This window comes from Pelodiscus sinensis, chromosome 1 (assembly GCF_052426305.1).
Source record: "Pelodiscus sinensis isolate ZL-2025 chromosome 1, ASM5242630v1, whole genome shotgun sequence".
In the NCBI taxonomy this organism is placed as follows: domain Eukaryota; kingdom Metazoa; phylum Chordata; order Testudines; family Trionychidae; genus Pelodiscus; species Pelodiscus sinensis.
In genome coordinates, this window is record NC_143052.1 from 183,669,858 (window position 1) to 183,741,946 (window position 72,089).

At 44.8% G+C, this 72,089-nt stretch overlaps 2 long non-coding RNA genes across 2 annotated transcripts; one reads left to right on the top strand and one right to left on the bottom strand.

Moving 5' to 3' along the window:
• Window positions 1–11,840: 11,840 nt before the first annotated feature.
• On the bottom strand, window positions 11,841–49,883 carry LOC142820880 (uncharacterized). Its single transcript, XR_012897835.2, has 3 exons — window positions 49,011–49,883; window positions 47,177–47,257; window positions 11,841–12,358 (listed from the first exon to the last, which is right to left on the bottom strand). It is a non-coding gene; the product is annotated as an uncharacterized LOC142820880 (long non-coding RNA).
• Window positions 16,289–22,386, top strand: LOC142829376 (uncharacterized). Its single transcript, XR_016347922.1, has 3 exons — window positions 16,289–16,573; window positions 17,025–17,103; window positions 21,956–22,386. It is a non-coding gene; the product is annotated as an uncharacterized LOC142829376 (long non-coding RNA).
• Window positions 49,884–72,089: the final 22,206 nt, after the last annotated feature.

Genomic DNA, 72,089 nt, shown 5'->3' on the forward strand with positions numbered 1-72,089 from the left:
CTTTCAGGTGTTTAAGGAAAATTCCATTGCACATAATTTACTATGTGTGAGTTTTTTGCACAAGCCTTTATATGTTGCATCTAACTAGGCAGAAAATGCCCTTGGAAATTAATACATTTCTTTAGATAATTCCTTTTCTGTTTAAAAACCTAATTACTCAGGGGTTATTGGACTGTGCAGATGGAGTTGCATTTAAATTTAGAGCTGAAATCCAACCCAAAATCCAAAAGAGGGAAAGAAACACTCTACAGAGAGAGATTTGTAATCTAGGAGTACTGCAATAAGATGGTGACCTGCACGCTCCAGAACAGGAGGGAGAAGCATGGTTAAGTCACAAGAGTGAAAATAAAGAACCTTGGGTTCTTTTTCTAGCCCTGACAGTAACTTTTCCTGTGACCATGGACAAACCAACTTACACCCAAATTGTAGGCATGTCCATGAATTTTAGATGCCTATATTTGGGGGTGACCAAGTTGAAACCATGGCCTGACTTTTCATAGATTTTAAGCACCAGAACAAGATTAATACTGTGCTCTCAGCTCATTGGCATGTATGTAGCTTAGTTTATTAACATTTATAAAACATATTCTGGAAGCCTTCAATGGAAAGTGAAACAGAAGAGCATGCAAATATCACCAGGTCCATTATGGGAGACAAAGTCCAACAAACTGTAGGTAAAACTGTCAAAAGCACTTATGTCCCATTTTCAAAAGTAATTTAGGGCAAGATTTTGTAAAGGTATTTAAGCACCAAAAGCTGAAGATTGGCATCTAGTGGAATTTTAAAAGCATCTATGCAGGTTAGGCAGATAACTCCCATTGCTTTCTACCTATCAGATTCCTAAATACCTTTGAAAATCCAGCCCTTAGGAGCTTAAGTCTGATTGAAAGTTAATTGGATTTAGACTCCTATATCATGTATGTGCTTCTGAACATTTTACCCTGCCCCTTTAATAAGCTTCCTAATTTCACATTCAGATGTTTCAGCTTTACTCAGGTGTTGCTTTTTTGCACCAAGTTTATATAATTCATGTGGTTTGACTTCTCTCCTCTTCTACTTCTCTTTCAGCTTGTTGTCACTTCTCCTGATTCTAGACAAACACTCTGTGGGAGGCCAGGTTTGTTATTGCTGACAGTTGTAGCATTCTACTACTGCTCTATCTCTACTTGTACCTAATCTTATAATACCATATTGTACCTAATCTTACCATATAAGAGCACAGTGGAAGACTCTGTAATGTCTCCTGTACACCATGCACATAGTTTGAAACAGCATACAGGCAAATGAGTATGTTATATTCCTGTGTTTGAGTCAGTAACTTACCAGTTTCCCTCCTCCTGTTCTCCTCTCCAGCCCCATCCCAGAGTTAGGTCAGACAATGTGTTGTTAGCTAAAACACCAAAAAGATGTTTTGGATAGAAAACCAGTCGGATCCTGACCACTTTTACCACTCCATGGCATTCCATGAAAAAAAGAGTAGTCTCTGTATGGTTTATAAGTTCCAGCCCAAATAATTATTCTCTCTTCTCAAATTCCCTTTGTAGTTTACTCTGGACACAACAGAGGTTGAGTTCTCTGTCTGAAATGTCATCACTAGACTTGTACTTCAGCTGTACTGTCCAGAATCCTAGTCTATACAGGTCTCACCACAGGACATTACCCCTCTTAGGTGAGAAGTAGGAGCTGTCAAATCAGTAAGCAGCAACTAAGGCTACATCTACACAGCTTCCCTCTTCTGCAAAAGCCTATGCAAATGAAGCGCAGATTACCATATTGCCACACTTCATTTGCATCATTAATTAGGAGCCGTTTTTGCATAAGAGGTTTTTGTGCAAAAACCCCCTCTTGTGCAAGAGCCGTTCTTCCTCATTTTCAGGAACAATGGCTCTTGTGCAAGAGGTGGGTTTTGCGTGAAAAGGCGCTGTGTAGACATACGCTAGGAGTCACTAACCCGGGAACACCTGTAGTACTGAGGAGGAAGTGGCTTTTTGCAATGCTTCTCCCCTTCTCCCTCAGCTGGGGGAACAGCAGCACAGTGATGCGCTTCCCCTGCGGCTTTTCCCCAGCTCTCCCATAGTGGTGGGGGCAAATCCTGAGAGCAGCACAGAGTGCAGAGCCATGTATACCCACGGAGTGAGGCACCACAGAAGCACCCAATTCCATCCGCTTCATGCCCGGATCCCACAGTTCCCTCCTTGGCCTGGGAAAGTCTTTAATTTAACATATCCTGTTTCCCAGGGTATGCCAAATTAAAGAGTTTCAAGTATAGGGGGGAGTTCTAAATTTTTGCCTAAATTTTTCAAAGTTTTGCATTTAAAATTTGGTCTTCAATTAATGAACATGTTACAATGAACATTAATATTTAAACTATTTGTGAACAGAGTTAGTCAAATACTAGAAAGCAAGGATTGATTCTTGAATATATTTGATAAGGAAATGGCAAAACATCCTGATTAATGTAGATATCACCTACCTCTTAAATCGGACTTTTCATCAGCAGATCTCAAAGGACTTAGTAAAGAAACAGAATCCTACCAGATCTACCATGAAGCAGAAATATTATTCAATCCTTTATTTAAAAGGAAACTTTGTATTTAAAAGCTATCACAAGCAATGTATTGGTGGTACATTCGTATTTGAGCATTAGGAGGTTGCAACAAGTCTCACATATCTTAGATAAGTCTGTTAAAAGAGAGTCAAATAGATTTCTCTAAAGTTCTCACAGCGTACGCTGTCCTTTTGATTCAGAGTATGGAATTCCAATCTGTAATAACTGCTATTCAGAAAGTGTTAATAACATTGCATGAATCAGTGGTAAAGGACTGACAGCCGGCTTGGAGCAATAACTAGGCTGAGAAATTAAACTGATTCAGAGCTGACTGACTAATAGTTTTGGAAATAAGAATCATATTATAGATTTACACTCCGTGATTTATTTCCATAGTGTTAGTAAAATCAGCTTGTTATGGAGTAAATATGGAATTTTCAGGCTACCCAAAGCTCTGTAAAAATAAATATTCTAAATGAAACAAAATTTCTCTGAGCTTCAAATTGGACAGCTCCTTTCACATTGGTTGGTGGTACCAGCGCAGCCTAATCCTTGTGTAAAGTAACTTGTAGGCCATATTTTCAGACTCAGATGCCTGAGTCAGGAGCCTAATTTCATAATTAGACATGTCATTCATTGCAAAGTTGCTGAGCCCACTTAACTCCTATGGACCCAGATGGTGCTCAGGAATGAATATTCTTGCCAACATTTCCACCCAGGGTTTTTACCACTGGCCATTTTAAATACAAAGAAGAAAGAAAGCTGAGTTTCTCATGTATTTGGGCATAAGACTGGCTCTGTTAACCCAGATACCTTTCTACTTCAGTCAAAAAAAAAATTAAGTATAGGATCTAGTGCAATCTAAGATGAGGATTCACTGACACTTAAATGCCCTATTGTAACAGAGTGGCACTCACCTCCTGCAAGTGCCCCCATTCAGCAAAATGTGGGTTCCTGCACGGCCTCAGTCTTTTAAAATCCTTGCAGCTACTCAGCCCTCTAGCCAAGTCACACAGTCTCATATGATACTCAAACCCCTACTGTGGTACACACTTAACAGGGGCCCATCTCGGTGCCCTATGCCAGTATCCCCTTTAGTCTGTCACTTAGGGTACATCTACACTTGCACCCTAGTTTGAACTAGGGATGCAAATGTAGGCAACCGAAATTGCTAATGAAACAGGGATTTAAATATCCCGCACTTGATTCGCATGATCTCGCCAGCGCGTTACTCCACTCAACAGGTGTTTCGAAAGTGAAAGTGTGCACCGGGACGCATTAGTTCGAACCAAACCCCTTGGTTCGAACTAATGTTACACCTCAAAAAATGAGTAACGTTAGTTTGAATCAAGGGGTTTGGTTCGAACTAACACATCCCGGCGCGCACTTTCAAAACAGCTGTTGAGTGCAGTAACGCGCTGGCGAGATCATGCTAATGAAGCGTGGGATATTTAAATCCCCGCTTCATTAGCAATTTCGGTCACCTACATTTGCATCCCTAGTTTGAACTAGAGTGCAAGTGTAGACGTACCTATAAGTCTGTTTCCCCATTCGGAGAGAGTGGTGCCTCCAGGGTTTCGCCTCCTAGAGACAGCTTTCCTGAACAGATCCCCACTTTGAGCTGTCCCTGGTTCTGCCAACCAGCCCTCTTGACCTTGTCTCTTCAGGTCCATGTTGCAACTGAGATGCCTCTGCTCCTGCTGCTTCTTTTGGAGTTCTCTCTGGCCCCCGATTGGTCAGTTACTCCAGGGCCTTTCTAGCCTACTGGAGGACTTCTCTATAACCTTAGGGCCTAGCCCCATTACACCCAGATTGTAGGTATGCGTAGACACAGACATGTCTATGTGGCACAGGCCACATGCTTCAGAAAGAATTTTAATTTCTGTGATGTAATGCAGGCATCATGTGAGCATTCTGCTTATAGGACCTGAAACCTGGCTGCACCAGAGGAATTCCCACTCAAGGAGAGAAATTGGTTTATGCCAGAGCAGCAGCATGAAAGAGGCTTAATGCTGCTGAATTGGGGCCTTAGCATTTATATACTTCTTTATATATAGCAACTAATTACCCCTCCCAGTGCACCCTCTGAGGTAAAATACGTAAGATTCCCATTTAAATAATGGGAAAAGAATGAGAGATGTATGAAATGAAGTCATTCACTGAGCCATGGGAAAATCCAGATTACACCCTGAGGGGTACAAAATAGTCAGGGATGTTCCTCTCAGGCAATGGAATACAAGGATTCTCTGATGCTCTTCACTTTGTTCACTGGTCTAGATTGTGGTGTCTCTCTATAAACCTTGGGACTAAATAGCATGAGCTCTATTTGCCCTACCTATCTCTTTTTTGCTTTCTCTGCCAATTCTGATTCTCTCTGCCAACTCACTTCCCAGCTGTTAATGACAAATCATACCGCCTCTAAAGCACTTTGGTTTTTAGCAAGTGTTGACTTTTCAACACAAAAAGTACAGGAGGGACTTTTTGCTGACACATTAAAAATATTTGTGAATGAATCAGTCACAGTCTAGTTTTGTTCTTTTTTATACCAATGCCACAAACTATGATAACCTGTTACATTATTTAGTAAACATTTTATTCACAATTTTTTTTACAATTGAAAAACATTTTTTTCAAAATAGTGTCCTATTAATATATTTTTACATTTACAGGACATCTTTGTAAAGGACCAATTTAATTTTGAACATGAACTTCTCATAATTTTCCCCTTGTCATTTGAAAGTAACATTTTTATAAAAGACATAATCATTTATCTCTTGCTGACAGAGTGGTTCGTGCTTAACTTTCTACTATCAGCTCTCTGTTTTATCAAACTTCTCATGATCCTTGGTGTTTTTCTTTAAATCTCAGTTCCTGGAATCATGTGTTTATGTGAAAAGCTTAACTTTCATTTTAAAAAAATACAGTTTCGAGCTGTTGTGGTTGGAAAGGAAAAAGGTGTGAAAATATGAAGCCTAACTGCTCAAAAAAGGCAAATACAAAAAACACTCAAAATGGATTATTTCTCAAGTCTCATTTATAGCCACTTTTATAACGGACAGGCCTGCCTCAATTTTTGAATGCTCAATGTTGCCCCAACCTTATGTTTTTCATATACTGATATAAAACTTCTATTCCGTGTTTCTAGCAATGCAGAGAAATATTTATGGTACTGATTCTGTACTGAGAATCACACATGGAATTGTGAGCTGCCTGGAGTCTCTCCCATTGAAATCAAGATATTGGGGATAAGGCTGTTAAATTTAGATTTATCGACTAATTAAATAGTTGATGAAATTTGCATTGACTATTCAAATAGTCAATAAGGGCATCTCTGTCAGCTCTTGCTGCATTTCAAAAGTGGAAGCACACGAGGGAAGCACAGGGCCAGTGGGGGACTGCTTGAGTCCCCCGCTCATCCCTTGCTGCCATGGCACTTCTGCTTTTGAAATATAGCAAGAGCCCCACTCTTGCTACATTTCAAAGGCTGAAACACTGCCAGTTCCCTGCTGAGCCCCTGCTCTCCCCCCGGGAAACTGTGCTGGGGGGAACCAGCTTTTAAGCCGGTTCCCCCTAGCACTGGCTCCTGCTCCCCTCTTTGCTGCCTTTCTCTAATAGAGGAAGCAAGGGGAGGGAAAAGTGACTAGTCGAGTCACTATGCTTATCAAATAGTTGACTAGTCACTTACATCCCTAACTGGGGAGAGATTCCAGTTCAGGAGAAGCCTGGCTGCCCATGGCAGTGCAGGCTGGGAAAATCTGTCTGCATGAGGGAGAACAGAGCGGGACTGGAGAACTCTAGCTGCCCATGGCAGGACAGGACCAGTAATGGCAGCAGCAGAGCATACAGCCCATCTGGGGGGAGGAAAAAGGGGCAGAGGCAGGGCCGGCTCGCTCAAGGCTTGTGGCAGGGAACACATCTCCTGGTCCAACAAATTCTGTCGTTCAGGACTGGTCAGGTCCCAATGGTACCAGACCAGGGAGGTCCCACATGTACTAGCTCAAGAAAATTGACAGCAAGCGGAGAGGCTCAACTGATATGCACACATTTTTGATGGCATGGGTGAGTCTTTCAACTCGCCATTGCAGTAATACTGCTCTAGTTTGGGGCAGTAGTGGATCAATATACTGACTCTAAGGAAATGTTCTTTGGACTGTCAGGAGAGACAAAAAATAGGATCTCAGAGGCATGGTACAGTCAGGGATCCATGCTGCATATTAGAACAACAGTAATCAACAGCTTTCTGTGATATTTAAATTTTAGCTTTCCTCCATGACCTCTCTATCATATCAGATTGAAACTAAGGAGTTTCTGAGGCACTCAAAGTCTAAAGCAAGCACATTGTTTTTTAGAATTCTCTTTCCCAGTTGATCATGAACAGGTGATCTAATTGTACATCCCTTTCTAGAACGGCAACTTGAGCTTTTTATTTTATAGTTTTTTGACTGATGAAAACTGACACCTCTGAGAGCTTACCACTCATATGGGACATACAAATCTGAAAAGACGGCAACATAACCTCTCCCCATCTATTCCTTTCCACATCAAAACAGACACTTCTAAACATGTTTGAAGGAGTTTCTGCATAGTCTAACCCCTTAAAAGCAAAAAGTACCAGACTGCTAAAAAAAACCTGATATATTTCAGCATTCAGCTTCCTCTGGGCTATAAATAACTTACCAAAAATTCAGAATTTTGTTGTTTTTTCCTACTCAGTCCAAGGACATGATGGCCATTCACCATACTGACATCTATGAGAGTCAAGTCAAAGAAAAATACTATGAAGACTCTAAACAGACTTTCCTAGAAATTGAGTAGCACTGGTGCTAATGAAATAGCATGGCAAAATATTCAAGCTCTTCAAAGAACAAACTAAACACCTGGAACCCCGTTATCCCAAGTGCCTGTAAAAATCGACAATTTGATTACTGCACCTAAGAAATGGTAGGAAAAAAACACACATAGTCTGCATGTGGCCACCCAGCAGACCTATGGCCCCAAACTTTGAGGCATAGTTGTCAGTGAAGCTAACATATAAGCAAATGAAGGAGGGAGCCACTAGAGCAGGCTAAAAAGCCAAAGGCTATGCAATGATAGAAAGGAAGCAATTAACAATCTGTTACAGTGCAGAAGCTAATGCCAGAAAGAGTATCTGTAGACAGGCAGACTGTAGTTTCTGTTTGAAATCCATGCATCCCAGGTTTGGGGGATCATTCTACCATGGACCATACTGTACAACTTCAGAAGCAACTGGTACTCAGAGGACAATGGAAGATCTGCTCTTCTGGAACTTCCTTCTAGAAAACTTGCCTCTAAATTGTCCCCATCAAAAATATGTCCCAGTGGAAATATACACTCTTCTGAGTCATGCTTCTCAGTAGAGACATCAGGTGATGAAGGCAAAGATAACATTTGAACATCCTGAATTCTGAGTCCCATCTCTGGCATACCAATGCCCACATACAATTCTTTTTGTCCAGTGGGCTGTAACTACCTCAGTCCCTTCAAATCAGAGAGCCCAAGGAGTGTGATTCAGGCTTCTTCCTCATAGACACCAAATAGACTGTGGAGAGATGTTACAACCACCACCACAATCATGTACGCTTGTTCATAAATAAACAAAATATGAACCAAAGTTTGAACTACAACTTGATGAACCCGAGGTGGCGTTTGTGGCGAGGGACTGGGGCTGCGAATGAGGAAAGCCCGAGACTTAAATGCACTTAACCAATTACAAACTTTATTAACTACAATTTGATTATATTAAATCGCTGTCTCTGATTCGTCTTAGACAGTGCAGCATGCAAAAAAAGAATATAACAAATAAAACTAATACAGCAATAATAAAAACTCCTCCTGTAGCCAATCCTTCTATGGTTATCATTGAACAGCTGGTGCAGTTAGTCATTAATCGACATATACTTAACAACCTCTAAATATGAAATGGTTAATACAATATAGTATGCAATACTCACAAGCCCAGTAACAATTACGATGCAAAACAACACTTAGCATGCTCCAGATTCGTACACCCTTTCGTGATTTGGTGGGTGGGAGGCGGCCTTGGGTGATCAACCCCTTAGCCAGGCTGGATGATACGTGCCTTCTATTTTGATATGGAACCTCCCCTAGCTTAGGGCTCAGGGTGCTTTATACTATAATTTTGACAGCCGGTACCATATTAGGGTTAGTTGATAGCCGGTACCATATTAGGGTTCCTTCCTTGTGACATGACGTCTATCTCAGGGCATTGTGGTCAGTGCCTGATGCAGACATAACTGGCATACGTGAAAGCTAGCTATGTTTTAGCTTTCCTGCTCCAGGTGCTTGTAAACTGATGTATATGACAGCTCATTTTTCTTATTTCTATCTCATCCTCTTTTTTTAGTGCTCGTTAACTTAGTGTATGGGACAGCTTGTGTCCCTGCTCTTATCTTTTTGGCCCAGGTGCTTGCCAAGTTAAGTTCCGTTTACTGAGGCTTGAAGGCCGCTGGCCTGGGTGCTTGCCAAGTTAAGTTCCGTTTACTGAGAACTGTGCTGAGCACCTGAGGGACTTCAAGCTCTGTCTCTGGATCCACCTCAGCGGCCTGTGTTTTTCTTGTGAGGGGCTTTTGTGTGGTAGTATGGGCAATACGCGCGAGGGCATGGTCAAAAGGACCTGCTACACGACACAACTTACATGAATAAAGGGACACCATCATTCTTGTTTGTTCTCATTCTCTGAAGCGGATGTGTGTAGTACATTCTACTCAGAACTTCCCTGTCCGTCAATGGACAATGTGCTCTCATTTGTACTGTACAACTTCCAAGAAAAATTAGTAAACATGCTCTCGGAGAGAAAAGCATAAAATAAATATAACCATTCTTTTCTACTCCAGGGTAAGCATTTTAAATAGGTAGTGGGCATCATTTTTAATAAACTTTATTATGTATTAAGGAGTTAAAAGCCTGGGATCATATGTATTAGTACCACAGATTATTTTTCCTGTACTTGTTTAATGAGAGTGTTACTAGTCAGCTGGCAATGAGAGTGACACCATAAAAGAAAATTCTCAAATCAGTGTGCCAGGGTAGCACTGCCATATCCTAGATTTCACAGCCTAAATTTTCAAGCAAACCTGCCAAAAAAATTTGAGAAAGAGACAAAAGAGATGGAGGTAGGAGATAGAATGTTGTCAGAAAAATCACATGAAAAGCAACAAAGTATACCATGGGACTTCAGCATCACAGAGTTCATGAAATGAAAAAGTTCCATTGATTTTCTCTCAGCTCAATGAGTGGACTCTTTTATCAAATGTTTCTGAAAGTGGGGCCTCCTGCTGGTTTTATCATATTAAACTGGGAGCAAAACAGATTCTACTGTCACGGTTGTTGAAAAGATGTAATCAGAGCACTGGAGTCCCAGCACAAAAAAAGCATGCAACTAAAAAAAGTTAAACATAATTACTTTAAAATTCAGAGACATCTGGGGTGGATAACATTAAAACAAATGACCTTTATTTCAACTATACATATATATTTTTTTCAATCATCATAATTTGATAATTGCCTGGAGATTGCTCATTGTAACTGCAAGCTCTTGTGACTTACAAATTCTCTCCTTAGGTCACTCTCCAGACAAGCAGAATCATTTACAATATGAACCATGAACTAGTGCCATATTTTTATTCAGTAGCACTGGAAATGAATGTAAGAGCAAGAGACAGAATGAAAAATGTTCATGCTATTACAAGATATGTAAAGGTGCAGAAGGGAAGAGGAAATCTCTGCAGACAGCAGATAATTGGAGAACTGACAATATTGTCTGAATGGATGACTGTTGCCTGCCATGTTAGTTGAAGACCCTGAATACTTCCAGGTGAAACCAATGTAAGACAGCAAACAGACTAGCTGATTAAGGATTCACACTGAAAACAAAACCCTAATTTTGTGTCGATTCTCTGTCCCAAAATAAAATAAGCAACTTTGGGTTTCTAGGATTTTGTTTGATTCTGGATATGCTCAGTCTTAATCCATCTGTCATTTTGGTTTCCATGAAGGCAGAAAATTGATGTATATGTTGACAATAAATAGGCTAAGATAATATATTGAAAATATAAGGGTTATGATGTGGGTGAAACAGTTTACTTAGAGCAGGAAAATATTAGCAGTGTTTTTCCATACAGTGTTTTCCCTTGGAAATCAAAGAAACAAGAAAGAGTGACCTGTCTCCCAACAGAGCTAACATTATGAATGTGTTTTCCTTACAAAAGGGGCGTGAACAAAGAATCTTTGTTCACAGCTACAGCCACACTGCAAAGAATGTCAACTTCCTACAGCTGATTCCTAAAAGTGTAGAGATGCAATAATAAAATCACAATAGCTGTACAGTAGCTGCATTCACCACAAGGGAAAGTAAACTTTCAGTGTGCATATAGTTAAAATACAGACTGACAGAGAGTATGTCTACACTACCCCGCTAGTTCGAACTAGGAGGGTAATGTAGGCATACCGCACTTGCAAATGAAGCCCGGGATTTGAATTTCCCGGGCTTCATTTGCATAAGCGGGGAGCCGCCATTTTTAAAACCCCGCTGGTTCGAACCCCGTGCAGCGCGGCTACACGGGGCTCAAACTAGGTAGTTCGGACTAGGATTCCTATTCCGAACTACTGGTACACCTCGTGGAATGAGGAATGAGGTGTACCGGTAGTTTGGAATAGGAATCCTAGTCCGAACTACCTAGTTCGAGCCCCGTGTAGCCGCGCTGCACGGGGTTCAAACCAGCGGGGTTTTAAAAATGGCGGCTCCCCGCTTATGCAAATGAAGCCCGGGAAATTCAAATCCCGGGCTTCATTTGCAAGTGCGGTATGCCTACATTACCCTCCTAGTTCAAACTAGGAGGGTAGTATAGACATACCCATAGACACTTACTACCAGATTGTTTACTAGCAAAACTGAATCCATACAGTCACTCTTAGGCGGCAGTGGAGAAACTGCAAAGTGGTCATTCTTAGGTCACCAGACCCCGGGGCACTCCTAGCTTAGTTTAGAGCTACCTCAGGGTTGTCTCAACTTCCCCTGAGTACAACATTCTCCAAGGAGCTGTCTGTCAGCCAAGGACTGCCAGAGAACAGTGAGCTCCAGCCACACTGCCTGTCATCTGTGCCATTTTCTGTATGCTCAGCTCTTGAAGGAACATGGCATAGTCAGCTATAGTTTTATGCTACCTGGTGATTTTCCTTACACCAGAGAAATAATCAGCTGGCTATTTAAGCCTGTTACGCAAACTCTTCGAGCTGCACAGACTGGTAGCAAGATTGAGAGTCATCTGATGACTGGGTAAATTCCACCAGTGTGACTATAATCAACTTTTATCATGAGGGGTGTCCTAGTTCCATGCCCGAATTTCACTATCATTGACATTCAAGAAAGTATCAGAGAAGGGTGTTGTTCTGTAACCGGGAACATCTAGACAGACCAACTGCTGTGATACTATAATCAGTACTCTCCGGGACTTTAAAAATATTTTCACACGCATGAAAAGAGCCTCTAATCCTGCTTCACATCCACTCTTTTGAATCAACATTACCCATGGCAGCAATTCGCTGTGGAAAACACACACCATTTTTGCATCACCCTGCTCTATCATGTATATTCCAAGAGTAAAGAAACTCAGTTTTCAGTAATTTTAAACAAGTTTTATAGGCATAAGACTTAGCCAGTAGAGTTGCTTTTAACTACATGATATTAATGCCTGCCTTCATAGGCTGTCACTAATTTTGGCCGATTAAATCCACAATGTAGTTTGACTACAATCCAGTCTGAAAAAAAATCTGAAAAAAAGAAAAAGAAAAAAAGAGAGATGTAAAGATAGAAAGACACATTTAAAAAAAATCAAAGAGAAAATATTGTAAATATATAGAATTGTTAAGCCAAAACATTAAAAAGGAGTGAGAGAAAGACAATAAGTTTAGAAAAACAGAATTTGGGGGAAAAATTCATCTGAAACAATACAATAGATTAGATTTATAGCAGAGCTGTGTTGTACATGGCACATTTGAGAAGGAAGAAGCACAAGAAATTCCCTCCCCTGCAACTCTGGGTAAAGTTGTTAGGGAAATAGTTTCCTATTGTAGACATGCTCCTAGTGTATAAATCTATTTCAAAATAACTGAAATTTATTTAAAAACTTCCAAAATAACAAAATTGAAATAGTAAATTAGTCCAAGCCAGGCTCCGTTAATGTAGACATGCTACATCGACTTAGAGCCCCAGGAAGCACTGTGGAGTGATTAGTTCAAATTACTCTGGGGAGTAGTTATTTTGAAATAGCGGCACTAGAGCATCCACACTATCACTATGTTGAAATAACTATTTTGAAATTAATGTTATCCCCTGAAAAAGCAAGAGTACAGATTTCAAAATAACCAGCCTGTATTTTCATAGAATCATAGAATCATAGGACTGGAAGGGACCTCGAGAGGTTATCGAGTCCAGCCCTCTGCCCTCAAGGCAGGACCAAGCTCCGTCTACACCATCCCTGAAATAAAGGGCTTGATATTGTGGCCCTCTGCTTATAAATTTGACCTAATCTGGGTTATTTCAAAATAATTCCCTTGTGTAGACCAGAGCTAGGAGGGTTTTCAAGGTTTCCACAATTTTTCCCAACCTCTACCCGCTGTACAAATGAGGCTCTAAAGGAGCACTCAAGGGAGAAAATTCAGCAGCAGAGAACCTAAAATGAATTCTTTACATTGATCTATAGTGCAGAGAATATGAAGGAGACTTCCCACACCTTAGCCATTCTTTTTAGGTGACAACTTTGAGAAAGAGTGCTGGACTGACGTTCCAATAGATGTGGTAAATTAAATATTCTTATGTCACTTGGGTGAATATCATCTGGGCCTGGTGCTCGAAAAGAACCCAAATATGAAGATATAGGGACTGAAGGAAGTAGGGGGGAGTTTCTGATGGGCTGCCAAAACTTACAGACTCAAGGTCCTGGGAAGAAGTCAAAGGAACTGAAGCCACGGGCAAGAGCAGAAGGAACTGGGGCTGTAAGGAAGTGGCCTAGGGAATAGAGATAATAAGCTGAAAGGAAGAAGCAGCAGAAAATTACTGCTTACAGGATTCCTGGGCTGGGACATGAAGTAGTGGTTAGGCCTGACCCTCCTCCACACCTTAGTCACTGAAGGAGTGGTCCAGCTGTGGACTGCTAATCCACTGCATTGAGTGGCTGGAGTCTTGTTGGAGGAATCCCCTGAAAGAGGAAGAAACTGAATGATAACATAATTGGAGGCCTGTCTCATGAAGCAGACACTGAGAGAAGGGAGCCATAATGAATCTACAGGCAGAGGTGAGGACAGGAAAGCCACATGAAGTCACATCCACTAGGACTGAGCTAATTCCCAAAACACCCAGCAGGAGGTGCTGGGGCTGTGAGTGACCCCATGAAATCCATGAGGCATTTTTCATGGCTGTGAATTCATAAACGCCCTGGAATAGAGGGGTGAACAGGAAGGTGGGAAAATTTTCAGACAATACAAAATTACTCAAGATCTTTAAGTCCAGAGTTGACAATGAAGAGTTACAAAGGGATCTCACAAAACTGGGTGACCACGCAAATAAATACAAATGAAATTCACTGCTGATAAATGCAAAATAACGCATGTACATAATCCAATCCATACATACAAAATGGTAGGGACTAAATTAACTTGTTACCACTTGTAGGGGTCAATTGTGGAAGAACTCTGTATGTGTGAAGTATTGGGGTGGTGACGCCTGCATTTTCCTCCCTTTGTCATTCCCCCCACCCCTTTTCCCTACTACTGATGAGCCAGAAGCAAGCCTCTAGGAACATACGTCACTGTAGCAAGAACAAATTGTAAAAAAGGATGGGAATGTAACAATCTTGTTTACCTAAATGTACTGATCATGTAAACAAAGTCAAAGGACAAGCAGTACAGCTGAGCTATACTGTAACAAACAATGAGTAATCCCCGGATATTTCCAAACTGCGACAAATAAGGTAGAGACACAGTATTTAATGCTGCACCAGAGCACAGCAATTTGGACCTCACCGCAATTTGGCTTTGGATACTGGCACCTCGGAAGCTGAGACAGTCTCCCACTTCATCCAAAGCTGAAATGGGGTTTCCGGCTAGCAGAAGGGATGTAAGAAATGCCACTTTTCCTATCATGTAGTTCTTTTAGTTAAGGGGCACAGCTGATAGCTGTCAGGAAATAAACTGCTTGGGTACGTCTAGACGGGCAAGATTTTGCGCAAAAGCGGCCACTTTTGTGCAAAAACTTGCCAGCTGTCTACACTGGCCACTTGAATTTGCGCAAGAGCACTGATGTTCTAATGTAAGAATTCAGTGCTTCTTGCGCAAATACTTTGACGCTCCCACTCAGGGATAAGCCCTCTTGCGCAAGAATACTTGTGCAAGAGGGCCAATGTAGACAGACACCTTATTTTTGCAAAAAAGCCTGATGGCTAAAATGGAGTATATTAGTGCATCTATACTTGGCACGGATGCTTATGCACAAAAACACTTTTTGCACAAAAGCATCCATGCCAATCTAGATGCTCTTTTGTGGAAATACTTTTAACAGAAAAACTTTTCCGTTAAAAGTATTTCCGCAAAATCATGCCAGTCTAGACGCAGCCCTTGTGTTTGACAGATACACGTGTAGCGTTTTTTCTACTTTGAGAACCCAGTGTCAGACCTGAGACTCACTTGTGCCAGCAACATTTGGTGCAGCGAGCAGGGTTCTCTTGGTACAAATCGCTCAGCATGTGGAAGAAGGGGAAGCAGATGGGTGAGGGAGAGAGTAGGGAAGAGCACCAAATTCCAGGCTGGCCATGCACATCAGCCTGGGGTTCAGTTGCTTAAATATGGTATGATGTAATACATGCCATGCGGTTTGAGGGGGAGCTAGCGGATGGGGTCAGTCCCGCTTCTATCCAAAAGGTGCTGGAGATGTTGGAAGTGCATAAGAAGAATAAGGGGGTGCCTCCGGCTGGACAGCTATTCCTAAGCGCATTCCACAGTGTATGGGAAGAGGAGAAGGAATAAACCATGTTTTTAAAGCAAGTATTGAAAAAGTTTAAGCATGGCCCATGGTCTGATAATACTTTAGCTTGTTTACATTATGCGGACCTTGAAAGTAAATTGGCAAATGTTTACAAACCCTTAATCTTACCCACAAGATACTGCTGCAGTCTGTCTGTTATGAAAAACCCTGTGCTAAGGAGTTTTTTAAGAAAATATAGCTGTAAAAATGAACATTTGGATTTACCCAATGAAAGGAACCAGAAGGTGTGGTGGCTAATTGAAATGCTCACCCTTCTTACATAATTACTAATGGACAAAACCTGTGTCCATGGAAAGGAGGCATTTAGCAGGAAAAGCAGAATCAGGTACAGACTGTAAGGAAGAATAAGCATTTAAGTGAGTAAGAGGTTTGGGGCCCTGTGTGGGCATAGAAGAAAGAATAAGGAAAGCAGTATTACAGGCATTGGAAAGTTAAATTACTAGGGAATAAGGAAAGTTTTCATTTAAGGGATAATGCAAGTGATTAAGGGTAGAAGAAGGTGAGAATTTGACTCCTTGAGAGTGTGGAAGGAATTAAGCAATTGCTGTAATGTGTTGAAAGGAAATCTGCTATAATGGACTTGTTTTTGTACGGCCTCTCTCCTAAGCATTATGTAAATAATTCAGGCAAAGAAAAAGGGAGTTACTCACCTTGTGCAGTAACGACTGTTCTTCGAGATGTGTGTCCCCGTGGGTGCTCCACTGTAGGTGAAGGGTCGCCCTGAGCCTCAGATCGGAGCTTTCTATAGCAGTTTCCCCTGTTGAGTCACGCATGCCCAGGAGGCGTCTCGAGCCCTTGCCGCCTCCTGAGGAGTGTGACTCATCCCCCTCCCTTTCAGTTCCTCGTCTCCGCCCGAGTAATTTCGACTCCGAGCAGAGGGGAGGTAGGGAGGGTCGTGGAGCACCCACGGGGACACACATCTCGAAGAACAGTCGTTACTGCACAAGGTGAGTAACTCCCTTTTCTTCTTCGAGTAGTGTCCCCGTGGGTGCTCCACTGTAGGTGACTACAAAGCAGTATCCAGTATATGGTTGGAGGGAGCCGGAGTCAGTGTTTGGCAGTGGTGGAGAGCACTGCCGTGGCAACTGCTGAGTCACTCTTAAGTTGTGGAAGAATGGCGTAATGTTTAGCAAAGGTATGATCTGAAGACCATGTTGCTGCCCGGTAAATGTCTCTTAGGGGGACATTGCTCAGAAAGGCTGTGGAGGCAGCCGTGGCTCGAGTAGAGTGTGCTCTTGGTGGGCATATCAGCGGTCTATTGCCCAGTGAGTGGCACTTAATTATGCATGTAGATATCCATTTTGAGATTCGTTGAGATGATATCGGTGTGCCTTTGGATCGTTCAGCGATGGAGATAAAAAGTCTTTCAGATTTACGGAATGGTTTTGTTCTTTCTAGGAAGAAGGCCAGAGCCCTCCGGATGTCCAGGGTGTGCAGAGTGGCATCTGTCTGCGACGAGTGCGGTTTTGGGAAAAAGGTAGGTAACACGATCGGTTCGTTAATATGGAATTCTGTACCGACCTTTGGCAAAAACGTGGGGTGGGGTCTAAGTATGACCCTATCCTTTGTGAAAATTGTGTAAGGAGGTTCTGACATTAACGCTCCAAGTTCGCTCACCCTCCTGACTGAGGTGATGGCTAGGAGGAAACAGACCTTCATAAAAAGGAAAGGAAGTGGCACTGTTGTCAGTGGCTCAAAGGGAGGTCTGGTGAGGTAGTTCAAAACAAGATTTAGGTCCCACAAGGGGGGTGGAGTCCTATGTGGTGGGTATACATTCTGGAGTCCCTTGAGGAATCTTTTTGTAATAGGGTGGTTGAAAACGGAGAATCCATCTACTGGTGTATGAAATGCTGCTATTGCAGAGAGGTGTACTCTTAGGGAAGAGACAGAGCGTTCTGATGCTTTAAGGTCCAGAATGTAATCTAGAATGGTATCTAATGGTGAGGCACGGGGCTCCATTTTGACTCGCTGACACCAGTGACAGAAACGTGCCCATTTCTGTTGGTAAGTTTTCCGAGTAGACTGTCTCCTGCTCTGGAGGAGGATGTCCTTTACTTGCTGGGAGCAGCGATCTTCTACCTCTGAGAACCAGAGAGAAGCCAAGCCTGAAGATGCAGGGTATTGAGTTGTGGGTGCAGTATCTTGCCGTTGTTCTGAGATAGTAGGTCTATCCGGTACGGTAGCGGGTAGGGGGGCTGGACCGCTAGCCTGTGAAGGTATGGGTACCAGGTTTGTCGAGGCCATGATGGCGCAATCAGGATGACTAGGGCTTTGTCCCTCAGGATCTTGCGCAGGACTCTGGGGATGAGCGGTATGGGAGGAAAGGCGTAGTGTAGGGAGGCTGTCCAATTGATCAGGAAGGCATCTCCCAGAGAGTGTTTGCCAAGTCCCGCACGTGAGCAGAATTGGGGACATTTGGTGTTCTGGGTAGAAGCAAAGAGGTCTATCGATGGCCATCCCCACTGGTGGAAAATTGAGTTCGCCACCTCCGTATGTAACTCCCATTCGTGGTTCAAAGCGAAGTTTCGGCTGAGTGAATCCGCTTTGATGTTGTTCACCCCGGGCAAGTAGGACGCTATGAGGGTGACTTGGTTGCGGATGCACGAGTTCCACAGGCGAATAGCCTCCGCGCATAAAGAGCGGGAGCGGGCTCCACCCTGCCTGTTTATGTAGAACATTGTGCAGATGTTGTCTGTTAGGATGCGGACTGTGTGATTGGCGATGGAGGAGGCAAAGTGTGCACAGGCATTCCTTACTGCCCTTAACTCGAGGAGATTGATATGTAAGTGTGTCTCGTTTGGGGACCATCTGCCTTGAACTTCGTGGCCGTTCATATGTGCCCCCCAGCCTAGCAGGGAAGCATCTGTGGTGATTTGGATAGTGGGTTCGGTTTGTTGGAACGGAACCCCTGTCAAGAGATTGCTTGGCACTGTCCACCATCGTAAGGATCCCAGCATGTCTGGTGGGATAGTAACCGTTTTGTTTCGAGGGTGCCGTGATGGGATATAAACAGTTGCCATCCAGAGTTGAAGACATCGAAAGTGCAGGCGAGCATGGTGGACTACATAGGTGGTGGAAGCCATGTGGCCCATTAGTCTGAGGCATGTAAGTACTGTGGTGGTAGGAACTGTAAGCATCCCATTTATAATTTCTTGCATAGTTGCAAAACGTTGTTGAGGTAGGTATGCCCGGGCTGTCACTGAGTCCAGGCGTGCACCAATGAACTCTATGTCTTGAACTGGATACAGCGTTGACTTGTCTTGGTTGATTAGAAGGCCTAGACGACTGAGGAGGGTCGTGGTCGTCTGTATCATAGAGGCTGTTTCGGCGTACGAGGATCCCTTTAGGAGGCAGTCGTCTAGATAGGGAAATATGATGACGTTTTGTCGTCTGAGATATGCCGTCGCGACAGCCAGTACCTTCGAAAATACTCTCGGGGCTGATGAGAGGCCGAAGGGGAGAACCCTGTACTGGAAGTGGTCTGGTCCCAACATGAAGCGCAGGTAACGTCTGTGGGAGGGGTGGATGGTTATATGGAAATAGGCATCTTGGAGGTCGAGGGCTGCAAACCAGTCCCCTTGATCTAGCGCAGGAATGATTGTGGAGAGTGTGACCATCTTGAAATGTTGTTTCTTGAGAAATTTGTTCAGTTTGCGGAGGTCCAATATAGGTCTCCAGCCCCCTGTTCGTTTTTCGGTTAAGAAATAGCTCGAGTAAAACCCTCTCCCATGGAACTCTCGGGGTACCCTTTCTACTGCTCCGATGAGGAGGAGTCGATCGATTTCTTGTTTCAGAAGGGTCTCGTGAGAGTGGTCCCTGAAGAGGGACGGGATAGGGGGAAGGGTAGGGGGGATAGAGGTGAAAGGGATGGTGTAGCCCACTCGAATGATTTCCAAAACCCAGCGGTCCGATGTTATGGACTCCCATTGAGGAAGGAATGGGCGCAAACGATGGGTGAACAGATGGCCATGTTGGGGTAGTGCTAGATCGTAAGCAGGGTGTCGCAGGCCCTCGACCAAATCTTCAAATTTGCTGTTTAGATGGTTGGGTAGTTGGTGGGCGGGCCTGGTTGTGGCGTCTTCTGGGACCTCGTTGCCTTGGTCTAGTGTCTTCATAGGGCCTCTGTGATCTATTATATTGCCCATATCGGTATCGGTTGTATGAGTTATATGGGGTGTATCGTCCGCGTCTATAGGGCTGCGTGCACATGCCCAACGTGCGGAGTGTAGACTTGGAATTTTTGCTGTTATGGAGTATTTCATCCGTAGTGGCTGCAAATAGTTTGTGCTTGTCGAATGGCAGATCCTCTACTTTAGGCTGGAGATCGCGGGGAACTCCTGATGACTGGAGCCAAGAGGTTCTACGCATGACTACCGCTGTAGCTGTAATTCGGGCTGCGGTGTCAGCAACATCCATTGCGGTTTGAAGAGCAGTGCGGGCGATCATATGGCCCTCATGAACTATTGTTTTCAGGATGGATCTTTTAGACTCGGGGAGATGTGGTATCAGCTCTCCCAGTTTTGAGTAATTGTCAAAGTCATGATTTGCTAAAAGAGCAGAGTAGTTCGATATTCTGAGTTGTAAGGTGGAAGAGGAGTATACCTTCTTGCCAAAGGAGTCCAGCTTTTTGTGGTCCTTGTCTGCGTTGCCCAACTTGTATTGTGGGATCTTTGCACGTTGTTGCGCTGAATCCACTACTAACGAGTTGGGTTGTGGGTGTGTGAAAAGAAAGTCGTTGTCTTTTGATGGGACAAAGTACTTCCTATCGATCCTTTTATTCGTTGGTTGAATGGATGCAGGTGTTTTCCAGAGGTCTTCCGAGGTCTCCATTATTGCCTCGTCTATAGGGAGGGCAATCTTGCTATGTAATGTGGGATGGAGATTCTTTAGCAGTTGGTATTGTTTCCTCTGGACCTCCTGCAGGGAAACATTCTGGCTTATTGCAACCCTCTTGAATAGATCTTGGAATTGTTTTAGGTCGTCAATTGGTGCAGAATCTGATGGAACTACGGCTTCATCTGATTGTATATCGGGAGCATCAGAATGTGTGACGTTTATTGAGTGAGTGTCTGATTCATTGTCAGAGATTCGGTCCACCTCCTCATCCGAAAGAGTTGCTGGAGGTAGGGACTGCGGCCGAGATAAGCTTCTCCGGGATGGAGTGGAGTGAATTGGGGAGCATTGTCCACGTGATTCCCAGTGTTCCCAGGGTCCCCATTGTGGATAAGGTGGGGGTGGGTAAGGCCAGTACGGGTGCCATGGGTTCTGTTGTGGTGGGGCTCCGTAGTCATAAAAGCGAGATTGCCTAGGTGATGGGTGCCTCGAGGAATAAGATGTGTGGTGATCATCCTCAAGAAGGGGAGCGTCTCGGCCGGATAAGATTGGTGTAGACCTGGGAGGGGATAGCCGTGATAGGGACTGCCCAGGTGAGTAGGATGTGGAAGGCAGACACTGAGCAGAAAGACTGCTGTGTGAGAGAGCTTCTTGCTGGCTCTGCTCCATAGCAGTGTCGTCTGGCTGCCTGTCAGTTTGCCCTGGCAGCGTTAGTGCAGCATCCTGCTGCTTATCTGGAGGTGGTGCCGGGCGTTTGGGCTGTGGGTCACTCTGCTGCGGTGCCGTGGTTTTAGTCAGCACCGTAGCTTTAAGGATCGCTGTGGCTTTCGGCGCCACGGAAGGCTGTGCAGTTGAAAGCGGTGCCGCTGTTTGAAGCGGCACCGCGGTTTGCTTCGGCGCCGGCTTTTCTTGCCGTGCCGGCTGTTTTGAACGCTCCCGGGGCCGCTCAGCAGTGGCGTGCCCCGATGCCGGCGCGGAGTGGGAGGATCGCCCCGAAGCCTTTGTGGCGGGCGTCCTCCCGGTCTGGTGTGCCTCTACTCCATGTTTAGGAGAGGAGGAGGCTGATAAGGAGCGGGATGGTGAGGCTCTACCCCTCAGCTCGGTTCTGGAGAGAGGGGGAGGCTCTTGGCGCGTTCCCGGCTGTTCTGCGGGCTGCAAGGCTTTTTCGAATAGGATCATTCTTAGGCGGAGCTCACGGTCTTTCCTGGCTCTCGCCGTGAGGGAATTACAATGAGTGCAGCTGTGGGGAGAGTGAGATTCCCCCAAACAGCGAATGCATTTTGAATGACCATCCGAAGCCGGCATAGGGTCCCGGCATTGGTCGCACTTCTTAAAGCCTGAGGAGGCGGACATGTCCGGTTCTCTCCTCTTTAAGCTTTTTTTTTTTTTTTTTTTTTGTATTTATTTTAGTGTTCCTGCTGTTGTCGTCAGTCCGTGTTGGTTTCTTTCTTTTTTTTTTTTTTTTTTAAATCTGTTCTTTCTTCTCTGTGTTAAAGAGCTGTGAAAACTCCGGTATCTCTGAGACCCGGTCTGAGGTGATTCAAGCCCCCCCGAGGGGGGAGGGGGGGGTTAGGTAAGTGTATTTCCCTTATTACTAAAAATTGTTTTTCTTCTTTTAAAAAGAAACAGGGAAGGTAACTTGGATATCAGGGGAAAGAACTATAACTAAACTAGGGAGAAAAAAGGTAGTCAGAGAGTCTGACAGGGAGCTCCTGTTTGCTCCGTCCACAGGCGAGGGCGGTTGAAGAGGAACTGAAAGGGAGGGGGATGAGTCACACTCCTCAGGAGGCGGCAAGGGCTCGAGACGCCTCCTGGGCATGCGTGACTCAACAGGGGAAACTGCTATAGAAAGCTCCGATCTGAGGCTCAGGGCGACCCTTCACCTACAGTGGAGCACCCACGGGGACACTACTCGAAGAAGAACAATCTAATTTAAACAGTTGGCTATGGACACTTTTGTTAAATTTGCTAAATGAGAAATAAGGGATTCTACTGGAATTTAACTGGTCAAATGCACAGCAGGGAATGCATTGTAAATTTGTGAATCTGTTTGGTAGGTTTCAAATGAATTGGTTTTATTTTGTTTTGGATAATGCCCTCTCGCTTAAAATTGCAAACTGATAATAAGCTACATGAAATCTGTAAAACACCTCTTGTGCCTCAAAGAGAAAGCCTTTTAGGCTTGCTGGAAAGATAACTAGCAAACACCTTGTGCTAAGGAAAATCATTATAGTGGTAAAGCCTCTCAGTTACTACCTGTGAATAAATTTGGAACTTCACAGCAGACAGATTATTAAAAACCTGGTCTGTGGTATAAAATAGGGAAACTGAGGCATATCATCTTTAACTTAACAATTGAGCAGTGAAGTACTTTACCCAAACCCTCAAAAGCTGATTTACAAACCAAAAGCATAAATAATTATTGGGTAACAACAGGCTGATCAAGAAAATCAGCAAGAATACTTGTAACAAAGTAAAAAAGGATTTCAAAATATGATTTGCCACCCCCAGGGGGTAGAAAATTGTTCTTTTGTCTTTCAGAACATCAGAAAATGCTGGTACCAGCTGAAGAGCAACTGAAAAAGAAACTGTTTAGCAAGAGAAAAGGAAAAAAAAAGGTTAGGGCCCAATCAAACGGCAACTCTAAAAAACTTAGTGGAAGGATAATAGTTTAGTAATTGTTTAAGCGAGGTGAATGCAAACAATGTCTCCACAGGTAAACAAGAAAAGGAACTAAAAGGTAACCATAAGATGGTTCCTACTGCAGCTCCTGCTACCCTATGGAGGCTGACAAAGGAAGCAAGGAGTGTGCCAGGTAAAAAGGAGGACTGGGAGTGGGGTCTTAACCCCCTTCCACCGGGTTTGCTTTGCTTTAATTGCCACACTAATGAAATATTTAGCTTTTTCAAAACTTACACACTAAGGGTATGTGTAGACTACATCCCTCTGTCACCAGAGGGATGTAAATTAGACATACTGACATTGCAAATGAAGCAGGGATTTAAATCTCCCACGCTTCATTTGAATAAAAATGGCCACTGCATTTTGCCAATTTAGCAGTTTGTCGGCAAAAAGCGGCTGTCAAGACGGGGATCAGGAGACAAAGAAAGCCTTTGTCGCCTGATCCCGTATGCCTCGTAAAACAAGGTATAATTTACATCCCTCTGCCGACAGAGGGATGTAGTCTAGACATATCCTAACCATGAAAGGGACTTGGCCAGAGGTAACAATAAATCTGCAAGTGGAACATCAGAAAAGTGGATAGAATCATTCACCATTGCTCACAACAATTGGGAAACTAGTAATCTCACCATTGTAATAACAACTGATGACCCAGTTATTCTGGTGCCAGGTGCCTTAAAAGACTTCGAAAATACCTGGAGAGAATCATGGAATTGCATGCGTTCCCCATTAATAATGAAAGACATTCTTAAGCCATGCTATCGTCCTCTCAGGGGATGATATTTGCAATTAATGCAACCAGCATCCAAATCACCTTTAAAGGAGGACAGTTGCATACTGACAGCCAAGGAAAATACAAGGCGCTGGGCTACACCTCATTTAAACACAACTATTTTGCATAGTGTAATAACACTGGTATTTGAAGAACCACACAATCCTTTTTATTAGAACTTGAGTGGCATATCGTAGGTAAGAAATCAAACACAGAGATAAAGTCATGCGTTAATTACACTGGCATAGTGCCCGTGGAAGTCGGGCCTGCTGACTTCGGATGGGGCCTCCTACTTAAAGTACAGACAGAGGTCACCCCGGAAGCATGGCAAATCTTTGTGACACAATGGCCCATGTTGAAGTGTTTTCAACTGAAAACAATTAACCGAGTTCTCAGGAACAAGGTAAGAATGGGGCAAGCTTTAGCTACCAGCACACAAGGAATTATAACAGACCTTTTAGAAGGTCTCACTCCTTATGGAAGTGGTGAGACCCCCATCTCCCCAATAACCCTCCGTGGGAATGGGGAAACAGAGAATCCATGAGAATACAAAGACCGATATGGACAGGCCATAGCATGATCTTTACCCTTCTAGCATCTAGTGCACAATGTGGGCGAGCACCCATGGGCATCCCTCGCACTCCACTAGTGAGAACAGTGATCTCCCTGCTAGTGTTAAGATGGTCACATTACCAGAATAAAATGTGTGGCATACTCTGAAGTCACTGGAAAGGCACTATACCCCAATGAATGTTGCTCCCACTCGGAAAAAGAGTTTCTATGTACATGCCCATAACGCTTTAATGAATCTGTCTAGGTTTGAAGTGGCTGTTACCAAGAAACTAATGCATGCAGAGTTGGTCCAAATAAATGGTACCTACTGGTATGTGACTGCCCAGAACCACTCCACCGAGTTTAATGGAAAGCCCTGCCCCTCAACACACCTATCCGTGTGCATGACAGTCTCTTGCAGGGCAATCCTGACTGTAGATAGGGCGCGGCTCTACCATACTCGACCAATGATGGGTAACCTAACATGGGATCTGGAATGGCACTATGGCAGTAAGTACTTAGAGGAGGGCCTACTGACCCTGCAGGTGAAGATCGAGGAGTTGGCGGCCAAGGCCCAGAGATGCATTCGGGAAGGTTGACTGAGGTACGTTCAGATGGGGAAACCGTGGACCAGGCTAATACCAAGTATTCCAAGGCCCTAAACCAGGCAGTGGAGGTTAAAGCTATAGTCATGGGCAGTGCCATCTCAGAGGACGGAATACCCTGGGGCTGAATTTGGGTGTTGGTTTGCCAAATAATGTGGTGTGAAGCAATTATAATATTCAGACTGGAACTAGTGCTCTACCGATGGTTCCAAAGTAAGCTAAAAACATTAAAACTGTTGTATTTAACCTGGTGGGTTAAAGAACCCTAGGTTAAGAGAAGGGAATGCAGGAACAGGTTTTTAACCCGCTGTAGCCAGTAGCCCTTTGATATATAGGTGAAACCTTAAACTATGATCTGTGGCTAAGCTGTTCCCCCAAAAATCTGCTATTCAGTTGGAGCAAAGAGACAAGGCCTAGCAGGCCTAGCTGAAGTCAAAACAGATAACAGGAAGCCTGAAGAAAACAGGATGGATACAGAAAAGCAGCCCTGTCTGTTTATAAGCTAGGCAGCACAACACCAAACGGACAGCAATAATTGAATATCACTTTCATGAATTTCACATTTACACTCAAGTTTATGGCCCTGCGAAGTGCCCCACAGTCTGCATGGGAAAGAGACACCCAGCTGCCTTCCTACGGCCAGCTACAAATTGCTGCTAAGGAACTAGAAATAGCGCCCTCCTTTCACAAGCCCAACTAGCTAATTTACCAAAGACATTATAAACAATTGCTGCTACGTATCTTTCTTTGTTTTGTTTTTGCTTTATACCGCCAGACAAGCACCTATGGACCACACCTATCACCTATCAGGAACACACCGCTACCACTTCTATGCATCCCAATCATAATATGGAGGCTCATCCCGGGATCCAAGCTTGTAAGCTAATCGGGAGCTAGAGACTGACATCCAAGAGAGGCACGCTTGTGTAAATGCCCCGGAATGAATAGATGTGTCCTTTTTAGCACCACATTCTGGATCCTTGTAGAATAGAAATTGATACAGTGGGGGAGTGTGTTATGAATGCTTTATTCAATCAGACCACTGTGGTACTCACTAATCATGTGGGGTGCTTATGTGTGGTATCTACTACACCTGTTACCTGGAATGATCATACACCCAGTTTACTCCCAGTGCAATGCCTCTGCCCTAGAAGCTCAGGCCAAAATGGCAAACGGTGTGGGATCAGATCCACATCCTTAACAAAATGACCAGGTCATCCTCGATCAGCTGACACCCTATTTAAGGGGCATACCAGGGTGAGGTGCAGTTCCCCACCACGCAGGGGTAGAATGTAGGGGTCAATTGCGGAAGAACTCTGTACATGTGAAGTATAGGGGTGGTGAGGCCTGCATTCTCTTCCCTTTGCCATTCCCCCACCCTTTTCCCTATTACTGATGAGTCAGAAGCAAGCCTCTAGGAACATATGCCATTGTAGCAAGAACGAATTGTAGATAAGGGTGGGAACATAACAATCTTGTTTACCTAAATGTACTGATCATATAAACAAAGTCAAAGGACAAGCAGTACAGCTGAGCCATACTGTAACAAGAAATGAGTAACCCCCGGAAATTTCCAAACTGCCACAAACAAGGTAGAGACACAGTATTTAAAGCTGCACCAGAGCACAGCAATTTGGACCTCACCGATGGGCTTTGGGTACTGGCACCTCGGAAGCTGAGACAGTCTCTCACTTCATCCAGAGCCGAAATGGGGTTTCCGGCTAGCTGAAGGGATGTAAGAAATGCCACTTTTCCTATCATGTTGTTCTTTTAGTTAAGGGGCAGAGCTGATAGCTGTCAGGAAATAAACTGCTTGTGTTTGACATACCTGTGTAGTGTTTTTTGTACTTTGAGAACCCAGTGTCAGACCTGAGACTCATTCTTGCCGGCAACACCACTCAATAAAATTTTTGGTGTCATAGATTGAGCAGATGTTTTCAAAGAGCTATGTGCTGTAGCAGTCAAAAAACGTAACAACATTATGAACCATGAGGAAAAAAAGGATAGATATAACAGAAAATATCATAATGCCACTTTATAAGTCCGTGGCATACCCACCTCTTTAATACCGTGTGAAGTTCTTGTTACCCCATCTCAAAAGAGATATTAGAATTGGAAAAGATACACAAAGGCTGTGTCTAGACTGCATCCCTTTTCCATAAAAGGGATGCAAATTAGACACATCGCAATTGCAAATGAAGCAGGGATTTAAATCCCTCCCGCTTCATTTGCATAAACATGGCTGCCGCTTTTTTCCAGCTCGGAGCTTTTCCAGAAAAAAGCGCCAGTCTAGACACAGATCTTTTGGAAAATAAAGCCTTTTCCGAAAGATTCTTTATTTTAAGAGGCATAAGGGATCTTTCGGAAAAGGCTTTATTTTCCAAAAGATCCGTGTCTAGACTGGCGCTTTTTTCCGGCAAAGCTCCGAGCCAGAAAAAAGCGGCAGCCATGTTTATGCAAATGAAGTGGGGCTGATTTAAATCCCCGCTTCATTTGCAATTGCGATGTGTCTAATTTGCATCCCTTTTATGGAAAAGGGATGCAGTCTAGATACAGCCAAAGGGTAAACAAAAATTATTAGGGATATGAAATAGCTCCACTGGAGGACAGTTTGAAAAGACTGGGACTGTTTAGCTTAGAAAAAAAAAAGAATAAGTTGGGGGATGGGGGATCTGACAGAGATCTGTGTAAACAAGGGCTCACTTGATGAAATTAGTAGGCAGTAGCTTTAAAAAAACATGCGGAAGTACTTCTTCACATAATGCACAGTCAGCCTGTGAACTTGTGGCCAGAGGATTTTGTGAAGACTAAAAGTATTACTGGGTTCAAAAAGAACTAGATAAGTCTACGGAAGACAGGTCCATAGATGATTATTAGTCAAGATGGTCAGGGACACAACCCCATGCTCCAGGTGTCCTTGAAATTTCATCTACCAGAAGCTGAGACTGAAAGATATGACACTCAATTATTTCCTTTTTCTGTTCATTTCCTGTGGAATCTCTGACACTGGACACTGTCAAAGAGAGGATACTGAGCTAGATGGACTGATCTGACCCAATATCACTATTCTTATATCAATCTGTAAAAAAGTCAAAATCTCGAATTTTTTGCAAACCAACATTTAAAAAAATGATTTGACCTGAAACATTTTATTTCAATTTTGCTCTTAAAATATCTTTGTTATAATTAATAAAGAATGTTGGTTTTAAAATATCAAAAACAGAGTATTTGAACACTGAATTTTTCCAAACATGTTTCAAAACAAAATATTCATCCAAATCTACAGTTCCTAGCACACAGTTTCATTTTGACAAGTCATCTTTTTCTAAAGAAAACAGGGTTTAATCAAACAAAAAATCCCAAGCAGCTCTAATTATGCACTAATCTAATTTACAGCATCTGGGAAGACTTCTTGGGGGCTGTTCCATCACATTCAACAAGGAATCTGGGGGTTTCTCTTGCATGAGGAAAATACAGTACAACATAATAGAAGGCTGGCACAGCTGACTTTATGCCACCTTTCTCCAGATCTTGGTACAAAGAGAATTGAAAAGGCCAGGCTATTCCCAGCATCACCAGAGACTCCATATGTGGTGGCATAAAGGGATGTGTGAGGATCTTTTTGCTCAAAATATTTTTAAAAGAAGATTTTATTTTCTGTCAAGCTGGCCAAATAGTGTAATTTGAGTTCCAGAGGAAATATTGCTATTTTGATGTTTGTTTTTATCCCAGATTGCATGTTGACTTTTTTGTCAGAACAAAATTCCAAAATATTTAGATTTAGATGTCTCACAATGTTTTGGTTTGTGTGGGTTTGACAAAGAATGGCATCTACCTGTGCTGCAACGGGAATTGTCATATTGGTGTTGTTTTTCTGAACTGGGATTTGATCTTAAACTCTCCTCCCACACAAGCATGCATCGAAGAGAAGCAGTTATTCATAAACAAGCACAGTTTTACTGGTAGCAGAAGCACTCTTGGGAGCTCTTTGAGAAAAAGAGAGCAGTCAAGCATAGGAAAAACTTCCTATAAATATCTACAAAGCCACCTCATTTTCTTCCTTCAAAATTCCTCCTTAAAACTCTTATCTGGTGATATGCCAATAAAAAACTGGAAGACGGTGTTCTGGTGTGGTACAAGTCCTGGCTTTTCTGATGACCAGCATCATCTTGGATAGTTCTCGGGGTACCCAGGACTGTGAGTCACCTTGTTACCTCCCCTGCATCCAGTAAAAGGTATATTTGCATGAGCTTAAAGGGTGTGTCAGCTCCTAACACTACCATCCTATCCTGTTAGCCACCCAAACATTCTCCTCTGGACTCTGCCAGCCTTCAGTTTGCTTTGCCAATTAACAATAGGTGTGCCTTGACAGTTCCAAAGTTCCTTTGAAGTACTTGCCAATTGTGTGTAGCCTTTACCCACTGGGCACACAGAGGGTACGTCTACACTACAGCGCTAGTTCGAACTAACTTAGTTCGAATTAGTTAATTCGAACTAAGCTAGTTCGAACTAACGCGTCTAGAACTAAAAACTAGTTCGAACTAGCGTTTTGCTAGTTCGAACTAGTAAGTCCACATTGAGTGGACTCTGAACAGGGCTTAAGGATGGCCGGAAGCAGTGCCGGCAGGGCATAAAAGGAGGACTTAGAGCATGGAGATGCTGTCTCAGGCTAGCCGAGGGCTGCGCTTAAAGGGTCCCGACCCCCACCCCGGACACACAGTTCTAAGGGGTGCCCCGCTTGCAAAGAAGTTCTGGCTTGGAGTGCCCTGAGTGCCCACACTGGGCACATCACACCACTCGGCCATCAGCCCGGCTGCACTTGCCGCAGGCTGCCATCTGGGGAGAGGGAGTAATTGGGGGGCTGCAGGAGAGCTTCCACCCCCAGAAGCCCGCAGAGCCAGCCCAGTCCTCCCCATCGGGGGCTCGTACCCCATTCCTCCCTCACCTCCTTCCACTTACCCTTCCCTAGCCCCTCTTCTTATTGATGTACAAAATAAAGATAACGTTTCTTCCAACATTGACTCTGTCTTTATTGAAAAAAACTGGGGGACACTGGGAAAAGGAGGTGGGAGAGGGGAAGAGAAAGGCTGGGAGAGGGGAGGGCAACTAACATGATCAGGGGTTGGGAACAGGTCCCAGATAAAGAGAGGCTACAGAGACTGGGACTGTTCAGCTTAGAAAAGAGGAGACGGAGGGGGGACAGGATAGAGGTCTCTAAAAGCAGGGGTTGGGTGGAGAGGGTGCATTCAGAAAAGTTCTTCCTGAGTTCCCATAAAGAAGGACTAGAGGACACCAAAGGAAAGGAATGGGTAGCAGGCTTGAAACTAGTAAGAGAAAGTTGTTGTTCTTGACAAAGCAAATAGTTAACCTGTGGAACTCCTTGCTGCAGGAGGCTGTGAAGGCTAGAACTAGAACAGAGTTTAAAGGGAAGTGAGATCAAGTCATGGAGGTTGGGTCCATGGAGTCCTATTAGCCAGAGGGTAGGAGTGGTGTCCCTGCCCAAAGTTTGTGGAAGGCTGGAGAGGGATGGCACGAGACAAATGGCTTGGTCATTATCTTCGGTCCATCCCCTCCAGGGTCCCTAGGGTTGGCCGCTGTCGGCAGACAGGCTACTGGGCTAGATGGACCTTTGGTCTGACCCAGTACGGCCATTGTAAGCTCAGGGCTCAGTGTCGGGGGTCTCAGTGGACCCCCTTGATTTTCATGCACACCTGGTCCTGGGTGGCCAGGCTGGCAGCTCTCCTGCCCTAGACAGCCACTTTCCTGTGCCTAGTGCGGAGATCGTGGACGAGGTCCACGATGTCCGCACTAGCCCAGGAAGGTGCCCGCCTCTTGCGGTCCAGGGCAAGCTCCCGGGAGCCGCCAGCCTGGTCCCGGCAAGAGGGGGTGGGCTGGGGGGCATCGGGTGGGTGGCTCTGTGCCGTGCCAGATGCAGGGTCTGCTAGCTGGGTGCTGGCAGGCTTGCACCTGGCACGGGCACCGTAGCCAGCCCGTGCCCCTTTAAGGGGTCCGGGGCCGGGAGGGGGGCATAGAGTTTCCCTGGTGTTGGCCAGAGTGGCCACCAGGGAAACCTGGGGAGGGCTAGCCTCCCACTAGTTCGAACTAAAGGGCTACACAGCCCTTAGTTCGAACTAGCTAGTTCGAACTAGGCGTTAGTCCTCGTAAAATGAGGTTTACCTAGTTCGAACTAAGCGCTCCGCTAGTTCGATTCAAATTCGAACTAGCGGAGCGCTAGTGTAGCACCTATTAAAGTTAGTTCGAACTAACGTCCGTTAGTTCGAACTAACTTTGTAGTGTAGACATACCCAGAAATACTAGGTGTGCTAAGGACATCCCAGATTGAACATTTCAATTCTGGATCAGTTCCTGGTATAATACAATTACACAGACATATTTATAGTGAAAACAAGAACAAGTTTATGAAAGATTCAAGACAAAGTGAATAAAGACTATGGATGGAAAGTGATACAAGTAAAGAAATTATATAGTGGTTTTTGCAAGATACTAAACTTAACAGGCTAATCTTCTGTCTATAACAAGTGTAACTCACCCCAAATATCCTTTGCAGCATTTCAGATAAGGAAGATTTTCATGAATGTAAATGCACTGTTTATTCCCAGGTACAGGATAAAGGGATGTTTCTTTGCTCTCTGTATACATCCCCAAATTTCATTGTCCATCCTCAGGGACAGTTTAATAACAAACCTTTGATTGTTTTTCCTGTTGATTGTGCTTCCTCTGTTGACTTTGTATGTAAACAGGACTTCCATTGTAATGGCTTTTAATGCTCACTTTACAAAGGGATAAATGAACATCTTTTGTCCCCTAGAAATGTTGTTTGTCACTTCTGCCTTGTTACAGACTTTATGAACACATTTTCAGCAGACATACAGATCTCCTTACAGAGTACCGGTACCTACATTTCACCATAACAAAGACTACTGTGATGCTGGCTTCCAATAAATACTTCACCTGCTATTCTTCTAAGAACTGGGATGTATGTACTCAGAAGAAGTGGGCTGTACCCACGAAAGCTCGTGATACCATCTACATGTTTTGTTAGTCTATAAAGTGCTACCAGACCATTTGTTGTCTTTTCTATAACAGACTAACTCGGCTACCCCCCAAAGCTCCAGATAGTTTTATAACACCCTTGTCAATTAAAATTGAGTCACAATCTCATCGTTCACTTGTAGTCTCCATTTTTTTTTCTGCTTGTGGCTATAGTCTTACACATCAATTGTACAATCTCCAGGGATTGTCTCTTTGTAAGATATTTGAACAATGCCTAGGCTAACCCACTGGAACACATGTATAAACCCCTCATTGTGCATGATCCACAGAAGTTATGAATCTATTAGATCCCCCTCTAATGAGCCTTGGTTCCTCAGCACAGGTTACTGCAGGTCATAATTTAAGGTGTGAAAGTCTCCGGTTCATTTCCTGGTGCACCAGCCATACTGGCAGTGATCACAGGTGTAATAGATGCTACCGTAATACAAATAGTACAGTAATTAGTACCAATAGGAACACAATTAATGAAACTTTTTAAAGTTGAAACTATCTTACACTAGGTGAAGGGGGGGCGGGACACTAAATACAACACTTATTCCCTGGCTCTTCCTACTGGCCCTCCCCCCCTTCCCTGACTATCTGCCATAAGGAGCTTATTCAAAGAGATGGGTGATGGCTAACCACTGAAGTGACATGCTACAAAGATACCTTGTTCCTTGTCACATCCCCTCCAAGTGATGAATGTGTTTTTGCACTACACAGTACAGGGAAGCATACAAGTCAAATGTGCAATAGTATATTGTAAGACAAGTTATATGAACAATCAAAAAGCACCCTGTAGACATGAGTGAAGAAACCAACTATAAAAAGCATAGAGAGATGTTAATGCTAGGTGTCTCAGAAGGAGATAATAAGATGGCAATAGCAACAGTAAAAGTGTTTGTACTGGTAACCAATCCAGCCACACATCTGCCCATTCCAATAGACAGGGCAGGAAAATTGCTATCACAGTTACTTGAACTAAAAATTAACTTCTTTTTCTTGAACAATAAGAAGCAATATTCAGGTTTGTACGAGAAAAAATATGAAGAACAAAGTGTTACATTTCTAGTAAGCATGGCAAGGGGTTTTTTCTCCTTCATAGTTAGCTAAAGTAGAGTTCTACTTCTTTTTTCCACTGAACAAAATAAGGAAATGGGGTTAGAATGGGTTTCATAGAACGCTCTTTGGGGGTTTTGGTGGGAGGGAGGTTGCTTTTTGTTCTGTTTTTGTTTTAAGAGTTTCTAGTATCTGAATATAAAAATTTTCAGTGGCCTTCCCTCCAGAAACCCAGGGAAATTTTCTAATGGCCTGAATCCTCAGAATCTAGAGAAATCTGCATTAGATCTACTTTTGTAACAAAATATATATTATTCTGCATTGTGATTATAAAAGACATCTCAGTGAGCGGACCCAAAGGATAAGCAGCATTTCCAGACAGGTTAAGAGGGAGGTTTTGTTTCCTTTTGTTTTTTTAAGCGTGCATTAATATTTAGTGAAAAGAATAACTGTGTGGATGTGTGTTATGATTTGACAGAATCTCATCCAAAAGTTGGAGTAATTACCAGCTGAAGAAATAAATATGCATGAAACATATAAGAACCTTAAAAGACAGGAGTAGGAAAGTGGCTTAGATGTCTATCTCTGTATTGCTCTAACCATCAATATCATGGCCCCAGTACATGTTAATCTATTTAGCAAAACATAATTATGGGCTTCTTACCTCCTGGATGCATAGACTACATAAAATGCTGTTATTGAAATAAAAAGCATTTTACATATGCACTGACTACATTTAATGGCATGTTACAATAATACATTTGTATTTAAAATATAACTTATTGCACTCTCTGACATGGCATGGCATCTGTGGATTTTAAACAATTAAAAACTGGTAGTTTTAATAATATTTAACTATATTTTGCTAATTTTAAGTAGCAAATACAAAAGGTTAGGTTCACTAGTACATCTTAGGCTGCTTTTTAATGCTCAGATTATGCTTTATGCTTTACTAGTGAAGTCCTTTTGAAAAATGACATAGGAAGTTACTTGTTCAAACATCCACCTGTTTGTTTTTTGAATTCTTTTCAAGAACACTTCTAAGACATGTTAATAAACTTCTCTGGAACAGGCCATTTTTAATCACTCGTTCCCAAAAATTAAATACACAAACAAAAAACGCCACAGCAGCAAGGAAGCAAATACACCCAAAACTAATTTAAAAACAAATACCAAAAAGCACCTTTACCTCCAAAGTAAGTTCCCATTCTGCTGCAGGGTGTCTTTGAAACTCAATGATCGCATTTTAGCATGGACTTAACACTACTCTTTCATCTGCTTACACTCTGCTATTGCATCTTTCATAATTCATTTTGATACACCTAAATAAGCCAACTAAAATAGCTCCATCTTCAGAATTGTAAATTGAGTAGTTACACATTTAGAAAAACAAGCAGTCCTGGGGGCATAGACTCTCTTTCCTCTCCTTATATCAATTTCAAGCAGGTTTCCATCCATATGCATTTGAACATTTCTCTTAGGCTGATGCACATGTTAAGCATGTGCTTGCAGCAAAAAACAAGATTATTTAATGAAGGGTTGGAAGCTATCAACATGGAGCGTTCTGTTCAAATATTTCAATTTGGGTACGTCTAAATTACATGCCTCTGTCGACGGAGGCATGTAGATTAGCCAGATCGGCAGAGGGAAATGAAGCCGCGATTAAAATAATCGCGGCTTCATTTAAATTTAAATGGCTGCCCCGCTCGGCCGATCAGCTGTTTGTCGGCAGATCGGGGCAGTCTGGATACGACGCGCTGACAAAGAAGCCTTTCTTGATTGGCACAGGTAAACCTGGTTTCACGAGGCATACCTGTGCCGATCAAGAAAGGCTTCTTTGTCGGCGCATCGCGCCCAGACTGCCCCGATCTGCCGACAAACAGCTGATCGGCAGAGCGGGGCAGCCATTTAAATTTAAATGAAGCCACGATTATTTTAATCGTGGCTTCATTTCCCTCTGCCGAGCTGGCTAATCTACATGCCTCCGTCGACGGAGGCATGTAATTTAGACGTACCCAAATTGAAATATTTGAACAGAACGCTCCATGTTGATAGCTTCCAACCCTTCATTAAATAATCTTGTTTTTTGCTGCAAGCACATGCTTAACATGTGCATCAGCCTAAGAGAAATGTTCAAATGCATATGGATGGAAACCTGCTTGAAATTGATATAAGGAGAGGAAAGAGACTCTATGCCCCCAGGACTGCTTGTTTTTCTAAATGTGTAACTACTCAATTTAGTTACTAAGTAGGAATAAGATCCTCCGGAAAAGGGTGCTTTTCCGGAGGATCGGGGCCAGTGTAGACGCTCTTTTCCGGCTTTTCTAAAAGCCGGAAAAAAGCGGCGGACATTTTTATTTAAATGCCGCGGGGGATATTTAAATCCCCCGCGCATTTCCCTATTGCGATTTCAAAAATTACCATGCCCCTTCCGGAAAAGGGGCCAATGTAGACGTAGCCAAAAAAAAAGTGTAATGGTAAATTTGACCTTGCATGGTCAACTTTAGGGCAATGAAGATGCAGCACTATGTCAACATTCTTGGCCTCTAGGAGGTATCCCACAATGCCCCAGTGTAACCACTCTGGCCAGCACTTTCAACTCTGCTGCTCTCCATGGTCACAGGAAAATCCTGAGAAAATTTGAATTTCATTTCCTGCATGGCCAGTATGGCAAGCAGACCTCATAGCAGGCAGCATACCTCGGCAGCACACATGACCATGAAGGCCAAAGGTCACAAATGAGCACCAGCATGGAGTGTGCAGGAGACATGGACTTCATTGCTGAGCGGGGAGAGGAATCTGTCAGGCAAAACTATGAAGCAGCAAAAGAAATGCGGGTACCTATGCCAAGATCACACAGGGCATGGTGGGAAAGGATATGCCAGGGACGCCCAACAGTGTTTTGTGAAAATAAAGTTGCTGAGGCAGATGTACCAGAAGACAAAGGAGGCAAACAGATGGTCTGGGTCATCGCCGTAAACATGCCACTCCCATGACCAGCTGTGTGTGATCATAGGGGGGAGACCCGACCAGTGTTCTGAGCCAAATCGTGGATTCCTCCCAAGATATTCTTCAGGTAGCCTCGAGCAACAGTGGGGAGGATACAGTGGGTGAAGCAAGGGAAGCTCCGTAACTGATACCACTGAGGCATTATACTACTGTTTGCTCATACCTAACAAAGCATGGATTGCTGACTGTATGAGCCCCTGCTCTCTCACTTCATCCAGACCTTCCCTCCCCCACTCTCCCTACAGCCTCCTGTGGGAAGAGAAAGTTGCACTCTTCTGGAAAATGCGGGGGCTGTTCTGAACACATTGTCACTGTGTGAATCCTTGTCCTGCTACCACTCTCAGATCCCTCCCTCCTCAGGCTCTTCAGTTAATCACCCTCACAGTTAATTTTGTGCCTAATTTCTAATTTGAGTTTGTCTGGCTTCAGCATCCAGACAATGGTTCCTGGTAGACTTCTGTGCTAAATTAAAGAGCCCTTCTTCCCCTTATCAGTTACCTTCTTCAAAGTGCTGTCTCTAGGAAGAGAAGAATGGTTTAAATATTCAGTGACAAAGTGCCTAAGGGAAGCCAGAGTAGGCTTTTTGAAATGACATTCTTTTTCTCACATATTATCTATATCAGCAATAAGGCTCTCACAGATGGGTCCTACTGAAATATAAGTCATAACATTGCTTCATTACTGTGTTCACCAAATTCTGTACAAGTTCGGCTCCCTAAGTAATGGACAGCAATTATTAGTTGTGTAAGCACACCGAAGTATGGTCAGTGCTTTACAAACAGGAGAGCTCACAAACTATCCTACAGAAATGTAAAACATGTTCTTGGGTTTCCCCTCTAAACTTTGTTTTTCCCTATTTCCCTTTACATTTAATTTTTCACCAAAACTTTCCAATTGACTCATTTTAACCCTGTCCATATTCACTTTTTATTTAACCCTCTTTTTACCCCATTTCTAGTTTGTTCCGACTTCTCCTACTTTTCCCATCACTCCTTCTTTCCCCACCACCATTTTTTCACACTGCTTTTCTGTTAGTCTCTTTCTTTTTCCCTGGTAGGGGCCTGATCCAGTCCCTACTGAAGCCAGTGTGAAGGTTTCTATTGACTTTAGGGTTCAGGAGAGATCAGTTTCATCATGGCTACTGTGAATGTTTCACTCCCACCACTGCACTCTGCAATCTCCACCACCTGGGAAAGCAGAGATCTTACCTAGCAAACACTTGGTAGGGCTCTTGCCTTACATAGGAGAAATGGGAAATGGGAGCTCTGTAGGCACCAATGCCCCACATGAGCTTTCCAATACAGTCAGCGCCTGGAAAAACTGCTTGGTCCACTCTGCCTCTTTCCCAGGCCAATTCTGACTTTTCTTATGCTACTTAGCACAGGAGGAGCCTTTTGGATGGAATGAAGCCTGGTGGTGGTATAACTTCTGTTCTGCGCACTGCTGTGGGGAATGCCTCGAGGCGCTAATGCCACAAAACAACACCCCAGTTCAGTCATCCCTAGGGAAAGGGCCACAGGGAGAAAGTGGCTGGTTTCTCCACTCTACCGAGATGCAATATCCACTATAAAAGATACCCTTTTATGCTATTGCATTCTTTCTAGTGGAGGCTGCTCAAGTCTTCAAAGGATTATTAAATCTTCCAAGTATTATTGCCTTCCACATCACTGGTTTTCTCTATAATGGCAGCTTCATTTTCTGACAGTTCAGAGAGGAAAAAACCTGGGCTAACAGCTGTGTAAACTTCCAGAAAAGTCCAACACAGAGCTTTTCAAGCCCACTAATTGCTCCACCATTACTTATATTTGTTCATGAAACTGCCAACAGATGGGTAATGCTCTTCCAATGCAATAGTTACCTCCACACACACATATTGAGATATGACTGTAAAATGTTTTGTTTGTTCCCTTTACTTTGATTCTCCATGATGTGTGAAAACTGCCTCAAAATGTTTTTGAAGTGTTTTCGATGCAGCATGGCATAGGGAGAGCAGCTGAGCATAATTCAGCCTTTTCAGTGGTCTACATCCCTATCCTCTGAAGATTTTGTCAAAGTCTTCCAAGCAGACATTGGAAACCAAGATTCTCCAGTCCTAATACAGTGTATAACTGATCATGTATAACTGATCTGAGAGCATCTTTTTTTTTTTCTAAAAAGATGTGAGGTCATCTTTATACATTGTAAAGGGCATATCTACACTACAATCAGAGGTGTCATTGCAGCACTGGTCAACATATTGCCCTAGTTTTAATCTAGAGAACATGGCTAAAAATAGCAGAAAGGCAGAAGCAGCATGGGCTTCCATGTAGACTGTTCAAACTAGCAGTGATGCTAGCTCATGCCACCATGTCCTCACTGCTATTTTTAGCATGCTAGCTAAAGCTACCACTGGTATGCTCATCACAGATACAGTTCCACCTCCAACTGTAATGTACACATACCCAAAATAGGTTTTTTAATTGCTTAATGGCTCATCTTTAAATTTAGAATCCACACAAAGATATTTTCAATCACTTCTTTTTAGTGTCCAGATTTGCGTAACTGGTATAGCTATGGCTAACTTACCCAATTTATGTCAGATGAATTTGAGCATGAATAGGGACATTCCTGGGGAGGAAGGGGGATAGGAAGATTGAGGAACAGAGATTAAACTAGAAAAGAGTTCATAGAATCATAGAATCATAGAGCTGGAAGAGACCTCAGGAGGTCATCAGGTCCAGCCCCCTGCCTAAGGCAGGACCAATCCCAACTAAATCAACCCAGCCAGGGCTCCATCAAGCCAAGACTTAAAAACCTCTTAGGGATGGAGATTCCACCACCTCCCTAGGTAACCCATTTCAGTGCTTCACCACCCTCCTAAGTAAATAGTTTTTCCTAATATCTAACCTAGACCTTTCCCACTGTAACTTGAGACCATTGCTCCTTGTTCTGCCATCCATCACTACTGTGAACAGTCTCTCTCCATCCTCTTTGGAACCTCCCTTCAGGAAGTTGAAGGCTGCTATCAAATCCTCCCCCCCCCCCCCCCCTTCTCTTCTGTAGACTAAACAAACCCAAATCCCTCAGTCTCTCCTCATAGGTCATGCTTTCCACCCTAATCATTTTGGTCACCCTCTGCTGGACCCTTCCCAATGCGTCCACATCCTTTCTATAGTGGGGAGCCCAGAACTGGACACAATACTCTAGATGTGGCCTCACCAAAGCCGAATAAAGGGGAATAATCACTTCTCTGGATCTGCTGGCAATGCTCCTCCTAATGCACCCTAATATGCAATTAACCCTCTTGGCTACAAGGGCACACTGTTGACTCATATCCAGCTTCTCAACCACTGTAATACCCAGGTACTTTTCTGCTGAAATGCTACTTAGCCATTCAGTCCCCAGCCTGTAACAATGCTTGGAATTCTTCCATCCCAAGTGAAGGACTCTGCACTTGTCCTTGTTGAACCTCATCAGATTTCTTTTGGTCCAATCCTCTAATCTGTCCAGGTCACTCTGGACCTTATCCCTGCCCTCCAGCATATCTACCTCTCCCCTAGCTTAGTATCATCTGCAAATTTGCTGAGGGGATGCAATCCATCCCCTCATCCAGGTCATTAATAAAGATGTTGACCAAAACTGGCCCTAGAACAGATCCTTGGGGCACTCCGCTATAAACCAACCATCAACCTGATATCGAGCCATTGATTACTACCAGTTGGGCCCGACAGTCTAGCCAGCTTTCTATCCATCTTACAGTCCATTCATCCAATCCATATTCCCTTAACTTGCTGGCAAGAATATTGTGGGAGACTGTATCATAAGCTTTGCTAAAGTCAAGGTATATCACATCCATTGACTTCCCCATAACGACAGAGCCAGTTACCTCACCATAGAAGCTAATCAGATTGGTCAGGCACGACTTGCCCTTTGTGAATCCATGTTGACTATTCCTGATCACTTTCCCCTCTTCCAAGTGCTTCAAAATGGATCCTCTCCATGATTTTTCTGGGGACTAAGGTAAGGCTGACTGGTCTATAGTGACCTGGATTGTCCTTCTTCCCCTTTTTAAAGATGGGCACTACATTTGCCTTTTTCCAATCATCCAGGATCTCTCCCGATCTCCATGAGTTTTCAAAGATAATGGCCAAAGGCTTCACAATGACTCAATCTTAAAGACAGTGGCTAAAAATAGTACTTTTCAATAGAAGTGTTCAAAAGTATTCATTACCTGAATGATCGCTAAAGTTCATGTCTGAGCCAGAGAGCACAAGAATGGTAGTTTAACTCCCACCTGTTGATTTTGCATGTCACTTTTAGCATTTCCTATATAATTAAGCAGGCTCACTTGTAAATAATACTGTCGGTTGTATGTAAAGTTCCACTGACTAATCTTTTTCCCAGATTAGTTATTTTATTTTGAAGTGAAATCTTTAACAACATTGTTTTGCTGCTACTTCCTCAAGTCTTTTGCTTCTGTGTCTTGCAGCTTTGAATGAACCATATGTCTTTAATACTGTTCCACCTTCCTCTCAGCAGTTCCTTTTGATCACACCTGGAAGTCTTAAGACACAAGAATTCATTTTCCAGTAACATGCTAAGATACCAGAATGTCCAATGAACTTCTAGTATGAGTTTTGTATCTTTGTACTGTATATGGAAGCATCCACGTACTCATCAGTAATGAGACTAAGTATTTTTGGTAATATTTTAAAGTTTTTAAAATAGACTTCTGGGGGGTTTTCCCCAGTAAGATGTGCTTAGAATCTGAAATGGGTTCACTCTGTTCCTATCTAGTCCCATCAAGGAAAGCACATGGCAGGTAAATCCCTACCTAAAAAGTGGACCGCATATAGGTCCTGTTCCTAATCTTCCCTTGCAGACCACCTACCTTTCTTGAATACATCTATGTCATCATGCCTCATTGCACATCTGGCTGTTTGGACATCCAGATTACATGCAACAATTCTATTTAGGGCTTATCTTCATTGCAAAGTTAATTCCATTTAAAATTAGAACATTCCTCAAACTGTTGTCTGTCCACACATAAAACTCCTTAACAGAAGTCCAGTGGTGCTTTTTAATTTAAGTTAGCTAATTTAGCAGCTGCTAACATGACCATGCTGTATCACAGGCACAGAACACAGGCTAGTACCAGTTAGTGCCATTCCAATGCCTTCTCGCAAATTTAGTGTGTGCCCAGAAGACAGACAAGTCTTTCCATAGTCCACAATTAAAGAATTCATAGAGCAGTTCAACTTAGTGTAGTGCTGAGAAATGTGGGATGTAACCTCCCCAGCAGCCTTAGTGCACCACACAAGTGAGTACAGCACCCCAGAGGATGTAGTCCAAAGATTATTTCACGGCATGGCTGCACTTACTTGAGTGAAGTAACTTACTTAAATGTGTAAAATTCAAGTTAGGTCGGCACTGACAACATACCCTGAACCTGACAACTCTCCTACCTCCTCAGGTCAGCCAACATCATTCCAGACTAAAAAAAGAGGGGGAAAAAACCCTTTCATTCCTCAAAAAGTACATCCATTTTCACTCTAGCTGCTTTATGTACCTTTCAGATAGAATTCATATCAAATGATGTCAGAAGTGTGATTCCACTTTGTTTTTCATAGTAATTCCTCGCTGGGTTTCTAAAGTAGTATGCTGCTTTAAACAAGGTAACCCATATTCCAAATATCTTTAATTTCCTAGTATTCTTTGACATCAGATGCCTTGAGACCCAGATATTCAAACCTTTTTGATACTCTGTCACTTTCACTTTTAATGCAGAATTGTTGCAAATTACAGAATTCCAAACAGGCATGCCGCTTTTTCAATTGCCTGTTCTGATGTCAGTCACTCAAGCATCATGAAAGACTTGATAGCCTCTTCCTGAAAGTGCTCATTTCAACAGAAAGTGTGGAATGCTCATACGGTCAGATTTAAGTCTGAAGCTATGATGAGACAAGAGGACAATTGTCGGACACAGCTGTAGAAAGCTCTTTTCTTTCTCTTTGTGTTCCATTCTTCTAAAGTTTTTGTGCTTATATAAATGATTGAAGCTATAGTGTGATCTGTTTTGGAGGCTGTATGCTGAGCTGAGTGGCCTGCTAGCCTAGGCTAGGATGAGAGATTACAACACTCTAACAATTTTATGTTCATATTTATGTGGATTACAGGAAAACATAACACTATGCACCATGTTATGAACGGTAAATCCATAGTAATTCCACTGCCTTCTGAAAGAAATCATTCCAGCATAATGCAGACCAAAATCTATTCCTCAGATTAAATCAAAGCTTTAGAAGACCTACAATTTAAGGATTCCATGAAAGTGATGGATATTCTGATTAAGACTTGCTCTGGCACTCCCTTATCAAAGCACATATAGTGCATGTCTAAACTACATCCCTCTTTCGAAAGAGGGATGCAAATTAGATCGAAATTGCAAATGAAGCTGGGATTTGAATTTCCCACACTTCATTTGCATAATGGCAGCTGTGCGTTCTTTCGAAAACAGGTATTTTGAAAGTGAAACAGCCATCTAGACACGTATTTTTTGAAAAAAAAACACCTTTTTTAAAAGATCCTGTACTCCTCAAAAAAATGAGGAGTACAGCATCTTTCAAAAAAAGGGGTTTTTTCAAAGGAACGGCATCTAGGCAGCAGTTTCACTTTTGAAATACCCGTTTTTGAAAGAACACACGGCTGCCATTATGCAAATGAAGCACAGGAAATTCAAATCTCAGCTTTTCGAAAGAGTGATGCAGTCTAGACATATAGGCTGCGTCTACACTAGCATGATTTTGTAGAAATACTTTTAACGGAAAAGTGCTTTTGCGCAAAAGCATCCATGTCCAGTATAGACACACTTTTGCGCAAGAAAGCTCCGATGGCCATTTTAGCCATCGGGCTTTCTTGTGCAAAAAATTAAGGTACCTGTCTACACTGGCCCTCTTGCGCAAGTATTCTTGGCAAGAGGGCTTATCCCTGAGCAGGAGCGTCAAAGTATTTGCCCAAAAAGTACTGAATTCTTACATTAGAACGTCAGTGCTCTTGAGCAAATTCAAGTGGCCAGTGTAGACAACTGGCAAGCTTTTGCGCAAAATCTTGCCAGTCTAGACGCTCCCATATTGTATAGTCACAGTGTATGTCTCCCCCCCCCTCCCACCCTAACATCTCCAGTTATGTTCTTATTTAGCCACAAATGCATCTTACCTAAATCAGATATGTTAGCCATAGGTATATTTAGTTTTTACCAGACAGGTAAATGTGGACACTGAATGAAAGTGTTTTAAAATACCGTTGTTTTTTTCTAAATTTGAAGTTGAGCCATTACACAATTGTTTTTACATGATGGGTAGGTACACACTCCACAACTGGAGGTGTAGAGGTTTGCAGCAAATCAAAGAATCAAAACAGAAAGGTGGAAAGTGAAAAAAAAAAAAAAAAAAGGAAAGATAAAGCCTCTGAATGCCAATAATTGACATGGTGGCAATTCAGCAAGATTCTAGTTATTTAGATTTTAAGATATGTACAACCCCAGTCCTCAACTATGAAGAGGAATGTGATCCTATTAAGATATTAGCAACATTTTAATTATGTGTAACTTAAAATGGAGCAGTAGGTTGCAGTTTACTACTTAAAAGGAGTCATTAAAAAAGAAGAAGTACGTTGCTCACTCCTGGATGCTAAAAGAGACCTAACTACAGTAATCACATCTTGGCATACCATAATAACTTATGAGAATTTTAATAAATGCACAAAATAGTACCGAAAATTGTTCAGGGTTTTTCACAATACCATCTAAAATAAAGACATGTAACTGTATACTGTATATAATTACTAAGCTGTCACTAATTACTGTGCTGTACACTGAAAGATAACTTTAAAAATACTCTTATCTGCATTCTGCCATTTTTGAGTTCCTGGCAAGAGCATTTATAGTGTATGAGTGTGGAAAATTGACAGATTCTGCATATTTTGTGCTTTTTCATGATGTTTGCTACATTCAGCCCAATATAAGATTTCAGATATGTTTCCCAGCTCATCTCACTGTGTAAATCAATGTATTAAGCCAGCCTAGCAGAAAACCAGAGCAGGCAGACAGAAAATGTGCTTATTCTAAATTTTTAAAAATGGTGAGCTGTTTTTTTTATAAAATGTAATGGTGAATAAACATTTAAATAGTGGGTTACTCGCTAGAGCGTACACCACACGTCATGTATCCAAGACAGGAAGAAACATACTGGAGGGGGAAAAAAGGCTTATTGACTCAATACATTTGATTATTAACAACAGAAAAGCATCTACATACATCACTTAAATAAAAACTGCATCTATTAAGCCGACACTAGTTATATATTTCTGCAGAGGGGAAAAAGCAGATTTAGAAAAAGCAACAAGTCTATCATTCAAAGCATATGTCTATATGTTAGCAACTATAATTAAGGGATTTTTTTTTTTTTTTACTTTGTGGAAATGGAGCAGCAGACTGAACATTTGACCCTGTTCCTTTTCAGTATGAGTTTCTTTGCCCTTTTGCATAACTCTTTGTGCTTTTGAAACTACAGGTTAAACCTCTAAAATCCGGGACTTTCAGATCGGGCAAAATCCATGATCTGGGAGGACCACAGATATTGCTGGATCAGAGAGCCCTGGCTGGCCAAGTTCAGGGATTGGGCTGGCAGTGGAGAGCGCAGCCCCAGTGGCAGTGGAGCCAGTGTGGTGAAGAGCACAGCCTGCAGCTGGTTCTGGTGTCAGGAGCTCAGCCCCAGATGGGAGCACAGCCCCAGCCAGGCCAGTATAGTGAGGAGTGTATCAGAGGCAGCGTGGCCAGCAGCTGGGAGAACAGCCCAGCCCAGGCAAGAGCACAGCTCCACAGGGTTGGGGGCAGTGGTGTTGGCAGCAAGGAGCAGGGCCAAGAGCCAGGAGGGGAGTCTTGACCGCTGGTTCAGCAAACTCCATGGTTCAGGACCACTCAGGTCCTGAGGGTGCTGGACCAGGGAGGCCCCACCTATATTACTATTACCTGTGGGAATTTATCTATCCCTTCCTGTCCTTCTGGTTTATCTCCCTCTCGAGGAGAATAATCTAAACAACAAGGAAAAGTAATTAGCATTGTAGGTATAAGTACATGTTATGGATTTTGGGTAGGAGGGAAAGGAAATACTGATTTGCTATCAAATACCATAATAAATAGGAGAACCAGTTCATAAATTCAAAGTAAACCTGTTTCCTTATACACCATAAAGGTGAACAACTACTTAAATCATGGATTTATTACTTTTGGTATCTGATAGTTGGAGGAAATATAATGTTCTCTGAAGGATACTAGAAAACCTTGATGCCAACCAGTGGGCCATAAAAAAGCAAGAAGAAAAGGAGTGTTAATAAAATCTGAGAACCCAATGACTATATAAATAACATTAATAAGGGAGAAAACCCTACAAATTCAAAGACTGCAGAACACTTGGAGTAATTAACGCAGGTTGTAATGCTAAGAATTAGCAAAGTGCAAGCAGCGGTTTGGCTTTTGAGTACAAAACGTCATATGATGGAGGCAGGCTCATTCTCTTCTGAATCATTAATTTGTATTATTTACAGTCCATTATTCTGAAGAAAGCTGAGGCTGAATGGCCATTGTCCGGTAAGCAGTCAAGGTCATGGGCTTAATACTCATTTACACAAAGATCCCTTTTTACCACTCTGGCAGTGTAAAGTGACCTTAGAGTTCAAGGTAACGCAAATCAGGCCTAGAAAGAATGAATATAGTTCTTTCTAAGGGTCGGAGTGATCAGAGAAACAAATATGCTATTGAATTGAGAAATAACTAAAGAAAATTGATGAGTAGCCCTGTGATACCTTAGAGCTGTGGTGTCCAACACACTAGCCACGTGTGGCTATTTGGCTGCTTGAGTGTGGCTAGTTCACTATAGCAATAGCCACTATAGTGGCTACTACTTCAGAACTGGTTGGAGACCCTGGCCTTAGAGACTATATATATATATATATATATATATATATATAAAATCAAAAGCTTTTGTGGGCAAAACCCACTTCATCACATGAGATGATCTATCCAGGCGAAACCATTACTTCCCCCTCAACAGGCAAGAGAATAGAAACTAGCAGCTCTTGAAGGATAGAAGGGAGAGGAGAGATAGAGATGCAAAAGGAAAGGGCCATTGCTGACTTTATGTCTCCCTTCTGGACTCTGGGGAAAATCTTTTGTTTAAAAAAAAAACAGGGTAGGGAGGCAGTAGAAATTCTTCACTTAAGTCAGGGATAGATCAACCATTTATTTACCTAGGTTCCCCATCTACAGAATCAGGACTTTACACGTTTGATCTTGAACCGTCTCATAAGCTACCAGCTGATTTCTCATGAACTTTTTCCTTTACTCAAAATAGCCATATCTCATTATTTCTAATAGGACAGAAATCCTGTGATGAAGATGGGTTCTGTGTTAAGGCAATTTGGAGGGGGAAAAAGGAATTGGTGAGCAGACAGAAACTAAACATTTCAGGTAGCAGGATGAAGCAAGATGTAGACAGTGGGTTCAGGGAGAGAGGCTGATTGGAATAGGGAAGCAAAATATGGGAGTTGAGACAGAGAAGAATAGAAGGAGTAGGAAACTGAGGAGGAAAAATATGGAACAAATGAAAGCGTGGTGAATGGCATGGTAGAGCAGGGAGATGAGGGACAATCAAAGAGAAGGCATGAAGGAAAAAGAGGGGGAAAATGACAGTATCCATACCCTAGGCCTGGGATCTGAAGGTTAGCAAATTCCTTCTCTGAGCAGCCTGTTGGGGAAGCCTGAATACATGTGCATGCATTTACAGCTTAATTTTGAACCTGAAGTGAATGCCCAGAGTTCAGAGACAAGTTACATGACCCCAAAGATCCATAGTCAAAACACAGACCAAAGAGCAGTGGGATTTATTATCTTTTAAATCATTATTTCAAATCCAGACTCAAGGTTTTTGAGCACTTAACATTGAAAATACCTGCAGTCGGAGAGTGAGAAGGATGCCTCCAAAAATAAAACTCTCCTGCCAGTAGGGGCTTGGCGGCACTTCAGTGGCCTCCTACAAAAAAAAGAGGCTTAAAGGTTCAATTGCTCATGATTAACCTTTCCAATTATGCATGCAGCTGGGGGAAAGTTAAGCAGCCCACAATCACAAATCAGTCTCCTCCAGCCAAAAAGTATTAAGGATGCATTAGGGTGAGAACCTGTGGAGTTCCCATTCCCCCGGGGCAGGATAATGTGCTCCTAGGGTCAGATCCTAAGCCTACTGCACTCAATAGGAATATTTGCATTGACTTAAAAAGACTTCAGCTTTAACCTGTACTTTGTCTTCTAGACATGAGAGCTGGGATAGCTTCTTAGGGGAGACTACTTTGAAAAATACTGAGTCTCTACATTGTGCCAAGGGTGAGTCAGGAGAAGTGCAGGAAGAATACAACAAGAAGTAAGAGTCTGTACATTATCATTTTGAATTTATTTGTATGCAGTAACAAAGAGTCCCAGTCATAAAGCCTGACCTCACTGTGCTAGGTGCTGTACAAACATAGAAAAATAGGCCCTGTCTCAAACAGTTTGAATATTACACACATGATATAAGCATGTGTGATGTGTTTGTCTCACCACATGGCATCTCCTATTGGTCAGTCCTGGGAATTAGCTCTACTGCTCTACTAAGTGTGCCCTTTTTTGGCCAGTGTTTTGCCCATCATTACCTGCCTTTTTTTGTCTCCACCACCTCAGTCTCTGGATTCCTCATAGACCCAAAGCCACATCCCTCATGATACTGCCCTCCTGTAGTTACTCCTAGGCCTTGCCCCTAGGCCCATCTTGCTTCAGTGACCTTCTTCATCTAGCCCCTTTCCTTAGAGGCAGACTCCACTTGTCAGAATTTGGCCATTCATCATTGGCAAGGGAGGTTGGACCTGCCGCCTTTTCCTACCCTGGCTACCCCTACGCAGCCGTAGTATCACCTTAGGCCTTGGTAGCAAGCCTTCAGTCTGGGAGTTTGCTGGGTTGGAGATCCCCAACTCCTCCTGCCTTTCCCTAGCACTGCTCTTTCCCAAGAACCTGTCACTAGCAGACAGCCTGGTCTATCTTACTCTTCAGCCAGAGTGAGACTGTCTGAGCTCCCGCTAACCAGCCATATTTTATACAGGCCCGCTGGGCCCTGATTGGCCATTCATCATCATAGCCCAGGGCAGCCCTTTTCCAGGGCTGTGTTTTAACCTCTTATCAACTAGTGTGGGGCAACCACCCCATTACAGTGTGTCATAATAGTTCTTAAGTACAATATTATAAAAGACATGTGTGTTTAACCTTTTTTTTCAAAGTTGTGAAATGACTTCCTGAGGTTATTCCACTCTATCTTTCTGACTGGTCTGAGTCCTTTATTCCAAATATACCCCTCACAAATTCTAATTAGTGTATGTGATTTCCACTTTAACTATTTGCCATACTGTCCCAGGCAGAACATACAGCAGAATAAGAATGTTCTTTGTTTCCACAGCTTCAACATTTGTAATGTCTGTGAACATCAACTATCATACCACTGGGGTGCCAATAAATATTGTAACAAATGTAGGTGTTCTCCAGACTGCACTTTTACCCAGAGAGGTCTCAAACACTTGTGGCACCCAGCCATGTGAGAAGTGTTCCTAGCTCAGGCAGCTGAGGAAAGATTCTATGTATGCCTATTTCCTATCCTCCTCATTTACAGGAGGTAAAAGCTATTCTTGGTGGTGGTGGGGCGAGAAGCAGGGCAGAAACAGCAAATAAAAACAATAGTTGAACTGGTAATTCAGAAGTTAAATTACTTGTGGATGGATCCAACGTTTAGAGTTCAGAAGATGTCTCTGTGGCAAGATGATAGTAGTTTTACTCTGGGATTTCTTGGGACTGCATGATTAGATTATGTATTGCTATGGAGATCAGGATGGCTCCTCTGCCATCTTTTGTCCACTAATTCCACCCTGGGGGCTAGAAGGACTTAAGAGTATTTGTTAGAGATTTCACTTTCAAGACTGAAAAGGAGAGAGCAGCTGTGTGCTTGTATTCCCCAGTTATATGAATGTCTTTACTGAGATGTGTTTTCAATGAAAACGTGCTCTAATATTCCTAGGTGTGGCGAAGTCGAGCAGACCGGACTGCGGGGTCCCCCGTTTCTCCGCTCGCCTGCGCCTCTAACCCTCAGTCTCTTCCCCTGGGTCTCTGCCCTTCTGTCTCTGCCCCTGGGACGGCAGCCGCTGCACCCTGGCTTACTCCCAGCCAGTGAGCGGTGAGGGGCTCCCCGCCCTCAGCCCCACTCATGAACCGGCAACGGGGTTTTGCCCTCTGGCGGGCCCGGCCCTCTGTCCTCCTCGGGTGGGGGGGTCAGAGCCGTCCGCCTCCTGTCCCAGTCCTCGGGTCCCCGGGGTGGGAGGTCTCCCTCTGGGTCTGGGCTGCCGGGGTCCGGCTCTCCTCCTCCGGTCTTCCGGTTCCTCCAGTCCCTCGCTCCAGGTTGCCTGCGGGGACAGAGGTAATGCCGGCAGTCCCCGTCCCTTCCGGCCCCTCCCCCTTTTGAGCCGGCACGCCCGGGACGTGCCGCCCCCCCCCGCGTCTCCCGTCCGCCTCCTCCCGGGTCCTAATGCCTGCCGCGACCGGTGTGCCCGCTGCCGCACGCACCCGCCCATCTGCCTCCTTGGCCCACGGACTCGGCTCCCGCTGGGCACTTTCCCCAGGACTCGGCCCAGCCGCGCTGCCCGGCGCCTCACCGAGGGCGTGGATGTCAGTGCGGGGAGCTTCTTCCCCGTCACACTAGGGTTGCACCTGACCTGGCAGCACGAAAACATTGTGCATTTACATTAATATTTTCTGTGTGGTTAGCTTTAATTGAGGCATACCATTCCATTCCTGCCTTGAAACTAGATAACAAGCAATATTAATTTTAAGTTTGGCAGAAAGTGGGATCCAATGAGTCCCTTGTCAGAATGGTAGCATCCTGACAGGATCTATATTTTAAGGGAATAGTTGTTTCACAAAGTCTCTCTAAGCATGATAGACCAAGCTTTTTTATGTTTATGTAAATAGACACATTCTAAGTTTCACAGTCCTTTTTCTTAAAATATCTGCCCATTCACTGTTGGCTTCAAAAACCTAGTTAAACATTTCCTTACTATGCTGTAAAAGACCTGAAGAGGCAACATGTGGGGGGTACTCTCCCATTGAGACCCTCCCTTTATTTGCTTACAGACTTTAAATTTACCCAAACGGTCCTAGAGTGAAGTCCAAATGTCACAACTTCAGGATTCTTACATGACTTTTGTCCAGATTTTTTTGCATGTCTCATACAACTCACCCTTCTAAGCACAGGATTACTAGATTTCCTCAGTGTCACCTGATAAATGAAGAAACTTTAAAACAATCTCTTCCCCGCCCATCACCTGAAGTAACATGGTCGCCCCATGTAACTCAGCATACACAACTTGTGGGTTCCTCTTAGTCCAGCAAGGTCCCCGAACTTTGTCCACTACAGTAAGCCCTTGAAACTTTCCCTACTCAGGTTCTTTATTATCCCACCCCTTAATCAGGACAGCAGGCTCCAGAATAACTCTCCTGAACCTTTCCTTTCGCAGGTATCCTCCCCCGCACTTTTCCACTGCCTTCACCAAGAAACTCTCAACTCTCTGCAGGAATTTTCCAACAACTTGCTTCCATTTCTTCATTCATCTGGGGAATCTGGGAGTCCTTCCTGGTGCCCCTGACTGAGCTTCCCTGCTCCAGGTACCTTCTCTTCTCCCACCCCGAAAGGGCCTGCAGAAAACATCTTTGCTCTCCCAACAGCTCCCCCCTAATCTGAGCATCTTTCTCCATGAGAAGCTTCTAGTCCCTCCTCATCTGAGATGATTAATAAAGACCCTAGAGGGAGGTGGCTAATTAGCTGTCTAGGGCCAGCCACGTTGCAACAATGTCAATGAACTTTGTGGCACCCTCACAAGGCCCTTTTGCAGCTGCCATTCCAGCCCTGCAACTAAGGGAATTCAGGGACTGCTTCTGCATCCCGTGGTGCCCTCAAGGGACCAAGGAGGAGGCAAGGCCTCGGCCCACCTTTGCACCAGCCCGTAGAATGGGCTCACTGACTGCTGGGTCATTCTGATTTCAGATGACCGTACATCCCACTTTCGTTGGGACAGTCCCTCGTCTTTTTTAAGCCCTTTCCTGGCTGTCCCAACTTTTTTGGCCAAAATTGTCCCATTTGCTCTTGCTGACTTGACCAGGGGGTAGGAGCAAATGGAACAAATACTCATTTTTGTTTAAAAAAAATTAAATGCAGAGGCATATGCAGGGGGCATTGAGCAGTAACCCCAAACCAGCGCAGGTGTAGGTAGGGCTCAAGCGACAGGCCCGTTGATGGAGGAAGCAAAATCCCCCAGCCACCCACCACTTGCAGTGCAGAGTGGCTTAGAAAGGCCATCTACCCACCCACCTCCCCCCTCGCTTCCCACTGTTCTCGAAAGCAGCCAGCATCCCCTGGGAGAAAGGGAGTCTCTTCAGCTTTCTCTGCCCCAAGTGCTGACTCCCCAGCTTTGATTGACCAGGAAATGTGGCCAATGGGATGTGCAAGAGCAGTGTCTGTGGTCTGCAGCATGTAGAGACCTCCTGACACACACCCCTGCTTAGATGCCAGTGTTAGAGGGGTGTGCTTGTCACTTTTGGGAGCTGCTCTAGTAATTGCTGCCCCTCTGATCCCATCCTGCACCCGAGCTCCCTGCCTCAACCGAAAGCCTGCACCCCATGCCTCCTCCCAGAGCCCAACTCCACATGCTTCCTACAACCAAACTCCCTCCCACAGCCAGACCTCTAACGCCCTCTCCTACCCGAACTCCCTCCCAGAGCTAGCACCCCTTTCCGCACCCCAACTCCTCGCCCTAGCCTGGTGAAAGTAAGTGAGGTGGGAGAGGAGGAGAAAGGGGGGATGGAGTGAGCAGGGGGGGGCTCAGAGAAGGAGCAGGCCAGGGGGTGAGGCAAGAGTCTTTGGGTTTGCACAGTTAGACAGTTGGCAATCCTACCGGGTGGGTATATAGGAGCCCTAGCTGTGCCAGAAGAATGCATCGAAGCAATGAACCAGCAGCTCTCTTGGCACCAGCAGCGCAGGTACAGAACTGCTCAAATGTCAGGCAGACCATGTCTGCTTGGGTGTGGCTTCTTCATGTGTGAGGGCCCTTGATTATTCTGAAGTGGGCCCAGAGTTGCTGTTGTCGGAGCATCATCCTCCACCTTGCACCAGGCTGGAATGGAGGGTAGGCAGGGCTCCCGTGAACAGCAAGCCCAATCTGGTTCAGGGGGAGAGGCTTGAGCGAGTGGGGAGGACCAGACCCACCTGGGGGTGAGCAGAGCTCTTAGAGAAGCGGCTTGGACCAGTCCCATTGCAGGGGAGAGCTCTGGCCAGCCCTGTATGGTGTCCTGTTTTCCATTTGGGAAATATGGTCACCCTATTGTGACTCCACCCCTTGTACACTACTGAGGACATTGGCTAGTTTGGCCATACATTAATATTGTTAAACAAGGAATTGTGTTCAGCACTCTACAGCTATGTCTACGCTCGTGGCTTCTTGCGTGAGTAATATGCAAATGAGGCTAAGCGTGGAATATCGCCGACCCTCATTTGCATACCTAATGAGCCACCATTTTTTTTTCAGAAGAGGCTCTTGCACAAGAAGGAGTGTCTACACTGTCCCTTCTTGTGCAAGAAAAACCCTCTTGCGCAATGCCGTTCTTCCTGAAAAGTAACAGGTGTAACGGCATTGCACAAGAGGGTTTTTCTTGCGCAAGAAGGGGCAATGTAGACGCTCCTTCTTGCGCAAGAGCCTCTTCTGAAAAAAATGGTTGTTCATTAGGTATGCAAATGAGGCTCGGCGATATGCCATGCTTAGCCTCATTTGCATATTACTCGCACAAGAAGCCACGTGTGTAGACATAGCCTACAAGAAAAGTACTGTTCTGAGTTAAAAGAGCATCCTTGCTAGTCCCAAGGGATTACACACATATGCTTAAAAAAATGGAGTAAATGACAAAAATAAAATGAAAATATTTTACAGGAACTTAAGAAGCAAGATGTTTAGGGGAATATTTACACCTGGTTTTGATTCTGTGGATATATAAAGAGAGTTTTGTTTAAGGTAGGATTTCTTGTACCTTAATTTTCAAAAGTCACAAACACACACACACAAACAAACACACCCCACAATATTGTTTACATGATTTTTGCAAAGGACTCCACAGCTGATTGGAGAACTAGCAAGAATACAACATCCCTGAGAAGAGATTGAAACCTGAAGAACTGAAAGGTGAAGTGATTTTTAGTCAGACATATTAAAGCTTTGGAGAGGATTGTTTGTGTTTTGCTGACCTAAATCTAACTCAAACTCCTGGAAAAGACTTTAGAGAAAAAAATTTTGGAAAATTTTCAACACCATCTATTTAATTTCAGTACCAAGGAAGGATCCCTCAGTTCTTCAGTCCTCCAAATCATTCCCCTCAGCAAAAGGAAGCAAGACAAGACTTGATGGTTCTGACACAAAACACATACAAAGAGGAACAAGATTTGCAAGAAGTCTTTCAGGCTTTCTAGAGCAGCAAAAGAAAAAATGCCACAAACATTTCCCTTCCCCTACACAGGTCACCTATAAATAATATAAAGTGTTTAAATAATAAAAGAAAATTTTGATTTTGGTGCTGAAAGAATTTTGCCGTTTGAATTGCTAGACTAACTAACCATTTTTATTAAAGGAGCATGTAAGACCAAGCAAAAATGACCAGAAAGGCCCAATAACTAGTGTAAGCGGGGGAATGGTCCCGCTATTGTGGGGAACTTTCCTGGCTTCTATACCACCCTGGTGAAATGGACCAGCAAAAGGATCTGAGTCCCCGCTCCCACTTCCTTTACCCCACGGCCTCCCTGATTCTGAGGGCTCCCCCTCCCCTCTCCTAAGTAGCAGAGACCTTGAAACCCCAACAAGGCTGGGCCCAGGTTTCCTGGGGCTTAATCCCCAACCTTGTAGTCACTGGGGGCAGGAGTTAGGGTGTCCCCACTCCAAGGTGCTCTCTTTACACTGCAGGCCTTCTTGGCCCAGTGATCACTTCATAAGGTTCAAAGCAAATACAATTTATTAAACATCAACTGGTTAAAGAGAAAAGAATAAGAAAAAATGAGAATGGTTAAATGAAAACACACAGCCCTGCTCTGTAGCACAGGGACATCAAAACAGCAGTCTGCAGAGTGTAAGGACAGTCCACAGTCTCTTTCTTAGAGGCCCTGGATATGCTGCAGGGGGGGGGGGGCTACAGGCTGGACACGCTAGCTCTGGTAGTGACCACACAGTCTCAAGCTCGAAGTGGCCAGACCCCTCTCCCAGTTCAGAGCCTTTCCCCACACTTTGCTGGTCCCAGGTGCTCACCACATCCAGCTGCAGGCTGTGCTGCTTGGCCAGTTCCAGCTCCTTGTGTTGCTTCTCTGTTCCTTTTGGCTCTCTGAGCACTGCCAGTCTGCTGCTCAACACAGGGTCTGCACTCCTTGAGCTGTGTATGCCTGGCTCTGCTATTGCAAGACTGTCTCTCCACACAGCTTGCACTCCTTGGGCTGTCTGTGTCTGGTTCTGTCGCTGCAGGACTTCTTCACACAGCTTGCACTACTCTTCAGCTCTCTGTTTTTGCAGGACTTCTTCTGCACACAGCTTGCACTCCTTGGGCTGTGTCTCAGCTCTCTGTTTGCTTAGAGAGAGCCAGAACAATCCCAGCTTACAGGGAGGATGGGGCCTGGCCTCTCCCCTTCCTCACTGGCCTGTCCAACCTGTCAGTCAGGCTGAGCTGGAGTGTTGACTGCTTTCCATTGTCTCTGGGGTCTGTCAGTCTCATGAACCCTTCCCCTTCTGAAGCTGGGAGCTGGCAAACCAAAAAACTCCCACAGAGTTTTAGTAAGGGGTAACAGTCCCCTTACACTAGGATCTGTGAAATCCATGTCGATAGGGTGGGGAAGAAGAAAAGCACCACATGGGTACTATTCCCCACGACCACCTTCACCACACACACAGTGGTAGTGGGACTAGGCTTGTTTTGCTTGAAATGTGATTTTGTCAAAAATGGTAGATTTCAAGTATTAAATTGCAAATACAACTCTGCAAATAATTAAGGTTGTGAAGACCGCTCTGTTTCCCACCAGACGTTTAAACCAAAGCAACTATTTACCAAAATCAACCAGACACTCATCAGAGCTTTCAAAACTCAGTAAATAATCAGCAGAAACATGCCACAATGAAAATGTTAGTATCAGAGTCAACATGGATAAAAGTGTTTTACATATAGAAGTGCTGAATTTGTTCTGCAAATATTGGGGGGGGGGGGGGGAAGGTAATGGACAGAGATGACCCTCAACCAAAGAACACCCCATGGAAGGAGCATCTTTGTTGCTCCCTCCATTTTTTAAACTTCTGAATACCTACTTTTTATTACATTTGTAGTCCATTTTACAACTCAGATGCATAATTTGCATGAACAATTCATCTCTGTCATGAAAGACAATAAATGTGTAGGCTAGCATCTGTAAATCTGTATTTATTTATGCCACATATTTGCAATTAAAAATTGTTTCCTCTGTGCTTAGAGAAATTTTCTAATTTTAAGATGAATTGTACTAACATCAAGAGACTGAACTGTCCTCAGACATTATGTGATACGCATGGCAAAAGAAATAACAGTATTTCTTGTATACTATTGCCTAGACAGGGGTTCCTTGCTAGCTTCCGGTAGTTGCCTTGATTGCCTGTCCCTAAATCAGGCCCTGAAGATAGGTTCCACATTATTCAAGCAGTTACACATAGGCTACGTCTACACTGGCATGATTTTCCGGAAATGCTTAAAACGGAATACTAATCTGTTTTCAGGTTTTCCGGAAAAGCGCGTCTACATTGGCCCCGGAGTTATCGTCATAACGAAGCGCTTTTCCGGAAAAGCGCGTCTACATTGGCGGCGCGCTTTTCCGGAAAAGCAGAAACCCGGAGCCATTTTGAAGAGGGCAAAGGCCACCAGCCCTTTCCGGGGGCGGGGCCAGAGCGCCGTTCAGACACGTGCTTAAAGGGGTCTCGCCGGGCAGCCGTTGGTCTCCTGCTCCCGTGCCTTGGGGCCTCTTCCAGGGACTGACACCCCTCGCAGGTCTGTGGGTGCCCTTTGACTTTTGGGGACACCACCCTTTGGCCCCCAACTGCTTTTCTCTGCGGTTTTTTTTTTTGCCCAGCTCTGTCTACTATGGAGCCACGGGTGGCCATGTGCCTGGTCGGGCCCCTCTTGGTGCTGTTCCGCTGGCTGCAGCTCGTGCTGCAGGCCGGTGCCATGCTGTTCATGGACCAGGAGGCAGAGATCGCCTTGGACGCCCTCACCAGGGGGGCCCTGGCAACTCTGTCTCATCAGCACCCCACCGTATACCGGCCACTCTGGAGTTTGGACATCAGCACTGGTGGGACCGTGTGGTCCTCGGACTATGGGACGACCACCAGTGGGTCCGGAATTTCCGGATGAGAAAACAGACCTTCTTGACCCTGTGCACCTGGCTCACCCCCGCGCTACAGAGAACCGCCACCCGGCTGCGGGCACCCATCCCCGTCAACAAGAGGGTTGCCATCGCGCTGTGGAAGCTGGCCACACCGGACAGCTACCGCTCGGTGGCACACCAGTTCGGGGTGGTAAGATCCACCGTTGGCGTGATCGTCATCCAGGTAAGTCCCAGGGGGAGTGGGATGGGGGGAGGGTGCTCCACTCCAGGCCCAGGGACAGCCAAGACTCCAGGCTGGGTCGCCCAGGGGTTTCGGCCATCCCTCCCTTGCACAGGCCCACTGGTGGGGGGGGACATGGGGGGCCCTGGTGTGTGTGTGTGTGTGTGTGTGTGTGTGTGTATGTGTGTGTGGACAGAGGGAATCAAGGGGGGGGACCCAAGGGAGCGCACACTCACCCCTGGCTGTATGTAATGTGTTCCCTTGTGTTTCTCTGCACCCTTCTGCAGGTTGTCCACGCCATCAATGACGTCCTGCTGCCAAGAATCATCCGCCTGCGCGACGTCGATGAGACCATGGCCGGCTTCGCTGCCCTCGGGTTCCCCAACTGCGGGGGAGCCCTGGACGCCACCCACATCGCCATCCGGGCCCCGGAGCATCGAGCAGCCCACTTTATGAACAGAAAGGGGTACTGCTCCATCGTCCTGCAGGCCCTCGTGGATCACCGGGGCCGCTTCCTGGACATCTACGGCGGCTGGTCCGGCCGGGCACACGACGCCCGCATTCTCCGGAACTCTGGACTGTTTCAGAGGTTGGAGGCGGGCACCTACTTCCCCCGGCGGGACTTGACTGTTGGGGATGTACCGATGCCCATCTGCATCATCGGGGACGCGGCCTACCCCCTGATGCCCTGGCTCATGCGGCCCTACACGGGGCAGCCGGACCAGAACCGGGCCCGGTTCAACGACCGCCTCAACCGGGCCTGAAACCCAGTGGAGCTGGCATTTGGACGCTTAAAAGGCCGCTTCCGTTGTTTGCTCACCCGTCTCGACATGGGTGAGCAGAATGCAACGGAGGTGCTGGCTGCGTGCTGCGTGCTCCACAATATTGTGGAGCGCAGTGGGGAGGCCTTCCTCCCTGCATGGGTGGCAGCTGAGGCACAGACCTTGGACCAGCCCGCCACAGCTGCCATCTGCCAGGCGCGCCAGGAGGCGGTGCGCATTAGAGAGGCCCTGGTGGAGATGTTTGCCCAAGCCCCCTAGCAGGGTCGCTTGGGTCACCCCAGAGTACTCTGTCCCAGCTCCTACCCTTCCCCACCTCCTCCCCTTACCTCCCTCCCCCCCCAATAGTATAGTAAAGCATCGGGTCACAGCATATCGCGGCCGTCATCGAGTCTGTTCGTCGGGTGCGTCGGGCGTAGTTAGGGTTTTTCTTTTAAGTTAGGCTAGGGTTTAGGCCACCATCGCCGTCCTGAGGAACAGCCAACAGGATTTGGGACTTGTGTGGAAGGCTTACATCAGTGCCATCTTCAATGGATCTCCTGGCTGTTCCTCTCCTGAGGCCCGGAAGGCCCAAAGGACTGACATGGCCAGCAACACCACGATCATCCGTCGAGGGATCTCCTGGCTGTTCCTCTCCTGAGGCCCGGAAGGCCCAAAGGACTGACATGGCCAGCAACACCACGATCATCCGTCGAGGGATCTCCTGGCTGTTCCTCTCCTGAGGCCCGGAAGGACCAAGGGATCGAGGTGGCCAGCAACACCACGATCATCCGTCGAGGGATCTCCTGGCTGTTCCTCTCCTGAGGCCCGGAAGGACCAAAGGATCGAGGTGGCCAGCAACACCACGATCATCCGTCGAGGGATCTCCTGGCTGTTCCTCTCCTGAGGCCCGGAAGGACCAAAGGATCGAGGTGGCCAGCAACACCGTCATCGTCCGTCGAGGGATCTCCTGGCTGTTCCTCTCCTGAGGCCCGGAAGGACCAAAGGATCGAGGTGGCCAGCAACACCACAATCGTCCTCCCTGTGCCTAGAGTTTGTTTAATAATCTCTGTTGTGTGCATCTTGTAACCGTTCTTGCTAGTTTGTTACCTGAGCCCAGGTGACCCCACAGTTGTGTGGCTTGGGCCCACTCGGTTCCCCTCCTGCCTGCCCCTGGAGTAGGGTCCTCCCTCCAGGGTATTGTAAGCACCGCTCTGTATCCTGGCCCCATGCAGGGCGGGAGGGTGCTAGTGCAGCGTTCACCTGTGGAACTCCCTGCCGGTGGAGACTGTGAAAAGCTTTTGGGTTAATCACTGCTGTTTGACAGGGAGCGAGATGCATCCCCACGCAGTGCCTGGGAGCACATCTGGCAGAGGTGGTCTGGGCTCTCAGATCCCCTCGTGTGGGATATCTCCTGGACGGAACCAGAAGGGTGACTGGGGGGTGGGGGGATGTCCCATCCTTGCAGCACAACTCAGGGGCCCTTCTCCCTCCCACGATCCCTCCCGCAAGCCCGGTAGCCCAGGAACATGTGTGGCCCCAGTGGGGACTTCCCTTGGGGAACCAGCCAAGGCACCGGGAGCAGGCGAGGGGCTCGGTGGGGGCCACGGTCACAGGACCGTGACGCTGCGGTCTACCCAATTAGAAGCTGGCTGTGCCTCACAGCCAGGCATGGGACAGTGTGCCGTTCTCTGGTCTGCACCCTTGCTGGAGCTGCGGGCTCTGGGCTGAGTCCCTGGGGCCCTGGCCAGTTCCGTCCGGCATCCACCCTTCCCCCTGGTCCCGCCAAATGTGTGTGAGCAGCAGGGTCCCAGGCGTGGCCTGCAGCTGCCTGCCATGGTCACGTGCCGCTCGGTCACCAGGCTGCACGTGGTTGCACCTGCTGCTTGCTGTCCTCATGCTATGCAGCGTGCAGCTCACGTGGCCTGAGTGACATGCTCTCCCCCTCCCCCCTCTGGGCACCTGGCTCCCCACCTCCCGCCCTCCGCCCCCCACCCTTGGGAGTGCAAACTGCACAGACTCACCAGTGGGTTCCTCCCCGTCCTCGGAGGAGTTGCTGGAGGGGGCCTGCTGGGTGGCAACGCTGGCCTCCTCACCAGATGCACTGCCGCTGTCGTCTGCCTCCTCCGGCTCGGTGGGACGGTTAATAGGTGGCCGCTGGCAGGTGTCCACGGGGACCGGTGGGGCTTGAGGGGCGGGCTCTCCCAGAAAGGAGTGGAGCTCCGCAAAATATGGGCAGGCGTCGGGTCCTGCCCCCCTGCCCTCAGTGGCCCTGACATACCCCAGCCACAGCTCCTTGACTTTGGAGCGGACCTGCTCACAGTTGCGGCTGGAGTGTCCCTGCTGGGCCAGGTTCTGCGCAAGCCGAGTGTACAGATCAGCGTTCCGGCGCCGGGAATGGAGGTCGTGGAGACCCTCCTCCTCCTTCCATAATTCGATGAGGGCCTCCAGCTCCCTGGGGCTCCAGGATGGGGCCCGCCTTTTGCGGCCCCTGGGGGCCTCCTCCGCTGGGGGTCCAGGGGGCTCTCCAGCAGGAGCTGCCATGGTGCGGTGAGCCGAAAGGAAAAAGTGTTGGGCAGCACAGCAGGCGGCAGAGCTGACCCAGACAGGCTCCTGGCACGTGCGCCCAGCAGCCTGAGAGCCCTTTAACAGCTCGGGCTTACCAGGAAGTCCGCGGCTCCTACGGGGTCTCCCAGCATCCAAACCGCTTTTTTCCGTTTTTTCTGCTTTTCCGGAAAAGCTGTCTACACTGGCCCTTTTCCGGAAAAGCTTTTCCGGAAAATGGACTTATGCCCGAGCGGGAGCATCGTACGGTTTCCGGAATAGCGGCTGATTTTGTACAGTAGAGCATCGTTGCTTTTCCAGAAATTCAAGGGCCAGTGTAGACAGCTCGCGGCTTATTCCGGAAAAGCGGCTGATTTTCCGGAATAAGTGGCCCAGTGTAGACGCACCCATATTGTTTCTGAGTATTTGGCAGTCTGGTAGTTATAAAAAATGCTTATAAAACCAAAAAAAATTGAGCACAAATGATTTAAACATTAGTCATTCTCCTATTTCAAACATTTCAGTCATCCCATCAGGAAGTAGAAAGAGAATCAGAGGCATAAGGTGACTAAGGAATATCAACAAGCCAAAGCAACTAAAATTTGTGTGCACCAGCAGTTCCACAAATAAGCAGCTTTGTGGGAAAACATCAGTGAATGAGTGGCTTTGCAGACAGGGAAAGCTTCTTTGCAACAAACCCTTCAAAGCAAAAAGACAGGTGTTCCATCTGTGTTATGACTGAGAACCTGTCTACTTGAAAGGGAGAGACTGATTGTTTCAGCAAACACATGGAGGAAAAACCTGACTATAACAGATGGAAGATATATTGCTAATAAAAATGGAAGCAAAGGAAAAGAATATTTTGGACGAAACCTGGAACAAGGGCTTGGATTACATGTTTTACAATGAGTTATATCGGTTATCACACACTCACAAAAAATAGATGAAGGGCCATGAAGTCCCAGAAAGACTTCAAAGGCTAGACCAAAAGAGATATAATTAATTACTACCATTATTATTAATCTATAAGAATTTCAAAGCTATCAAGCAAGCAGCAGAATCATAATCCCTCACACTGAAATCTGGTACTCCATACATTGGAAATAGATAAATTCTTGTTACTGACAATAGACTAAATTCTCAAGAACAGAATTCCAGGAATTTACATAGACCTAAATGCCTAAAGTACATTATCTCCTGTCCAAGAGTACCACAAAGTAAGAAGTTATCTAAGAGAGCTAATTAAATAGCTGAATGTTGACTGACATGTAAACTCTCCTAAACAATGAGACCTTGTTGGAACTAAGAAATACTTGATAGAAGGGTTAGCTTCTTTTTTAAAGTGACTGATAAGCAGATACAGACTTCCCCAAAGCAGCAAGGCAAAGGCAAGGGAAACAAGAAGTTTCTAAGGGAAACATAGAAAACACCTGTTTAATCTGACAACTGGACATATTCTTCACTTGAGAATACACAACAACACTAGAAGTCAGCAGGTCTTATACTTCATAACAGAGACCTGATTATAGATCACAATTATTGGGAAAAGAGTAATTGAAATTGACTTGAGAAGTCTAAGGGTATGTCTAGACTGCACACTAAAATCGAAATAAAATACGAAATTTGCCTATACAAATCACATATCTTGTTTCAATTTTATTTTGAAATAGGCTATTTCAAAATTTGGCACATCTACATGCTGCCAAATTTTGAAATAAAGCACTATTTCGAGACATCCCTTATTCCTCATAAAACGAGGTTTACAGGGATGCCAAAATAGTGCATCCGTTATTTCAAAAAATATTTTGAAATAGCAGACGTGTTCCTTGGATGAAGAGTAGCTATTTCGGGATACCTCTGGTAACCTGAAATAACTTGCAGTCTAGACATACCGTAATACATCCTATATAATTAATGATATAAGAGAAAAGATGACCATGTAATTCCTCAAGCCAAATAAGGAAATGAGAGAATGTCTCAATGTGAGCAGAATCCTTCCAGGCATCAACATTACAAGCCATAGAAAAGCTAACAACCACCTGACATAATACAACCAACCTAAAATGAATGGTGTTAAAGTGTGATGAGAAAAATCGCAAATTCATTACCCGACTAAATTATTGAGTGACTCGGAGAGATATATAGATTAACATTTTGAAATATGTTGTTATGCTATGTCAATGTTTAGAATTGGATCAGAAGAATTAAGAAACACAAAAAAAGATTTTTTTTAAGATAAGTATCAGTTTTCTACTGAGAGCAAATACTGATGCAATGATGTAATGTTATTATGGGAATGACTATGCCTCTTCAATGGCAAAATTCAATATATTCCATTATAGTTTACAGTGCTGTTGTAGTTGTGTTAATCCCAAGATATGAGAAAAACAAGAGAGGTGTTGGGAATAAGTTCTGGACACTCTGGATGCAGGTGAAAACAAGCCAGAGGATTTATTACATACACACAGCGAAGGTGTAGTGCCAACCAGGGGTTAAGCTGGCTAGCACTGATTAAGTAAAACATTACAATAGATTATATAGGTGGCAGATAGACGGAGGAGACGTAGTTTGATAGGTTCTAGCGGCAAGACGAAATGAGCACATAAGCCAATAACCTATGAAAGATTACATAACATCTCCGCCCATCGCCAATTAAACACCTTATCTCTAATACAGGTAATTATTCCTAACAAGCTAAATAAGCCAACATAAACAAGACAGACATTTTAATGGCAATTTTGTCTATTGGAGTTATGATGCGTCTACTGAGGGATGATACCGCCCCACGTTGGCGTGGTCCTTGGGTTCCAGGTCCATTATCTAGGATTAAAGGAAGACAGTGAGAACAACATTAACAAAGTTAGTTTTGGTACCAGCCAGTGTCTTATCTGTATGAGGCCCCTTGAAATGTGGTTGCCAGAGTGACTAGGGTCATGTTAACTGCCTGTGCTGTGTGTTCACAGACCTGTCTCAAATTTTAGGATTGAATAGGGGTTCTTAGCAAAATACCATGGACTGCCTCAGTTTACCCTACAAGAGGTGAAGCAATATCTTTTGGTGACAGGAACAGCTTCTGCTGGTGGAAGGGATGAGGTTTACACCATCACAGAGCTCCTCTTTGGGGCTGGAGAAAGTAACCAGAGTGTCTGAACTAAATTTGAATTTGAATTTATTTAACAGAAAGGTTCACACAGGCTTAAAATGAATATGTTGGGAAACTAACACAGCAGGGCACAGACTATCCAATAAGTTCTTGGACTGCATTGGAAAGATTTCTTTTATTTCAGAAGGTTGAGAAAGCTACTGGGAGGAAGCTGTTCTAGATTTGATTTTTACAAATAGGGAGGACTTGGTTGAGAATTTGAAAGTGGAAGGCAGCTTGGGTGAAAGTGATCATGAAATCATAGAGTTCATGATTCTAAGGAATGGTAGAAGGGAGAACAACAAATAGAGACAATGGATTTCAGGAAGGCAGATTTTTAGTAAACTCAGAGAACTGGTAGGTAAGGTCCCATGGAAAGCAAGACTAAGACATCTAACTTTTCTTAGTAATTTTTAACTTGTTCTTTTTTTATTTTATCTTTTAAACCTACTCCATTTCCACTAGCATTCACTGTGTTAAGCACCCCTTCATCATTAAACTTCTTGGTGAAGACCGAAACAAGTGGGGTTCCGCAGGGATCTGTTTTGGGACCGGTTCTGTTCAATATCTTCATCAACTATTTAGATATCGACATAGAGAGTACACTTATTAAGTTTGCAGATGATATGAAGCTGGGAGAGGTTGCAACTGCTTTGGAGGATAGGCTCAAAATTCAAATTGATCTGGACAAAATGGAGAAATGGTCTGAGGTAAATAGAACGAAGTTTAATAAGGACAAATGCGAAGTATTCCACTTAGGAAGGAACAATCCATTTCACACATACAGAATGGGAAGTGACTTTCTAGGAAGGAGTACTGCAGAAATGGATCTAGGAGTCATAGCGGACCACAAGCTAAATATGAGTCAAGAGTGTGACCCTGTTGCAAAAAATACCAAACATGATTCTGGGATTCATTAACAGAATGTTGTGAGCAAGGCACAAGAAGTCATTATTCCACTCTACTCTGCACTGATTAGGCCTCATTTGGAGTATTGTGTCCAGTTCTAGGCATCACATTTCAAGAAAGAGATTGTTACCCGGAGAGCTGGGGTAAACAATTGCTGTGCTGTGGGCTATGCAATTTAATTAAAGCCTAAGGTGCCCTCCCACAGAAGTCAGATTCGGCCTGGTATCCTGTATCTAATCACCAGGGAAACAGCTTAGAAATCACCAAACAACAAGGCTATGTCTACACTGGCCCCAAATTCCGGAAAAGTCATGCAAAGCAGGTAAGTCAGAATAGGGAAATCTGCGGCGGATTTAAATATCCCCCGCGGATTTAAATAAACATGTCCGCCACTTTTTTTCCGGCTTGGGGAAAAGCCGGAAAAAAGCGTCTAGACTAGCGTGATCCTCCGGAATAAAGCCCTTTTCCAGAGGATCTCTTATTCCTACCTTCAGGAAGATCTGAGTGCCTCTTCAGGAAGGTAGGAATAAGAGATCCTCCGGAAAAGGGCTTTATTCCGGAGGATCGCTCCAGTCTAGATGCTTTTTTCCGGCTTTTCCCCAAGCCGGAAAAAAAGCGGCGGACATGTTTATTTAAATCCGCGGGGGATATTTAAATCCCCCGCGGATTTCCCTATTCTGACTTACCTGCTTTGCATGACTTTTCCGGAATTTGGAGCCAGTGTAAACGTAGCCCAAGAATTTAGGGCCAAACCATGTATTTTAAAGGTAAGATCAAACATCAGCAAACAACATACAACTTAGCAACAGTCCCACCCTAACCCTAGAAAAGAAGGAGATAGAAGAGTCCCACACACACAAGGGTATACATTACATTCAAAGCGGCGATTGATGTTCGATGTCCGTGACCTTCAACCTCGCAGCTAGTGAAAAGCCTTAAGGGAGGACAAACGGAGCGATCCCTCGATGGATGCTTCTTGCCTCCTACGAGCTGACGCTTGGTGGGCACCGGATCCTGTCCGAGTATCCGTAAGCGAGACAGTGTTATAAGTCCCAAAGTCTTAGTGGGAGCGGAAAAGGCTTCCCTTACTCCAGTTAAAGTCACTAGCAGTGGGTAGTCTTGTCAGACTGCAGGCTGGAACCTTGGCCTCCTCCGGGTAGACGATGACGCAGGGGAACAATGATGATCACAGACACACACACAGGACATGAAGGGGGCCAAAGAACACGAATGCTCCTTGACAAGGGAATATAAACACCTCATGGTGGGAAAACCATGAAGAGAGCGGGGTGCAGAGAACCAGAGCTGGGTGCATAAGACTTGGGTACCGTGTGCAAAGGATGGATGCGCACGCAGACAATTGGGGCGGTGTGCACAGCCTTTGGTGCTGAGTGCACAGGTTTAGTGCTGGGTGCACAGCCTTCCTCTACCTGTTTTGGCGGGAAAAACTGCTCTGAGGGAAAAAGAACCCCTCAGACTCCATTTTGTATTATGCCCAGGCAACAAGATGGAGAAATTGGAAAAGGTCCAGAGAAGAGCAATAAAAATAATTAAAGATCTAGAAAACATGAGCTCTGAGGGAAAGCTGAAAGAATTGGGCTTGTTTAGTTTAAAGGAGTACACTGAGAGGGGACATGATAGTGGCTTTCAGGTATCTAAAAGGGTGTCATAGGGAGGAGGAGAGAAAATTGTTCTCTTTGGCCTCTGATGATAGGGGGCACATTTACATAGCAGAACTAAAGCCAAGATAAGCTCCACAATTTAAGCTACTCAATTGACACAGCTCAAGTCGCAATAGCTTATTTTGGCTTTTGACACTGTCTACGCAGCAGGTAGTCCAAGAAAGAGCACTCTTCCTTTGACTTCCCTTATTTCCTGTACAATGAGAATTATAGGAGTTTGAGCAAGAAGTCCTCCAGCTCGACATTATTTCAACATTATGTCAGAATAACTAACTGCTTGTAGTTTAGACATGGACTTTGTTATTTCGGAATAACATCAGTTATTCCTAAATAAAGCTGCTGTGTAGACATAGCATAGGAAAAAATTCCTCACTGTCAGGGTAGTTAAATACTAGAATAAATTGCCTACGGTGGTTGTGGAATCTCCATCACTAGAGATATCTGAGAGCAGGTTAGACAGACATCTATCAGGGAGATCTAGACAGTGATTGGTCCTGCCATAAGGGCAGTGGACTGGACTTGATGATCTCTCAAGGTCCCTTCCAGTTCTAGTGTTCCATGATTCTATGATTCTATGAAGTGGGCAGTTAAGGGTTAGCCAACAGTGCTAAGTCTCTGAATATGTGCTATATACTAAACATTTCCAAAAGCTTGGTCTGAGTGCCTCTTTATTTAATAAGAGGGCTATAGCCTTTTCTCCAGAAAAGAATGACTCTTTGTTGCTAGTGGCTCTATAAAGATATTCCAGAGATACCTTTGATATCTTAACCTTCTAGAAGAGATTAGCTTTCACATTTTGGTTTCAAAGGCACCATATTCTAGAATTTAAAAAAAAATGCCCTAAGCACATTGTGATACAGCAAGGACAAGAAACAATAGGAGAGTGCTCCTAATGGGGTCCAGTGAGGATCCATAGAGTCCTGATCTCCAAATAATTATATGAGACAAACAGGGGTGTGTGTGAAGGTCAAAGGGCTAAAATGAGAGATCCAGATGGGAACATCGAGCAGATATCCCTGGACAGCACCCTCTGTCCCTTGAAGGTATCAAAAGAGCCAGGAAATGCCACCTAGCACATCGGCTCTGATGGTATAGAGACCTGTCATCCTCGCCTTGCAGAAGGGGGGCTGGGCTTCACCCACTGTGTCCCCAGGGATAACTGACCACTTCTCTTGTTTCTCCATAGCCTCACCAGCTGCAAGTGCAGGGTGCACCACCCTGCCCAGGATATCCTCCCGCACCCAGGCACTCAGCAGGCTGACCCGTAACCAGGAGGAGTACCAGCAGCAGCACCTGAGGATACTGCGAGCTCTGCACCGCACGCTGGACTATTGGGTGCACAAAGACCTGCAGCTTTGGCAGGAGAGTGGGCAGCAACTGCTTGCCCAGGGCCATGCCATCTGCAAGCATCTGCAGACCCTGGTGCAGAGATTGCTGCCTCCTGCCACTCCAGCCCCTGCTGCCTCCCCAGCTACCACTCCACCTCCTACCCCTGCTCCCCTCACCCCCGCTTCTTCATCCCTTCCCTTTCCCTCCCCCCCCCCCCCCCGCAGGGATGCCGAGGCCCCCACACCCACAGTGCTGGGAGACAGGTGGGCCAGCAAGATGCCCAATCCTGAGCCCTGAGTTTCTCCTCCCCCTTCCTCCCCTTGCCTCCCCCTTCCAGCTCCCTCCTCCCAGGTTTACCCCTCCCCTCTCCCACCCTCTTGCCTCCCCTCACCTGCCTTCATTCCCCCGCAACACCCCAGTTTTGTTCAATAAAGAGAGTATGTTGTCTTCAACACGTGTCTTTATAGCACATCAGGAAGGGGGGATAGGGAGGAGTAAGTGGAAGGACGTGAGGGTGGAATGAGGCACAAGCCCCCAGTGGGGGGCTTTGCTGTCCCTCAGTGAGGTAGGCAAGCTAGCAGGGAAACCTGAAAACTGACTGTTGAGGGTGGGGTCCGTTTAAGCACAGGTCTCAGTTAACCTCAGGCAGCAAACACACAAGGTAACTCCTGACCAGTTCCGGCCAGCCTTAAATGCGATTCAGCAGCCAATCAGTGTGGATGCTATTTCGAAATCCATTTTGTATGTAGACCCATTATTTCGAAATAAACTATTCCAAAATAATGCTGTATATAGGGATGAAAACTGTTTAGGATAGTCAAGACAGAAGCAGACTGTGAGGGACTCCAAGAAGATCTCACCAAACTGAGTGATTGGGCAACAAAATGGCAAATGAAATTTAATGTGGATAAGTGTAAAGTAATGCACATTGGGAGAAATAACCCCAACTATACGTACAGTATGATTGGGGCTAATTTGGCTATGACAAATCAGGAAAGATATCTTGGAGTTATCGTGGACAGTTCTCTGAAAACTTCCACACAGTGTGCAGCGGCGGGCAAAAAGGCAAATAGGATGCTAGGAATTATTAGGAAAGGGATAGAAAATAAGACCCAGAATATCTTACTGCCCCTGTATAAAACTATGGTACGCCCACATCTTGAATACTGTGTACAGATGTGGTCTCCTCACCTCAAAAAAGATATTCTGGCCTTGGAAAGGGTTCAGAAAAGGGCAAATAAAATGATTAGGGGTTTGGAACGGGTCCCATATGAGGAGAGGTTAAAGCGACTGGGACTTTTCAGTTTAGAAAAGAGGAGACTGAGGGGGGATATGATAGAGGTCTATAAAAGCATGAGTGGTGTGGAGAGGGCCGATAAAGAAAAGTTATTTATTAGTTCCCTTAATAGAAGGACTAGAGGACACCAAATGATGTTAATGGGTAGCAGGTTTAAAACTAATAAAAGAAAGTTCTTCTTCACACAGCGTGTAGTCAACCTGTGGAACTCCTTGCCAGAGGAGGCTATGAAGGCTAGGACTATACTAGAGTTTAAAGAGAAGCTAGATAATTTCATGGAGGTTAGGTCCATAAAAGGCTATTAGCCAGGGGATAAAATGGTGTCCTTGGCCTCTGTCTGTCAGAGGCTGGAGAGGGATGGCAGGAGACAAATCGCTTGATCATTGTCTTCAGTCCACCCTCTCTGGGGCACCTGGTGCTGGCCACTGTCAGTAGACAGGATACTGGGCTAAATGGACCTTTGGTCTGACCCAGTACGGCCATTCTTATGTTCTTATGTTCTGTAGTGTAGACATACTCCTTAGTTAATTTGAACTAAGCTAATTCAAATTAACGCGTCTAGAACTAAAAACTAGTTCGAATTTGCGTTTTGCTAATTCGAACTAGCATGTCCACATTAAGTGGACCCTGAACCGGGCTTAAGGATGGCCAGAAGCAGTGCCGGCAGGGCATCAGAGGAGGACTTAGAGCGTGGAGATGCTGTGTCAGGCTAGCCGAGGGCTGCGCTTAAAGGGACCCGACCCCCACCCCGGACAGACAGTTCTCAGGGGTGCCCTGCTTGCAAACCAGTCTTGGCTTGGAGTGCCCTGAGTGCCCACGCTGGGCACATCATAGCACTCGGCCATCAGCCCAGCTGCACTTGCCGCAGGCTGCCATCTGGGGAGAGGGGGCAATTGGGGGGCTGCAGGAGAGCTTCCACCCCCAGAAGCCCGCAGAGCCAGCCCAGTCCTCCCCATCGGGGGCTCGTACCCCATTCCTCCCTCACCTCCTTCCACTTACCCTTCCCTAGCCCCTTTTCTTGATGTACAAAATAAAGGACAATTGTGTTCAAAAATGGAATCTGTCTTTATTGAACAAAACTGGGGGAGACTGGGAAAAGGAGGTGGGAGAGGGGAAGAGAGAGGGTGTTGGCCAGAGTGGCCACCAGGGAAACCTGGGGAGGGCTAGCCTCCCACTAGTTCGAATTAAGGGGCTACACACCCCTTAATTCGAACTAGCTAGTTCGAACTAGGCTTAATCCTCGTAAAAGGAGGATTACCTAGTTCGAACTAAGCGCTCCGCTAGTTCGAATTAAGTTCGAACTAGCGGAGCGCTAGTGTAGCTCCTATGAAAGTTAGTTCGAACTAACGTCCGTTAGTTCGAACTAACTCTGTAGTGTAGACATACCCCTTGAGACTAGTCAAGGTTCTATAAATCACAGCAGCCCTGGGAAAAATTCACATTGAAGAGTCAGTATATGATTGAAAGTGACACTTCAAGGAAGTGAATTTCCTTCCATTAAGTTATTGTCTCTATTTACATTCTTATATTGTTTATGATGGATTATATTTTGTTTGTCAGGGATTTGGTGTTTTCATTGTTAGCAAATGTACATCTGTTGCTTCAACACTCAAAGTTGCCAGTTTCAATTAGTATAATTAAGATGTCTGTACAGTCTTTCTCCAGCACAGATACACTCCCCTCCCTCTCCCTTTATAATAGTGGCTAGCTGAAGTTTCCCAATTAATTTAGGCTACACTGCCAATTGAACAACTTTTGTTGTTCAGAAATATCTAATGCCCCCTCGTCCCCCTTTCCTCTCCCCCCCTCCACCCTTCGTCCCACCCAGACAAAAGTTTTGCCATGGCAAGAGGCAGTGTAAACAGTCTGTTGTCGGGAGGAGCACCCTCCTGTAGATAATGTAAACCCCGGTCTTGGGGTGGAAGTATTTTATCTGTAAAAATGACAACAAATAGCATTTACTAAAATCTATTAGTGTAGACAAAGCTTCAATATTGTTGCTTTTGTAAGAAACAATCTTTGCTATTAACACAATGGTTGCACAGTTGTGCGTACTCTTGTACTGACTGAGTTGTAGTATTTAGTCATAACTCTAGGAGTAGAGCTACACCACCTCCACAGGAGCTCTTTACAGCTCTGAGGAGTAAAACAGCTCTACCAAGAGCAGCTTCACCCTGCCACCAGTGAGGACTCAGCTCCACTGTCAGGGCCATAGGCTTCAATGACAGGGCCCCACCCACCCCCTAAGGAGAAATTAGCACTGTTAGTAGCACTAGCCTGAAACAGTCCTTATGTCACAGAAACCAAGCCTTGCATGGGAATATGACCAAGTGTTATGTCCTTTCACCTAAGCAGGACAGAGTGCACTGTGAACAGACTTGTATCTGGAAAGTCAATCTTAGCAGCCTGCACATTAACATTTCAAACAGTTGGTGGATTATCTCATGTGGCTATCAATTCTGAATTTGGACATATGAAAACTCAATCATTTACATTTGCAAAGCAACATAATTGGATAATGGAAAGGAATATGCTCACTGACTTGAACATAAGAACGGCCATACTGGGTCAGACCAAAGGTCCATCTAGTCCAGTAACCTGCCTTCTGACAGTGGCCAATGTCAGACGCCCCAGAGGGAGGGAACAGAACAGGGAATCATCATGTGATCCCACCGCTGTCACCCATTTCCAGCCTCTGATAGAGGCTAAGAGCTAATAGCCACTGATGGACCTAACCTCCATGAATTTATCTAGTTTTTTTTTTAAGTTCTGACTTGAACAGAATCAGGCTTTGATCCTTAATCTCAATAGTAATCTGTGTAATCTTTGAAACCTGCAACCAGATTAAATGGGATAACAGGTAAATTAATAGCATCTTGTATCAGCTAAGTTACAAAGAAGCAAAGAAATCAGTCTGATGCATCCAGAGGAAATACAGTCCATGTAGCTTGGAACAGAGTGGCTGTTTTCTATGGGTATGTCTAGACTGCATCCCTCTGTCAAGCTAAGTGCTACTGTGTACCCTGAGAGACAGACAATCAGCAGTCTAATTAAAGACAGCCTATAGAGAAATCATAAGCAAAACTAGGGACATGTCTACACAGCAGGGCTAAAGCCAAAATAAGCTACTCAACTTGAGCCATATCAATTGCATAGCTTAAGTTGAAATAGCTTATTTTGGCTTTTGGCGCTGGACTTCCTGCTGTGTAGACGAGAAAGAGCACTCTTCCTCTGACTTCACTTACTCTTCATAAAATGAGGGTTACAGGAGTCGGAGTAAGATGTCCTTCAGCTTGACATTATTTCAACATTATGTGAAAATAACTGTTTGTAATGTAGACATGGACTATGTTATTTCTGAATAATGTCAGTTATTCAGAAATAACACTGCTGTGTAGACGTACCCCCCAAGAGACAGAATTTAGGCTGAGATTTGTGCACTGTGGTTATTTAAACTAATACTATGGGAAACCTAAAAAAGGGAGCACATTA